This window comes from Emydura macquarii, unplaced genomic scaffold, assembly GCF_026122565.2.
Source record: "Emydura macquarii macquarii isolate MOO-44397 ecotype Brisbane River unplaced genomic scaffold, CSIRO-AGI_Emac_v2 contig_2452, whole genome shotgun sequence".
Taxonomy (NCBI): domain Eukaryota; kingdom Metazoa; phylum Chordata; order Testudines; family Chelidae; genus Emydura; species Emydura macquarii.
The window spans coordinates 3,923,282-3,995,370 of NW_027132589.1; the positions used below are offsets into that span (position 1 = coordinate 3,923,282).

Here is a 72,089-nt window from a genome sequence, read left to right on the forward strand (position 1 = left end):
AAAATTAACACAGCAGGGAAGGAGCATTCGTTATTCCATTCTCCTCTCTACACATTCATAGGCTGATCTTATTAACATCGATGGGTGACAGACACACTTCATGCATGTTGAGACCACAGATCAGTGACTTCCTAATATACGGTGTGAGCTTGTGAGATGATGAATGCAGTCGGCTCTCACCGCAGTTAATAGGAATCAGGGTGGCTCAGCCCCTTGCAGTATGTGCTTAGCTCTTTGCAGGATCAGAGCCATAGCTTGCATTTCTTCCCTTTGCATTTTGGAAGCTCACTCTTCTTCTACATGCTCCTTGGACAGATCAGACCCATAACTAGATTGGACATCTGCCTATGCACCTCTGACCATGCACTGGTTAAGTCTGAAAGAACAGTGCTATAGGGGGGTGCTTAGGGATGTTGGTTGTGAGAAAATGGATTTTACACTGACATTGTTCATCATCAACTGATCTTAATGCACACTGATAAATTTGGGAGTTGGGGGGGAGAGCATGGATCTTCTATCCCCCTTTAAGTTCCCATCAGTATTCAGGATGTGAGATTTCCAAGGAGATTTCCAGCTTTGCACTGCATCGCTAGTGACAGTTAGTGCTTGTACTAGAAAGCTCCACATTGGAAATTGTGAGGAGAATGCAAGATAAATTAGGAAAACCTGCCAAGTGGTCTCAATACTCCACAATACGTAGAAGCATCAAGGCTTGGCTTCCTCCTTGTCTTTTTCTAGGTACTTTCTCAAAATCAAACTTTAAATAACCTTCGATTGCTTGCCCCAGCTTTTGCAGAAAGGTGAGACATTATAGCCCGAGCCAGACTGGAGACACAGACCTTCTTTTTTTAAATTAAATGTGTTCTGTTAGGGAAGATTTACATTCAGGTCAATAATTCTGCATTGTAGCAGGATATACTGTATAGCACCATTCAGAATTTAAACTAACAGTACCACCTAGTGGTTGATATAGAAATAGCTTTTCTTCAGAATTTTTTTTTTTTACACTAGTAACAAACAGCTTTATACGTTTATATTTAATGTTACTGTACATTTCAGCCCAATCAGCAATATACCACCCACTTTGGCAGTGGGAATGCCCGGGGGGGGAGGGGGAGGGGGGGGAGGAAAGTAATCTGAACAGACTTCCGATATTGATCCCAATCCAAGCCTCTGCAAACTTTGCTGGTGTTTGTAATCTAGGATTTAAGAATGAGGGGCCTGGGAGACTGACACGTCTCTAAAAATCTAGGAGGCATTGCTGGAGTGTATCTTTCAATGTTTATTTAAGGAGGTGGGAGGAGGAGAGGGACACCACATTCCAGCACAACTAGGTGTCATTTGACTAATGACAGACTTTGAAATGACTTGACTCCTTTTAGACTCCCAGTTACCCTCTCTTGATGTCTACAGATTTGGTTAACGGAACACATGACTGTTCCCACAGTGCAGTTGTGATCCATTAGTAGACATAGTCCCCCATACGTTTCCAATGTGCTTGATTGTAATATGTACAGTAGATACTGAGGCAGCAGTGTCCCATAGTAAGAGCGAGGAATGGGGATTTGGGAAGATGGTGGTTCTATTCCTGGCTTTATGACCTTGGCCATGTGTTATGGGGTGTATATACCCCATCCAGGCCCAGCAACCAAGGAGCTAATGCAGGTACTTTTGGCCAAGGCTGATTGGCAGTCTCACAGCAGCTGGGGGAGTAAAAGAGCTGGGAAGCAGAAGGGTGGGGTGAATGCCAGAGGAGCAAGCAGGATGGAGAAGGAAACTCCTGCCAATAAGCTTCTGAGAAGATGCTCAGAGACAGCATGCTGAGAAGGGATGACCAGACCAAAAGGCTGAAAAGCCTACAGAAACCAGAGGAAGCAGGAAGAAGCTCAGGGCACAGCAGGAATTGTTGAGTCCTGATTCTGCCTGGCTGGCTTAAGGGCCCTGGGATGGAACCCAGAGGAGTGGGTGGGCTTAGGTTCCCTTGCCAATCCTTGAAGGACTTAAGAACTGAGGGGGTTTACAGGCCTCCTGGACACCAGGACCAGCTGACTTCACCACGAATAAGGAGAAAACCCATAAACCGCAGCTGAACTCGGGCAAGGGGAACTGACTGACCGCCCTGCCAGACCAAGTGAACTCTGGTGCAACACTGACCCAAAGGGGTGCTTTTACATCAGCATACTGTCACCACCTTGGTGCCTGAGTTTTCTCTTCTAAAAATGATTAAAACTGAGATCCTTGTATAAAAGGCAATGAAGAAGTGCAAAGTATTGTTTTACTTATTCTAAAATTACTCCTGTAGTACTGCACTATTTGATATTGTTGGTGGGCTGTTCCATGATAATTATACTTGGTCACAGTTAACATCAGGCCTTGTCTACACTTAAAATTTAAGTTGACATAGCTACAGAGCTCAGGGGTGTGAAAAATCCAGATCACACAGCACTGTAGCTATGCCAACCTAACCCTCAGTGTAGATGCAACTAGACTGACAGAGGACTGCTTCCATTTACCTCACTACTGTCACTTGGGGAGATGGAGTTCTTACAGCAATGAAAAACCCTTCCTTCAATGTAGACTGCATCTAGATTACAGGGTTATGCCAGCGTAACTATGGCACATAGCAGCACTGCCACTATAATTCCCATGGTGTAGACACAGCAGCTGATCTCCTTATAAAGGATTTCAAAGATATTGAAAGAGGACCTTTAAAGAATATCTTCCATACAAGGGAATCATAAGTTAGACATTTTTTAAAAGCTTATCTCATGCCACAAGTTGTAAAATCTAGTAAGAAAAAAAAACCTTTTATTGTGTTCACTAGCAAAAAAAAATGTTGTGATAAACTTCTGTGAAAAATGCAGATTCAAGTTGACTGAAGCAAGCTGCGAATTTGTGTCGATTTTGTCAAACTGTTTTGGTTAAAAAAAAAAAAACATTTTAAAGATGAAATGTTTCATTCCGAAATTTTTTAAACAAAATATTTCAGTTTTTCAATTCAAAATGACATTTTTTTTTAATTCACTTCAATTTTATACAAAAACATTTTTTTAAATGTAAAAATCCTACAAATGAAATGAAATGTTTCATTTGGGGTTGAACAAAACATTTTTTTCAACCTGAAACAAAAAAATTTTTTTTTTTAAACTTTTTGGTTAGCTGAAAAATTTTAAAAACAATTGTTTCAGTTTGACCCAAAACTAAACTTTTTTTTTCTTCTTCAAATTTTTCAGTACTGCAAGCAAACTGAAAAATCAGTTATTCTCACAGCTTTAATAAATGTAAGGGAAAACTACTTTGCAGATATTTATTTTGGTTTTGGGTTTTTTTCACTCAGATGTATTACAAGATACCTAGGCTCAAAGTGTCACCCTTGGATGTCCAAAATCAGATGCCTAAATATGATTTTGGCCTGTTCTTCCAAGGTGCTGAGCACTGGTAACCCCACCTGAGAATCAGGCATTACATATAAAGTGTTGATTTAGGTGTCAACCTTTAGAGCTTCAATTTTTAAAATATGTGGCTTAGGTTGAAAGCCCCATGTTTCTAGTTATTATAGTCCAACCAGGCATTTTCTGTACAAAATACATCATCCAGTCACCTTAATAGAAAGTTAAAGCAGTATGGATTGTTAGCAGCAGCATCTCAAAGTCTCTATCTTCCATAATAATAATAATAAAAAAATACCTCCCATATGTGCTCAACATAATATAATGACCGAGTACTCAACATAAAGGAGAAGACTGGAAAGAAAGAGAGGGTAAGATGACGTTATATTTTTCACCATGGTACCAATATTTAACTAGGATTACCACTGATCATCCACTGCATGAAATATAACTCAGGGTACGTCTACACGTAGAGTGGAGGGTGTCATTTCCAGCTTGCGTAGACATACAAACACTAGCTTTGAGTGAGCTAGCACTCTAAAAACAGAAGTGTAGCTACAACGGCACAGGCAGTGGGATAGGCTAGCCATCCCAAGTACAGCCCTGCCCAGGCCTCTAGGTACATACCTGGGGCAGCTCGCCCCACCACTGGAATGGCTACGCTTCAATTTTTAGCACGTTAGCTTGATCAAAGCTAGCATGCATGCGTCTGTCTACCCAAGATAGAAATTACACCTCCAGCTCGAAGTGTAGACATATCGTTAGCTGCACTCGTCTGCATCTCACCAACTGTTGCTAATGATGTAAGATAAGGTCATAGCATACATGGAAATGTGAGTTATTCCTCTATTAACACATTTCTGATCCATTAGATAGTACCCAGAAGAAGTGAAGTCTTTACAGGAGAGCTGGGACACAGGAGACTAAGATAAAGGAATATCTTCACACACACACACACACATCTTAATTCTCATCTCTCCCATGCAACTCTGCTACCCTTGATTTCCTTTTTATATGAATAGAGAAAAGGTAGCGGTAATAAAAGTCAACAGCTTGCAGCAGCACTGGCTTGAGTGACCAGACATTTAGCCACTGAGGAAGCTACCTCTATGCAATGCATAGCAATCCCGGCCTGCAACACCTTCTAGATTATTCTGGGCATGGGTTTCCATTGAGCAGAGACTGCCAGTCGGGCAAGAGGTTTTGGTAGATTTGTGGGTATATCAATAGAGACTCAGAAGAAGCCTGCTAAAGTCCTTTTCTCTTGTGACCTGAACTAGGCTTTGAATATAGGACTCCAGAGGTGGAACGCTAGAGGAACACATGGAATTTGGAGCCTAAGGGCTTGTTACATGACACCACTGTGTGAACTAGAGGGGTGTGAGTTGTACAGCACTGTAACGTGTTGTGCTCTACGGGTATATCTGAACTGCAATTACACCGCACTGCCCATGCAAGCTGACTTGGGTTTGCGGGGTTTGGGCTAAGGGACTGTTTAACTGCGGTGTAAACATTCAGGTGGGGGCTGCAGCCCGAACTCTGGGACCCTCCCACCTCACTGGATCCTACAGCCCAGGCTCCAGCCCAATCTCAAATGTAGAACAGGCGCCTCTCACAAGGCAGAAGCCCCAAGATACCCCCTCTCCCTGCAGGGCAGAAGCCCCAAGCCCCAGCAGACGTGCCCCAGCTCTCAAACTTCTGAAGATTGCTGTATGCAGCTTGGAGGGTCAGTAAGTTTGGCCACCCCTGGTCTAGAATATCTGGGACCTCTCCCAAGAGTATTCTCAGCAACTCCTTTAAGGGAGGCAGTCAAATGCTGTTACCCAGCCAGTACCGAAGAAACCATTGCTCAACAGAACCAATCTAGCTTCTCATTCCTGAGCAAGCTAACCGAAAAGCTCAGTTCCACCTAGGCACTGCCAGTGTTCTGGATGCCATCCAACCAATCTTCAAGCCAGGACCTGGGACAGAGATGGTGCTGGTAGCACTCATTAAATTATTTGTATTACTGTAGTGCCTAGGAGATCTAGTCCTGGACCAGTACCCCACTATGCTAGGTGCTGTACAAACACAGAAAAAAAAAAGACGGTCCCTGCCCCCAGATGCTTACAATCTAAGTATAAATGATCCCTCAGTCATGGACAAGGATCATAGATAAATGCTCCTATTTCTGGACCTCTGCAGCATTTAATACAGCAGACCATGGAACTCTGCTGTCCAGCCTCTGAGACATGGCAGGGATTACAGTCACAGCAACATGATTTCAGTTATTCCTTCTGGTGCATTAAGAAAGTCATGATGGGCTTCTCCACCTCCACGTCCCTCTCCTGTGGAATCCCACAGAAATCCATCCTCCCTCTCATCCTGTTTAACATCTGCATATAACTACAAGGGGGATTATACTGATGGCAATTTAGTCCAAGCTGCCACACACAGATGACATTTATCTCTATGTCACCTTTACATCAGATACAAAGAGCACCACCTCCCAGCTACATAAGTGACTGGTTGAGATAACCAACTGGATGAAGAACTCACCAACCAGATAAAGAACTGATAACCAACTGGATAAAGGCTAATTCTGAATCCTGCAAAGACTGAGGTGGTGCTGGTGGGGTGACAATCTACCACAAACAATTTAGCCACAGTAGTCCTCACATTCATGACATCTTCTAGCCTGATTATTGTATTTCCTTGTACCTGCACGGGAAATTGCTTGCCTTAAAGAAACAGTTGGTTCAGCACACCACCGCACAAACCCCTGAGAGCACATCACTCTAGCGTTCTATTCTCTTTGCTGCTTTCCTGGTGAAGACCAGGTCAAACTCACTGATCCTCATTTCTGAAGCCCATCATGAGACGGACCAAAATTAACACAGGATCACTTCACTGTGAGTGTTCATGACCTACCTTAACAGCTGCATAACTACTGGAAGAATGGACCTGTCAGCATCAAGCATGAAACTCCTTTGCACAGGAGACACAGCTTTCCTGGTGAGTGGCTGACAAATCTGGAACTCGCTCCTGGCAAACCTGAGTCTTCAGGGCAAGATGCAAAACCCATGTTAAAGCTAGCCTTCCTACACCACCACCACACAAAAATCAAAACAAAACCAGTTTCAGGCCCCACTGACTGGAAGGGAGAAAGGAATATAACTTTGGGAAGCACTCAGATACCAGGGAGAAGGGGGCAGCGGGGCATGAATAACCAAGATTGATAAAGTACTGCATCTCTGTCTAATCTAATCTCTAGCTCTGAGCTGGAAAGATGTGCCCAAGGTTAAGCCACCTATTCTGACTGCCCATTATGAGAGAAAATCTTCTTTAAAACTGCAGTCCTGACGATGTGATCAGTAGATACATCCCCTCTTCTCTGCTTACACACCCTTCAGGATCTGATCTGGATATGGATAGAGACTTCTTTAATATTTTTAACGAAATAACTATTACTGGGAATTGTGTGATTATGGGATACTTTAATTTTCCAGCTATAGATTGGAGGACAAGTGCTACTAATGATGGTAGGGCCCAGACATTGCTGGATGTGATATCTGACAGATTTCTTCACCAGATGGTCATCAAACCAGCAAGAGGTGATGCCATTTTAGATTTAGTACTGGTAAGTATCAAGGAACTCTAGAAGAACTGGCTGTAGAGGACAACCTTGGTTCGAGTGATCATGCGCTACTTCAGCTTAAACTAAATGGAAGGATAAACAAAAATAGGTCTGCAGCTAGGGTCCTTGATTGCAAAATGGCAAACTTAAAAAAATTAAGGGAATTAGTTAGGGGAATGGACTAGACTGAAGAACTCAAGGATCTGAACATGGAGGAATCTTGGAATTACTTTAAGTCAAAGTTGCAGAAACTATCTGAAGCCTGCATCCCAAGCAAAAGGAAAAAAATCACAGAGAAGGGTTACAAACCAAACTGGGTGAGCAAATATCTCAAAAAGGTTACTAAGAGGAAGCAGAAAGCCTACAAGGGATGGTAAATGGGATGCATCAGCAAGTAAAACAACCTCTTGGAGGTCAGAAAAAGTAGGGATAAAGTGAGAACTGCCAAGAGCCAAGCAGACTTGGACCTTGCAAAGGAAACTAAAACCAATAATAAAAGTTTCTATAGACATATAAATAAAAAGAAAACAAGGAAAGAAGAACTGGGACTGCTAAACACTGAGGATGGGGTGGAGTTTAAAGATAATTTAAACATGGCCCAACACCTAAATGAATTCCTTGTCTCAAGTTTTTATTAAGGATAATGAGGATCTTTGGTGTTGTGGCCAGGTGGCTAATGGAAATGGGGATATGGAAGTAAAAATTATCACATCCACGGTGGAAGTCAAACTCAAACAGCTTCATGGGACCAAATCTGGGGGCTCAGATAACCTCCATCTAAGAATATTAAAGGAATTGGCACATGAAATTGCAAGACCCATAACAAGGATTTTTATTGAATCTGTAAATTTTGGAGTTGTACCCCATGACTGGAGAATTGCTAATATAATAACTACTATTAAGAAAAGGAAAAAAAAGTGATCCAGTGAACTAAAGACCTGTTAGTTTGACCTCAGTTCTATGCAAGGTCTTGGAAGAAACCGTGACAAAGAAAGTGGTTAAGAACATAGACAAACAGTAATTGGGATAAAATACAACATGGTTTTACAAAAGGTAGATCATGCCAAACCAACCTGATTTCTTTCTTTGAGAAGATAACTGATTTTTCAGAGGAAATGCAGTACATCTAATCTACCTGGATTTCAGTAAGGGATCTGATACATTTCCATATGGGAAATTATTAGTGAAATTGGAGAAGATGAGGATTAATATGAGAATTGAGAAGTGGATAAGGAACTGGTTAAAGGGAAGACTACAATGGGTCATACTGCAGGGTGAACTATCAGGCTGAAGGGACGTTATTAGTGGAGGTCCAAAGGGATCAGTCTTGGGCCCAATCTTAAGTAACATTTTCATTAATGACCTTGGCATTAAAAGTGGGAGTGGCTAATAAAATTTGCATATTACACAAAATTGGGAGGTATTGCCAATACTGAGGAGGAACAGAATATCATATAAGAAGACCCGGAGGCCCTTGAAAACTGGAGTAATAGAAATTAGATGAAATTTAATAGTTCAAAGTGCAAGGTCATGCACTTAGGGACTAATAAGAATTTTTGCTACAAGCTGGGGATATATCAGTTGGAAGTGACAAAGGAGGAGGAAGACCTGGGTGTATTGACTGATCACAGGATGACTATGAGCCACCAAGATGATGGGACCATGAAAAAGGCTAATACAAATCCTAGAATGCATCAGGCAAGGTATTTCCAGTAGAGACAGGGAAGTGTTAGTACCATTACACAAGGCGCTGGTCAGACTTCATCTGGAATACTGTGTGCAGTTCTGGTCTCCCAAGTTTAAGAAAGATGAATTCAAACTAGTGCAAAAGAAGAATGGATGATCAGAGGAGTGGAAAACCCATCTTACAAAAGAAGACTCAAGGAGTTTAGCCTGTTTAGCCTAACCAAACAAAGTCTGAGGGGAGATATGATTGCTCTGTATAAATACATCAGAGCGATAAATACCAGGGAAGGAGAGCAGTTATTTAAGTTAAGCAACAATGTCGTCACAAGTACAAATGGATAAAAACTGGCCATCAACAAGTTTAGGCTTGAAATTAGACAAAGGTTACTAACCATCAGAGGAGTGAAGTTCTGGAATAGCCTTCCAAGGGGTGCAGTGGGGGCAAAAAACCTAACTGGCTTCAAGTCTGAGCTTGATATGTTTATGGAAGGGATGGTGTGATGGGACTGCCTACATGGCAGATGGCCCATCTGTGACTGCTAGTGGCAAATATCCCCAGCAGCTGGAAATGGGATACTAGATGGGGAGGGCTCTGAGTTATTACAGAGAATTCTTTCCCAGGTGTCTGGCTAGTGAGTCTTGCCCACATGCTCAGGGTCCATCTGATCACCATACTTGCGGTTGGGAAGGAATTTTTCCACAAGTCAGATTGGCGGAATTTCTGGGGGTTTTTTGTCTTCCTCTGCAGCATGCAGCACAGGCCACTTGCAGGTTTAAACTAGAATAAATAGTGGATTCTCTGTAACTTGAAGTCTTCAAATCATGATTAGAGGCCCTCAGTAATTGAGCCAGAGGTTATGGGTCTATTATAGGAGAAGGTGGGTGAGATCCTGTGGCCTGGTGATATGCAGGAGGTCAGACTAGATGATCATAATGGTCCCTTCTGGCCTTAAAATCTATGAGTCTGCCATTATGCTACAATAACTTTTTTTAAGATTCTGGATTCTCCATTCTGCCTGTGTGGAAGTGGAGTGGATGCTATTTAACCATTTAAACATACTCCTCCCTCCCATTATTGGGTGGCAATCACTTCACTTCAGTTGCAGAAGGCCATAACAATGGGACACAGCAGAGGACTTTTTGGATCCTGCTGTTCCAGAGTGGAGAAGTGCCCAGAAGATCATGGCAGAGGGGATTTAATAAGTAAAGTGGATTTATCTACCCACGAAATGCCATAGCAGAGGCGAGCACTACACCATAACAGCCTCAGAGATGGAACAGGCGTGTTGACTGTGCATTAAAATCCTGAAAGGGAGCATCCAACAATTCCCCACCATGCAGGTGTATAGAAAGTAGGCCTAGGCAGGCCCATTAGAGACAAGGAGTATCACTCACAGACAAAGAGACTGGATGCTGGAGGGAGCAGCAAGCATAAGACTTTCAAATTCCCCCTCACCTGTAATGACATGCTGCTGGGTGGGGAAGAGAAACTACCACCATTTGGGAGCTGGGGGTAGAAGAGGAGAAGTTCAAAAGCCATTTAGGACAGTTTTCCCCACTTGTGGCTGCTTATCCAAGCCAAACCCAAACCTTGCAAGGGTCCCCTCCAATAACTGTGTGACTGATTGGATAGAATTTCATGCTATTATACTTTGGGTATGGTCTGATCTGCAGTCATGGGTATGAGTGCAGCTTGTGTAAACATCCTTGAGCAAGCTTTAAGAACTGACATTCTTCACATCAGAAAACTAGTAGGGCACTATTGACCCTGCTCCGTTTCTGTCAGAATGTCTCAGGAAGACATTAAAGGTATTAAAGGTATTAAAGAGATACCAGTATGCTTGTCTATGTATTTCTTAGGCAGTGAGTGTTGCTGACTTTACTCCATGGAGGCAGCCATTTTCCTTGGAAGATACAGGAAGTTCAATTAGTTAAAATGGAGAGAGGCTCCCATTGATTTCATCTGGAGAAGCAGCAGACAACAAAGAAACACAAACCTATAAGCCTTAATTCATTTGTCACTGCTGTGGGAAGCTGTCATTTCTTACAGTCTAAGCAGTATTGATTCACATTGATCCCAAGTTGCACATCATTGCTGCAATATTGGCAAACTAATATAGTCCACCTGGTAGGGTGAATGGGTTTTAACAAAGCCATTGATCCACTGTGTTTTTTACTCCAATACCAGTTTAAACATAGCGGGTGGCCAAACAGCTGCACGAGCTTGTGAGCACAGTCATGAAGGAGTTGCAGAAGAAACCGACTCCCGACATCATAAGGCCCACAGAGTGTGTTGTAAGACAGAGGCTGTTTTCTTAACTAATTAAAGATTGCTCACCAGAGAAATTTCACACCATATTGCCACCACCATCATGCACAGCAAATCAAACCACAGAGTGTTGGAAGGAGCAATGCAACCACAGTAGAAGATCTGACTAATATTGTAATGATGCCTTCCAGTGGTTAAGAGTGCACCAGAAAGGCCAGTGAAATCTTTCTCACAGGGATACAAAATTCAGAACAGGCGAATGCTTTCTTCTGTTTGCACCATCAGCTGTAAGCTGTTGCTCTCAGTTTTAGGAGATCTTGGCTGCCTGCATGACTCCCAGGTCAAAATTTCGTTCTGGCCTTGAGTCTGTAAATCTTTCCATTGTGAGCAACCAGTGCTGACCACAGGGGAGCACAAGTACATTTCTGCATTTGGTATAGTCTCTGCACTGAGCAATAGTAAGTCTCAATTTCCCTGCCTGCCCGCCTGTTCTTTTACTCACAAGGGTACAAGGTAGAAGGGGTGAGATACCAGCAAAGAATGGATGTGTCCGATTTGAACAGATGACACTATTTCAAAATGGTACCCTCTTAACATCTCAGTTCCTTGAACATATAAGTCATCTCTGCTCATTTTAGTCACATCACAAACCTTGTGCTCCAAGTGCAAGCAGCACTTTTTTGTCCTTGTCTTCTCTTACCCGAACACATGCCCATGTAAAAAAACAAACTAAACCAAAACACTACCCTGAACACACAATTCTCATCCTGGGCAGAGGATGAGAGAGAGAACAAACCAACACGAGAGATGTCAGTCATGTCTCTTAATTAGCTACTGGAAGATGCTCCAGATTACAGTAATGAGTGATGGTAGAAGAATCTATGTAGAATAAAGTAGTGACAAGTGTAAGTTTACTACTTTTTACTCCTGTTAGTAGTGTTGGCTCTGCAGGACTCTCAGTGGGAAATCAAGGGTACGTCTACACTGCAGCTGGGGATGTGAACAACAACTTGTGTAGGTGTCCCCCCATGCTAGTATACTCTAGTTAGCTCATTAAAAATAGAAGTGAAGACACGGTGGAGCTGGCTTCAGCCCCATCTGCACAAGCCCACATAAACTCCTGGGTACATACTTGCTTGATTGATTAGACACAGTTTATAGAAGTCTGGGGGAGGCTGTTCATGTTTGAAGGAGCAGTGCACAGTGGAGATGGGATTGGTAAAAAAAACTCTTTGTAGGAGGGTCAGGGTGTCCCTTCCCATCCCAGGATGTTTATTTTTAAAATACTTTTTATTTGGTACAACTGGGTACATTCTAAAGGCACCTACAAATCATCTTCAGATGTAACTTTTAGTGACTGTGACAGGACTTTTAGCATCTGTGACAGGACTGTGTCAGAAAAGGGAGACTTTGCTTTATCTAGAGAGAGAGGGGGGTTATCTTGGCCACACGGTCCCCTGTGCATTGTATGAGTTCCCAGATCCCATCTTCAAGGCCCCACGCTACCCTGACCACATGTAAGTCTCTGGAAGAAGCAGGATGGTTTGTACCAACAAAATCTGTGCTTAATGCTCTGCTTCCCTTAAGTCTGTTGATCCATGAACCGTGAGCTCCTCAGTGAGTATCTGGAAAGTGCCTACTGCATTAAAGCTCTTCCATGAACAAAAATAATTACTGTATATATACCGCTATGGCAATGAATCTTATAATCACAACCCCGAGCAAGGAGACTGAAGAATAAGCCCTCTGATTAGAGCCAGTTGGAAAATGGTGAAATGGTTATTGCTCAGAAAATGCTGATTCGTCATAACCAAAAATTTTCATGGGAATGTATCAATTTTGATGACATTTCATTGGAAAGGTCTCTTAGGCCCAGGACAGAATTTGTAGTCGGAGGCAGAAAGAGACTTTCCTACCCCAGAATAGCTGGCAACTGAGCTGTGAGATACACAGGTTCAACTCCCTCATCTGCCTAATTTGGTGAGTGCCCTGACCACTGAGTTACTGACTATTTTGGGGTCTCTCTCTCTCTACTGCTTCCTTCCACATCTCAGGTAAATGCACTACTCAGTGGGATCTCTCTCTCTCTCTCTAACCAAAAAGTCTCAGTTTCATCTTGATGTGGAATGGGGAATATTTTAAATCTCAAAAATGTCCACAGAATGGGAAACCACTTTTGACAAGTTAGCATTCTGATCTTTTTCGGAACACAAGCGAGAACACAAATGTCTTGAACTAAAGAATGAAATCCAGGACCATAATGTATAGCTTGAGAAGTCAAGGTCATGCTTTAATAGTTTCTATCCCTGACACTCTGCATAATGCAATAACACTAAATATACAGGCTCACGCCCAAGTTTCACCTGTATGCAGTTCTCAGTGGGAACGGAATTTTATTTTGCATGGTTTACACTAATTGTTATAATCAAAATTAACTACAGCTTGTACACGAGTAATTTCAGACACAGCTTCTCTATCACATTCCCTGTGTAATATCTTTTGCTTTAATCAGACATTGCTATTGGGTGTTTCTGATCAATTGTTTGATCAAACCAGACAGATCTATAGCGCCCCCACCCTTGGCCAGTGTACGTGGTCTGCACCTAAGCACAATTGCCTGGATTCTGAACCTGGCCACAGAGCACATACTTTATTATTATACTAGTGCCTAAAGAATGCTAGGCTAGAAGAGGGCCTGAACCACATAATTCAGATCTGGCTATCACTGGCCACATAGGGAACCACAACACACGCGAGTTTTTAAACAAGGACAGTACCAGTTAACTTTCACCCTTACTAGCACATTAACATGACTGTATATCTTAAAGATTCTGTCCACAGGGAACAGGACTGGAAACTTCCTTTAAAGAAAAAAAAGCTGTGATTAGTCCCCCCAAAAATAGGACAAGCAGAGGGTGGCATAACACTAGAGCTTACAGGCCAGCTTTGGCAATTGAAATGTCTTTTTTTTTTTTTTTTTTTTAAAAAGCAATGACATCAAGGTTCAAATCCTGATTTTATTGAAGTCAATGGGAAAACTCCTCTTGACTTCAGTGTGGCCAGGAGTTGCAGGAGTTCACCCCAGGAGTTGCTGAACTGAAGGGCTCCCATTGCTAAGTACTAATAAACGTGTTGCTTGCATTTTTGTTTTCTCAGTCATATGTGTGCTTCATTTTTGTTCCCTCTGCAACTCTACTTAATGGCAGTGTGACAGACAAGACAAAGTGCCACTTTTCTAAGAGCATGTCTCATTAATCTAACACAAATGCCACCTCGCAGGATTTAAAGCACGGAAAATGTGGTCAGCCAGCCTAATATTTTATCAAGCCCAGCAAGTCACAGGGCCAAGTTCCAGGAGCACCAGTTCAGATTGGTGGGGTGCAAGTAATTTTAACCATGATTTCAGGGACTACTTAGACACCTGAAAACTCTAGATTTTTTTTTCCCATGTAATCACCTAGAAATTAGCTGACAGAAGCACTGTACCTAATTCCTGTATAAAGAAAGAAAAAATACAACAAACACCAATTAAAGCCATATTTTCAGTTTATTTGTAAATTTGGAACAATCAGGAGATAATAAAGCAAAATATTCCCCATCTCAAATCTGACTAGGCAGACCATAATGACAATATTGACTTTGGCCACTACAAATGAAATAATTTAAAAAAATTAATGTAGTTGGTAACTACTTATGTGCTTTACTTTCTGCATTTCTCTAAGTGTAGACAATGAAAAAAATCAGTTCTACTACTTTTAATTCATTTCACTTTCAGTGTCCTAGAGAGTGCTCCACTGTTTGGGTTTCAAACACTGCACAGGACTCTTGATCTAAGAACTATTTTCAGTCAGACATGTGGCTTTTTAAAAAAGGTTTTGGAATTTTTTGTACTCTATGGGTTTATAAATTTGTTTAAAAAAAAAAGACATCATAGGTGCTGGAACTAAGAGTGCAGGGGGTGCAACGCCCCTACGCTTGAAGTGGTTTCCATTATAGACCAGGCCAGCACAGTGGCTGCATGATCTCTAGAGTATTCTTCGGCATGGTATTTTTGGAGATCTTTCTAATCCGTCATGAAAGAAATTATCAGATTATGGGCTGTAACTTGATCTTTCACCACTAACATAAATGAGTTGATACTAAACTACAGGGATTAAGATGAACATTTAAAAGTGTGCTAAGAAGGAAAGTAGTATTAGAGAGAAAGTGTGTGCATTAATTAACAAATGAAGGAAGGGATGAAATTAAGGATGGCTCAAAAGTAGCAGAGATACCAAACTTAAAAAAAAAACCTCTTTAAAAAAATCATTATCTAGAGCAGCGGTTCTCAAAGTGGGGGGCAGGCCCCCTCTTGGGGGGAGGCACGAGATGGATCATGGGGGGCACGGAGCAGAGGACAGAGCTGATCCAGCTCCACACTCCCTGGAGATGGAAGCAGCCACCGCCGCCCACCCCCTGCAGTAGCAGCAGCAGCAGCCCCCTGCCACAGCCAGGCACGCTCCCCGCACTGCTGCCGCCACACTTCCCACACTGTAGGCCCTGTTTTTTTTTCCTGAAAGGCGGGTGTTCGGGGGAAGGGGAGGGCATGACTGTTAAGGGAACGCTTCCCACGCTGTAGGCCCTAACAATCGCATCCCCCTTCACCTGAATCTGCCCCTTTCAGGAAAAAAACAGGGCCTACAGCGCAGGATGATCTCCTGTTTTTTTCTGAAAGGGCCCCGCCTTTCAGAAGGGGGAAAGGAGGGCACAATTCAGGGGGAGGGGGCACAATTGTTAGATGAAAGACCATAATAGGGGGGGCTCCATTTTAAAAGTTTGAGACCCACTCATCTAAAGTATAATTAAATGATGGATGTTAGCAGCATGGATCTATAATGAACAATTTTTGTCAGCTAAATCTTACAAATTGTTCAGAGTGTCTTGGGTTATGTGCACTGAAGGTTTTATACAAATAGTTATGATAAATACAAAGGATTAAATTGAAAGGAGATTTCTAGTGTGTTGCTGTAAAGATTTAAGAAAGTAAACACCACTTCAATGACAGTCACTGAAGTACTCAAGTTTGTGAGACTCTGCCCCCCTCAGAAATATTAAAGAGTAAGTACAACAGGAGCTAAGATTACTTACATTTGGAAGAGGACATACAGCACAGCAGACACACAGCTACAAAATGGCTGCTTGAGAGCAGTAGTTGCTTGTATCTGCAATATAAAGGACCAGCAGCTCCTCAGTCGATATTCTGGGAAAAAGATCCTAGAAAAGTGCAACTCTGGGAAAACTGGATAAGATGAGGCATTCAGAGCATTTGTGTGCAACAGCCAATATGGCTCTACCTAGTAACCTGGCCCAAAGCCCATTGTAGGTAAGATTCTCACAGACAAGTGGGATTAAATGGCAGAATAAATGGTCACATTGGGGTACTGCCATTCACTAAAAAATTAGAAAGTTGGGAAAAAATGGGAAAGTTTTAATTGTAATTTAAAGAATATTTGTGATATGACACAGCATATGCTTATTTCTTCACAGCAGGGAAAGATTCGAGGTGGTCATTCTTCATTGCTGCTCTTACAGCCTGAAACTTCCAAAGCTGGGCTGTCTGTGAGGATAATTATCATCTGCATGTGCCTGGGGCAGCCACGCCCTCAAACAGCCCTGGTGTCTACTGGGGTCACAAGAAGCCTGGCTCCTGCCTTTTTAACGTGTCAGCATGTGCAGGTGAGGGGCAGATCATAATAAAATCTGCAGCATCTTCAGACTAAGCACAGAGCTTCCTTCCTCCTACCAGTTGAGCATGTTTGTTTCAGGAATGAAAAAGTGCTGTAAAGGCTCCCAGCCCTGCTATTGGCTCTGCCAGATACACCTCTGCATTCTTATTGGCTGAGTAAAGACTAGGCCAGTGAGGGAAGGGGAGCAAACAGCATCACTCCCCCTGTTATGAAAATGGGGGGCAGGGGGCCTTCTCCTCCCTCCCCTCCCCTTCCCTAAATGGCACCCCTGCCAAGTTCAGCCTTGGTTCAACTCCACCAAATAGATTCACACCTACATGCTCCAGAGCTGAGTTTGGCCTGAAAGTTTTTCCCAGTTATGGTCCAGTCCAAGAAATTTCTGCTGTAGCAACTGAATTTTAAAAGCCAATTGAAAATCTTCATTCTCAAACCCAGCAGAAGATATTTGCTGGAGCTAAAGCAAAGGCAGCCCTTCCTACCTTCCAGTGTACTCCTCGCTGTCTTCAACAGTTGGAGTTTACACATACCATGTTGTATGAAACGATTAGCCTGGATTATAAATTTACATCTTCAGTAGTATACATTTATACAGCCAGTATACATGGAGAAAAAGCCAGAGTTTTGGCTTAAAAGAGAGGCAAAGGAGGAACATTAATTGATGCAATGCCAAGAATAATTAAAGCAGGACTTGAAAGGTGAGTCATCATTGCACACCTGAAATAATTTTTAGCATAGCCAAAAGTAACGGCTTGCTTCCTGAAGCTGTGTTCCTAAGGCTTAGACCGCAGGGCATTCAACTGTACCAAACAACAAAGCTCTGTTCTCTTTAGTAAAGAGAGTCCTTGCTAAAATAAATGTAGTGACAATAAAATTCAGAAAGTGGAGCTTAAGTCTAACTGGAACTTAAACTCAGTGGAGAAGGGTGCCCGTTTAGGGCATATTCTACCTCCAGGCTTCACACAAAGTTAATAACCTTTAATCACCTACAGTAGTACCTTCCTTTGCAAACAGTCTAACTGAAATCAAATTGGCTACTCATACAGTAAGGTACTACTCACTGTGAGTAAGGGTGGGAGAATTTGGCCTACTGTGTTTTGCAGCCTGAAATGCCAAGTTAAACTTGTCTTATACTCTGACTCTTCAAGTGCCCTAACTACAACATGAGAATGGAAGTGGGGAGAAGGAGAGGGAGGGGGAATTAAATAGTTATCTATCTAGTTCAACAAAAGAATTAAGGCTGCCAAGTGGAGCTTTTCCAATGAGTAGGTGTTATTAGATCATTCGTCATTCGCTTAAACAGCACGAAACAGAAAGCAGAAGTCTGAACTTGTGGAACTAACACACTCAGAATTCTGATTAGCCACTTGCTTACATTACGTTGTTTCAAGCTGTGAGCCGGTATTGGATCATTTAATCTTTGTGCAGGCAGTTAATATAGTAACCTCTTACAGTTGTCACAGTCACTGAAGAGAGGAAGTGAAAAACTACACTCCTCGCCTTGGTGACAAGAGAGAGAAATAATTACACAGACCACACCACCATCACCATCATGAAGATATTTAATGCTGCCATTTTCATTTTAGTCCTGTTTTATCCCAATCTCAGCACAGAATGGCCTACGCACACAGTCTGCAAGGAGAACAATTTGGAAATATATTACAAAAGTTGTGGTGAGATCTTTAAAATTCCATTTTATATTTACAATGATAATAAAGTTGTTACTGCTTACTAGGGAAAGTTCAAATTCCAGGTGATGAGTGAAAGGGTTAAGTTTCTGAGCAAGCCATGTTTTTCTAGTTGGAATGAGTTTAGTCTTTCAGTTTTTTGCTTGATAAAAAACCTCCTACTGAGATCAAAGATAACAGGGATAGGAAACAAATATATAAATTCTCCTAAGATTAATAAATAGCTGCCAAAAATGGAGGTAATGTAGCACAAAAGGGTTGTGCAACTGGGATTTTTATCTTGAAGTTAGACAAAACCCTTTAATCTTCATCCTCCCTATCCCTCAGATGAAACAGAGGCAGGCGGCTTTAATTACATGGATCTACTGTTTTCCTAACGTAAGGTTTGGCTGTGGAGTTGCATGTTTTCTGTTCTCCCACTTAGAATGACAAGGGACCCAGTGTGACAGTAGAAAGGAATCATGTTGTCGAAAGATGCCACCATCACGCTTAGCTAGACTGCAGCAGACATGCTCAGCAGAGGCATTTCCCATGGACTGTAGGTTTGTTCTTCAAATCTGTTGAAAAGAAAAGGAGCAAACCACTCTGAAATAACTGAAAATGCATTCACTGAATGGTGCTTCCTTTTTAAGTCAGTTTGCTTTGCTGGCCTTGCGCCTCTTCTGTTGTACTGATCTGCTTTACTACTGGGACAAAGTGAATTAGCTTCACAGACGCCTCATTCATATTACGCACGTGATGAGAAAAGTGATTCATGGCAAATGAGCACCCTAGAGTTTGTTTTTCCAATTCATCCAGACACAAAGGGTTCCCCAGGAGGCTTTTTCTCCCCTGCAGCTCTCATGCAGCTGTGCACATCCATTAAAAATAAAACCAGCAAGGGGCAAGAGGAGTAAATAAATGTTTGTAATAAAATCCTCTACAAGACCATTCCTATGAGAACAAAATCAGGCTTCCCGTATTATAAATGAAGCGACTATATTAGGAAATATTTAATTAGTTATTGGATGGAAGCTTTGCCATTACCTTTATTTTAACAATAATTCCTTGTGTGATTAATTCCCCCATCCCCCTAACATGTCTCCATTAACAAGTGACAGGCTTTACAGAGACAGTGGGCTAAATTTTGAGTTGCTTTAAATCATGACAAGAACCGCTTGCTGCCTGTTATGTCAGTCAATGATTCACCCACCCATCTCAACCGATTAGCCAAAATGTGTTTGTTTTGGAGCATACATCTCAATTGCTGTTTTCCCCCATACACAGATACTTTCATCCAGAATAATTGTTTAGGCTGAGAACTGCGAAAAAGAAAGAACATAATTAAGGTCCCCAAGGGAAAGCCCCATTCCACTGTCACATCAGTGAGAATCAGACATAGCTTTAGAGGGCAGTGGGGTTACAGGTGTAAAACCAACGTGAGAGCTAAGGGTACTTCTACGCTTTGAGCTGGAGGTGTGATTCCCAGCTCCCGGAGATATACCTGCACTAGCTCGACTAAAAATAGTAGCTGCGGTGGCATGGGTTGCAGGAGGAGCTACCCACCCTGAGTACTTGCTTAAGGCCTCAGACAGGTACGTACTCAGAGCGGCTAGGCCGTCCCCCCTCCTCCCGCATGCTCACACCATCATGGCTGCACTCTGGTTTTGGTGAGCTAGCTCAATCAGAGCAAGCGCAGGGATGTCTCCTCAAGCTGGAATTTACACCGCTTTGCCAGATGGAAGTGTAGACGTACCCTAGGTCAGCTCCAACATGTATGGACCTGATTCTCCTCTCACCGACACGGGCAAACCAGGACTAACTCCAATGAAAGTAATTAAGTTACTCCCATATAAGAGACTGATATTGGTGAAAGGAGAGTTGGGCCTTGTGTCTCTGCTGACTAGAGTTGATTATATATAAATCTTAGTCAAATCCATTTTTTGTCCAAAAAAAGTTTAAATATATGTATATATGTTTAAACTTTTTTGGACAAAAAATGAATTTGACTAAGATTTTTCATTTTAGTCAAATGTTTTCAGCAACATACTACTCAAGAGATATACTACTGGCAACACAAGACACAACCTCATTCTTCTACATGCAGCCGTGTCACAGGGTGGGCTCCGTCACCCTGGATTTCTCTTTGCAAGCAGTCCTCATGTATTCTTATGTAAGTTCACCATAGCGTACTTTACTTATAATGTCTTATGCTGCTTCATGTCGCATCACCCATAAGGCTTTTCTCAAAGCTGCTCACAGGGTGAGAGGGTGGGAAGAGAGGTCTCACCTCTCTGAGATCTTGGACTTCTTTGCTCTTTCTTCCACCACTCCCTTCTACCTTCCTATCTCCCATTTAACAGGCCCCAGCTAACAAGATGAATCCCCTTCTTAACTGGTTAATCATCCACTCCTAATCAACTATCTCCCAACTTGGCCTATGCAGGGATGCTTACAAAATGCATAGATTGGTGAGCTCTCCTGACCCCCCACCCTGTCCCCAGGCTATTACCACTCTATCAAAAGCTTCTTTTTTTTGGTGCTGATAAATTGCTTTCCCAATGGACCTTCTGGTGCTAAGTCTAGAATGTCTTTCAAGCCAAACAGCTTTGCCAGGTACTCTACACTTTCATGGGATACTTCAAATGCAGTAATGCCCAGAAACCACAGGGCTGCCTGTCATGCCAGAAGGGTAGCTTTTCATGGTGTCGGTGTGAGGTCAAAGGGTTCAGACTAAGAGCTTACGTAGCTGCCTAGCCCATGAATCCTGGACAGGGGTGGGGTGGGAATACTAACAAGTACTACTGCACATGACAGGCATGTTCTGCTGAATCACAGAAGAACATTAAAGGTGAATTGCAAAGCAAAAGTTGAACATTCATTTTAACCCCACAAATCCAACAGGGGATATTCAGCCCAGAAATAAATGTTAGCCAACCTCTGTAAAACTCTTCTCCCTCATTCTCTCCCAATCAGAAAGCCTCAGGGTACTTCCTGGTCCAACAAAGATATCCCAGAATGCATCATTCTGTGACATCAGATGTGGCTTACAATAAGGCTTGTAGGTTGAAATCCTGACCTAGTGAAATCAATGGTAAAACTCCCATTGATTCAATGGGGCCAGGCTTCACCCCTGCTATTTGTAATCCTGGGATATTGACAATGCTCAGGGAAGAACAAAGTGGATTTCAGGAAGGGAAATAAATTTTTAAGTAAATTAGTCAAGATTTTATTTCTTTGCCCAGTGCCCTGCACAGCCTGACTAATATGGGTTTAGTTCCAGCATATAAATCTGGAATTAAAGGTTCATTTTTGCTTTGCAGTTCACCAAGATGGCAACAAAAAGCTGACTAAAGCCAAAATAAGATAAAATGTCACTATGATGAGTGCAGTGTAAGACCTAGACAGACAACTGAAGATAGATAGAGCCAAAGAGTAGCTCCATCAATGACCAAGAGCCATGAACTGAAAGAGAGACAACAAAAAAGAAAAGAAAAAATCCTGATCAGTAACTCCATAGCGAGGAACCTAAGCTGAGAAAGCAGTGGCCCAGAGAAGTAAATAGGCTAGTACGCTGCCTCCCAGATATAACAGCGTAATGGTGTCGGCTAGCTAAGGATTTCCCATAGACTATATAGCCTACCAGGGAATAAGTGATCAAAGTGAAGGAAGATCTACCATGACCACAAATCACTTCAGAAACCTTGGAAGAGCTCTTAAGACCAAAGTAACACAGGTCACCTTCCAATGCCAGAAGCAATTAAGAGAGAAGAGTAATACGGAGGATCAACTGATGGATGTGCCAGCAGTGTAGTGAGATTGATTTTGCATTGACTGGAAAGTGGAACAATGGCACATTGTATTCAGAAGCCTTTAGTACTTTGAAAAGAATTGCTTTCATGAATCTCACATGTTTTGGCATTCATTCTCACATTGTTTGGCATTACATATGAAATAAGGCAGAAAGAATTCTGAAAAAATTAAATACTTTAACATTCTCAAATGTCTCTCTCATACGTAATAGATATACAATGATTACATAAACATAAGACATGGATTAGACTCAAGGTCCATTTAGTTTTGTATCCTGTCTCTGACAGTGGCCAATACCAGATGCTTCAGGAGAAGCTATAAGCACATTGCAGTAGACAGATGTGGGATAATTTGCTCCCCACATTAAATCTCATCCCAGTCTCAAACTATCTGAGGCTGGCATAAACTCTGAAGCACAGAGGATTAATATCCCTTCCACAATTTTTATCATTCATTATACATGAAACATGTAAGAAGAACTCAAAGTTATCAAATGCGAAGCTTCAATACCAGTTTAAGCACTTGTTTATTATTTTGTAGTCTGTCTGAATGCCTGTTTTATAAAGCTTTTCAGGCAAAACAGGCTAGAAACATCATAATATTTTAAACTCTTTGACCAAGTGCCTGAGTGAAATGATAATTTGGCAAATGACTAAAAACTTCAGTCATTTAAATCAAGTGGTTTGTTGGACAGAATAGGCCAAATTCCCTCAGATTCCATAAAAGAGACGGTGTTAAGGCCATCCCTGGTGCAAACTTCATAGATTTCAGGGGACTTGATTAATTTGGACCAATGTTTGGACTCAAAAAGTTGAGAGGAACTAGCACACCCTCTTCGGGGCAGGGACTGTCTCTGTTCTGTTTGTACAGTGCCTGCCACAATGGGGTCCTGGTCCAGGAAAGGGGCTCGTGGGTGCTACAATGAAACAAATAATAAAAATGGCATCTGTCTTGTGGTTGGAAGATTACCTGCATTTTTACTTTTGGTCCCTTATGCACCTATTCCTGGATATTAGACAATATTTTGTTTAAAAGAGGGATCACATCCACAAGTCACAGGGCTTCCAAGAATCAAACGTCTTGACAGACAAATATATTCAAGTGATTCTTGTATTGTTAACACTATTTTGCTGTAAGTGAGAAAGAGGAACCATAATAGAAAAGTTTATACAGAGATATGAAAGGAATCTGCAACACAAAAGTTTGACTCCTATCCCTTTGGATTTCAGCCTGACTTCTACCATAATAATGCTCTTGATCTTTTCAGTTTAAATTTTAAAAGGTAATTCCCTAGGGGAGGGGTGGAGAAGGGAAAATATAGTTAAGTGCCCTGAGCAGATTTCAGTTCTGTTCAAGTGTCATGCTCCTACTTTGAAAGTGCATGCCAACAAAACGGATGTAGTGTAACTTTGATACACCAACAGCTTTTTATGGTTTGTTTATATAACCGTAATTGTGTTAGTTTGTGTTAATTAGCACTCTCAAGTATTCCAAAGACCCTTCCTCAGAGATTACACCAGGCACTTGCTGCTTTAGATATCTTAGAAGGGGAAAGTATTTTCCAGGTGCTTTTACAACATAGTTTCTTGAAGAAGCTTATGGTTAGGTCTGTGTCCAGAAGCCAGCATTTGTACTACTATCATATGTTGGTGTCAACACTTGGAGATAACTAGTTTCAGCTGATTGAGCAACCCTTCCTAGACATGCATCCTCAACTGAGTAACCAAAGTCTTGTAGTGTGGAGACTAGCTTATGTGATAGGCCTCCCAAATCCTACACCCTAAAAATGAAAATTTCTAGAGGATGGGATATAGGGTTTTAACAATCTTCATCTCTGACTTAGAATCTGGAGGCTCTCTGAAAAATAAAGCAACGGATGTATCAATTATTGAAGACTTTGCCTCTACTATGTAGGAGCAACTACCAGGGAATGTCAGGGAAAGCTTCAGGAGGGATGATACGAAGCAACCCAAATAGAAATATTTGGGTGGCCACCTTGAGGGAGACCCACCGAGGCTTCACAGAAGGCTATCGGCCCAACTTGGTTTTCTGGCTAGCAGAAAGCATGTTTAAATGAAAATCTGATTTCACACCTCATATATGGGGGTTTTTTTTAATTTTTCAGTCGAACCAGGCCCAATATTCACAAACTGAGATTTCAGGAAAAGGGTAAACAAATATATATATAATCTTAAATTCAATAATCAAAATAGTAAAGTGGGCACAATTTATTTGCAGCATTCACTGGACTAGCTGTAGGTACACCATTAAAGCACCTCCGTATTTAGGAATATGGACAACCATTAGCTTTAGTTAGGAAGAGAAGCTATTGCTCTCCTCTTCATGATTTCTAAACTATTATGAAGGACTTAAATTGGAAACACTGGCAGGGAGCTCCAGGGTCTAACCATGGTTTTGGGCCACTATTTTCACATAGCAACCCTCCTGCGTATGCTTAAGTGGGACAAAGTAAGCCTTTGTGTATCCTTTGTGCCATTCTGTACCCTTTGGTATCAGCATTCACTGGATTAGAGTCACACACACTCAGATTACACTGCATTCCTTTAATCTCATTGGGACAGATTCTGATCTGAAAGGGTACAAAACTGCAACCTCTTAGGGCAGAGCAGTGGACTAAGCTTACTCTTGTAGAAATCCGTAAGCCTGAAGTTTGGCATATGAATATGTAAAGGGTTGTGGAGCACAGTGGAATTAAAAGTAACTCTTTTGACTTCAGTTGACTCGTGTTATACTAGTCAACTGAAGTCAATAGAGTTAGTCTGGTATAACTGAGATCTCAGTCTTGTCCATTGTGCCCCAAGTAGTTAAAATGGATACCCTCACACGAAAACCTGTTTTATTGGCATCTTTTAAATACTAAGAAACCAATCACAGGGTTTGGCATATTGGATAACTCATTACCACAACATCACTTAACCATCTCCCCCCTCCCCTTTTTTTTAAATTATCCATGCAATTCTGAATACCTTCACTCTTAGGGCTGGTCTACACTAGAAAGTAAGGTCGATTTAGCTACATTGCTCAGGGGTATGATATAGTTAAGCTAACCTAAACTCCAGTGTAGACAGCACTAGGTCAATGGAAGAATTCTTCAGTCAACCTAGCTACCATCTCTGTAGCTTTACTACAGTGACAGACAAACTCCGTCTGTCATTGTAGCAAGTGTCTGCACAAAAGCGGTGCAGCTGCAGCTGTGCTGGCGTAGCATTTCTAGTGTAGACATACCCCTAGTGGGTATCCAGGTCAGCTACTCTTCCCAACCCTAAACAGTCTTTGCCATATGAATTGAAAGACTTCTTGAGGGCCAAATATACTGTGTCTACAGCTCAACTTTTTTTCTTTCTTAATAGAAGCAACAACAGGAGCTGGTAGATATGAAGCAGATCTGTAAAGCATGGGATCATTTTTTATAAATCCAGAATGACCATCTTTGATCACTCAGTAGTACCATTCTAATGGGTTGTCTTCTTTATTCATCTTTGCAGCAACATCAATTTTACATAATACCCATTTCTGCTTTCCTCCTCATCCCATGTTAAATGCTGGTCTCTCTCCCTTAGACTCTTTTTAATTAAAGGAAATAAGCTTGCTGGGAGCTTTAGCTGTTGGGGAGAAGTTACTGGGAGGGGAAAATCTTGTTTCCTGCTTCTACAGGGTAAATGTTAAATCATGCTCTTGATAAAAGAAGGATCTCTCTTCATTACTCATAGTTTTACAGCAACTAGATTGAGCCAGATGCTTTGTATTTATATATTTATTTTCCTGAAGCAGTCTCCTGCAATTGCTTTTGTTACTAAATTATTCAGAGCCACATGAAACCAGCTCCCCGCTGATCTTTTCTTGCAGATTCCTAATGGACAAACAATCAAAGAACTAGAGTTACCCTTGAAAATGTTTTCATTTGCTCTATCCAAAATACTTCAGTGTGACAGTTTGAATGCCCATCTAGTCCATAGTTCACAGAAAGATGACTGATCACATGGTGTCAGTCCTTCCTCCTCATTTCTAGTTGCTATATCACATTAAAAGATAGTATTTCTAGCTAACTCCTTTCCCACGTAGGCAATTGCTGTCATTGTCATAGGAACGTTATACAAGCAGGGGAAGTATACAAGATAATTTCTATTAAAATATGGTTCCCTCCTGTGAAAAGCAAGGGACCACCAAGATATAATTAAACAATGCCAAAACATTATATTTACAGAGTACAATGTGTTAAGAAGAACTGTAAAGAAATTGTGATTTTTGTCAATTATTAATACTTGCAAAATTGGAATATTTTATGAGGGACAAGATTAGAATTAAATAGGTGAGCCAAAGATATTCTAGATATCTAGCAAGACCTTGAGATTAGCTCGCTTTATTATATAAAGTGGAGGTCATCAAATAGTGTATCCATCCCACAATAAAGTTAAAGACCAAGAACTGAACAATGGTGGTTCATGAGCAGTCTCATGGTAAATTTACCGTTTAGGTGTACCAAAAGATACACCTTTTAGAGACCTCCATTCTACCTCCATTCATTTGGAGAATGTCACACACAGAGGTTTTAATACAGCTCTCAACCCTCTAGTGACCTCTTCAGTTAGTATGAGACCCACGAAGTAGGGCTTTCTATGTGGGAGATGGGGTCTCCTGGCAGATGTATGATCAATTACAGGAAAAGTCTAGAATATTCCAGGGAAAAAAAACTTTCTATACTCAGATGTCTTCTTATCCAGAAGAAGGATGTGATTTTCACTGCTGTGCTACTCCAGTTTTATGCTGGTGTAACTTCACTGATTTTAGTGGAGGTTATAGCAGCATAAAACTGAAGTAACACAGAGGTCATCAAAACTGCTTAAGGAGGAGATTTGAGTGAACTGACACTGCTATGCACTAAACACCAACCCGCAAACTGTCCTGGATGTTCCTTGCAGAGTCAAGAGAGCTTCTTATTGGAGATTTGAAGAACCACCACGAAATGAATTCCATACACTGACTTTCTTTTCATCTGAAGATGGAAGATTTCAATGGCCACCAGGCCATTGAGTCAGCAGGAAGTACAGCAAGTCATAGCAGTTTCCTTAAGGGTCACACTGCTCCAATTACTATTTATTGCCCCACCCCTGCATCTGACTTCATCCCGTTCTAGGAAAATGAGGCCACATCTGGTATATTTACATGCAGCCAGATATTGTTGTGTGTAATCAGCAATGAAATCTGACATCCAGAGCGCTGTACACATAGCTAACCACAGGACACTTTATAGGTGTCTTTGGTTCTATTTCATACATGAAACAGTAATGATTCCCAAACCATTAAGGCAAGCGTTGATGGTCAGTGACATCTTTATATTAAGTAATATAGTAATACCTTCCAGTAGTTCATTAAGTAACATGACTACACAGCTGTCCTTCATGACTGGTTCTTTCATCTGCTCCCCATAGGGGAGAAGCGTGTGGAATGGAGGGTCTTGTTTTGGTAGGATGGTTTTGGCTTTTTGTTTAATATAAATATACCTGTTGCTACGATGTGTTTATGTTAGAGAAGGCAAAGGCAAAGAAATGCATCTCGCCCTTGGAGTGGTAAGTGATGAGGTTTTTGATGGTCCCTAGTTCCTGAGGGAGTTCATTCTACAGTATTGAACCACCCCTGGAGAAGGCTTGATCTCCTACACTGATGAGCTTTACTCTTATCATTGAGAGTTCTATTGTGCCAGAGGAGCATAATGGCTGACCAAGTTCTTTGCCCTTGAACTTTGAACGATCTTGAAATATCCTGGGCCCAGCTCATAGAGAGCTTTGAAAGTAAAGACTGAGCCCTTGAACTTGATTCAAAATTCTATGGGAAGCCAGTGTCAAGAGCGACGGACACATTTGATGTGTTTGCCATAGCCTGTGCTGCTGAGGAGTTATGCCACAGTATAACTAGTTGGAGTTTCCTAAATGTTGTAGGCTCATTCCCAGGCATAGGTGTGCGCATGGGGTGGGCCGGGTGTGCCCAGGCACACCCTAATGCAGGGCTCAAAAAAAGCAAAATGCGATGTGAGGCGCCGCCAAAAAGAAGGACCACGGCATTTTATTCGGTGGCGGGCACCACGTGAAGAACTGCCGCCAAAAATAAGAATCCCCTGGTAGTTTTTCGGCGGCGGGGAAGATGCAGCGAGATTAAGGCATCGAGGGTAAGTCAATTTCAATCCAGTGCGGCCTGAAAATTCCCTAGGTGCACACCCAAATGTAATGTGCTGCACACACCTATGTTCCCAGGTGTGTTGCATTGCTGTAATCCAACTGAGAGGTGTGTCAGGCAGATACAGATCTGAGTTTCCTTTTTTCTTATGTTTCAGATTTGTCTTCTCACAGGCCATAGGCTTAGGCCAAGCTCTGTCATTTAACATGAAGCACAGTCAGTGCTCTATTCAGAAATCACCACTATGGCAGCAAGAAATCTATCCACGAACTACCAGGTGCTGGAAATGTTTCCTCAGAACATTTGCAGATAATTCCAGAACACATTCAGCAATAAAGAGAACTTAGGCACCAGCTGGTTTTTTTCAGGTCTGGTGAAACATAAAACAAATGCGTGCCAGGGCCAGATGAAGGCAATCTAGTATCCTAGGCTCACCACAACACCAAGCCTTCTCCACAGCCCTTCCTTTGCCCCACAGCCTCCCACCCGCTCTGCCCTTCCACCATGGTGTTGTGCTGCTCTCCACTTCCCACACTAGGCCCAGGCCACACGTCATCCCAGAGGTGGCAGCAGCAGCAGCATGAGCCTTCCTTTCCCTACCAGGACTAGCAACAGGGGGCCTTCAGTACAAACCCCAGGTACTCGGGTAAATCTGTTTGGGAGGAGGGAGGATCTGCTTCATTCTTCTCGTCCTGCCACAATTCCATCGACTTAGCACTGTTTACACCGGGGGTTATGTTAGTGTAACTATATTGTTCCGGGGGGAGTGGATTTTTCACACCCCTGAGCAATGTAGCTGGGTCGGCCTACCTTGGTGCAGATCTGGACCTAGGCAGACATCAGTTAGGGCTTGTCTACTTCTAAAACGTAGGTCGAGATAGCCACATCGCTGAGGGGTGTGAAAAATTAAACCAACCTAAGCCCCACTGTAGCAGCGCTAGGTCAACAGAAGAATCCTTCCATCGACCTAGCTACCATCTCTCAGAGAGGTGGATTTACTACCATGACAGATGAACCCTTTCCATCATTGTAGTAAGTGTCTATGCTGCAGCTGTGCTGCTGTAGTGTTTCTAGTGCGGACACATGCCCTTACACTCAGCCTGTTTTTTCAAGCTTTGGTTTGCAACAGTGAGGTCTAGAAACTTACCTTTTTCAATCCTGATGTAATCACTTCACTCTGGGAGCTGGGACTTTAGGCGTAAACCTGTAGCAGCCACACCTTACTCCAGCCCTGGCATACGTAATTGCTATTTGCAGTACTGCCAACCCCAAATGTTTGATATTCAGGAGTCAGACTGGGAAAAAAAATCATGACATTGGCTTAAATCTCATGAGCTTTTACAAAAATATTACATTTTAGGATCTTCTGGGTTTGAGACTCTCCGTTGCACATTTTCTCTGCAATGAGACTGAGGGCTAGAAATGTACTCTTTTAGAAATGAAAGCTGAGATTCACATATAATCACTAGTCGCCAGGAGCTGGGGCTTTAAGTAATACATCAAATTTCACATGAGTTGGCAGCACTATTTGCAGTGGGGTGCACAAGTCCTTTGCAGCTCCCCGGAGGCTAGGGATACGTGACTTTCCTCCCACTCCACCTCGGTGATGCCTAAATGAGCCAAAGGGTTGCGGAGTTTTGGAGACAAACCCCAGCAGGAATTCTGCCCAGGGTTTCAGTGTGCATCCCTGAGTGAAGTGAAATACCCACCTGTACTTGAAAATTCAAGTTAGCAAACTCAATGCTGACCATGACTCTGAGGTCAGTGCAGAGCAGAACAAAGTGTGCTCAGCCTGGTGTCAGCTAATCATGATTAAACCCTTTCAGTTGCAGAGCTACCCAGGGTTTAATCACCATTAGCTGATGTGAGTTATGCGATTTGTTCTGCTCCACACTGAATGCAAAGTCACCCTCAGCACTGTGTCAGCTACCTCAGTTCTTCATAACCATGTTCCAACATGGTGCATTTTTGGAGTGAAGGCAAGTCCTAAGTAATGGTTCATCAAACAGAGTGTACATGTGCATAATCTGAGACTTTCATTCTGCTTCAATAGAGGCTCTGCATCTCGATTCACTATGAGTGGATTCCACTGCATTTCAAATATCTGAGTGTTCAGGTTAATTTATTCAAACAGACATTAAAAGGGAAGTGTTGAGGAAATGCATAAATTACAGCATCCAAAACAGTTAATCATTCTTTATCTCCTTTGCTCACCTTGGATGTTGTGAGGATTAGTTTTGTTAAGAGCTTTGAAGGTGAAAAGTGCTGTTTAAGTGCTACATATTCTTTTTCCTCATGCTCGTTTCCAGTTCCTGCAGTATTGTACTGTCCTTGGGTGACCCTAATAAAGCCATTCAATACAATTGCATTGTTTATCAGCTCCCAAAAGTGTGATTTTGAAAGGCCAAAAGGTACAAGAATCATACTGGAGAGCTTCTTTAATGCTCTGAGGTGGCAGAGACGTGAACTCTGTCAAACCAGCAGCACAACACTCATGTGATTGCTGACTCTAATCTGCTACACTCACATATTATAATGACTTGGAAGAAGTGGTATTTTGGTGTAATATCAGATTACTTCAAGGTGAAACTGAACCCAGTGCAAAGTCAACAAGGGGGGGAGACAGGCACAATTCTAGAACAGATCATCTAAATTATTGGAACAGGTGTTTTCCACTGGGCAGTCCAGTTTCTGCAATGCTGTGTTAGTCACAACGATGTGAGGCCTGCTAAGGACAACAAGATGAGAAAAATAAATCTCTTTTTTAATTGTAGCAAGTGAATTTCTTTGAATCTCCAACCAACAGTATTTCTGGGAGGTCTACTCACTCTTCCAGAGAAATCCAACGGAATTCACCTACTAGCTACAAGGAATGTCAAACGATTAAAATCCAGCACTATGGTGCCACTGCATGCAATGTGTCATGCAATCTATATATACATACAGGCTGCAAGGCCTATGTCTACAAATATTTGGGAAGTAGTGAAATGAGAGAAGTGCCATTGTATCTGATTTGTCAGATCAGCAGGTAGTGTTCCAATTGATGGCTGATGAATAGCAGAGTTAGCAGGGAATCAACAGGGGTTCCAAATTCTAGCTCACACAGAACAGTGTTTGATCATAGAGTGTGGCCCTGGTGAAAACTGCAAACTCAATGTTAAATACAATTGAAACCTCAGTAGCATCTGTGGGTCCAATTATGTTCAAAGAAGGGAACAGAACTTCAGCTTTAGTCGATCATTTACACCAGCTGAGAATCTAGCTGACCATTTGTACCTGAAAGTAGTCACCTGGAAATAGAGCTGGAGATAGGTTTGAACCAAAACCCCAGTTCTAGACACCCCTATGCCCCAAGGAAGCTCAGATTTAGTGCCAAACGTTGTGGCTGAGACCCACCTCAAGCAAAAATTTAACGACATAAAAATGCCTGTTTTTTTCCATTAAGCATTTCCTTGCAGAAAAACTGAATGTTTTGCAAAATTTCAATACTCTTTTCAAACGTTGGTAATATATCAAAGCTGAACTGGAAAAGCTAACTATCTGAAACCAGTAGAAGAGTTTCTAGCTTTAATTATGGAACAGATAACAGATTGAAGGAGGTGGGTGGAGAAAGACTAGAATCTGGGAACATACAGTGCTGTGCACTATGAAGTATTTCAGGAAAGGGAATCGTGTATTTTATATTAAAAAAAGTAAATGTTTTTGCTCTGGGTATGTGAAAGACATAACATGGGTTGTTTTTTTCAGTCTAGATGAGTCACTTGTGATTGAGGCAAACAAGAAAGAACAAGTATAAAGTCTCCATGAGACTCACAGTTGATTCACTCTTGGAACATTATGCATCTGAAAACAGAAATAGCAACTGCTACACAGTTGCTCCTGTAGGAGGCAGGAGACCCCTCCACATTTAAAGGGCCAGTACAGAGAAATCAGAATGATCTCTTCTTTCAGCTACATAGCTACCCAGATCACAGTAAAATCTGCAGACATCTTCATTTAACAACAAAAAAAGCCAACTTTGTTTTCTCTGATTTCCTTTAGCTGCACCCACTCTGCCTACTTCTCACAGGCATTGCAGCTCATCCTTCCTTCTCCTTGCTCAGGAAGAATTGCTACCAAGAGGTCCCATCTCCACTACAGAGCTATCGTTGGATTGTAAAGTCCTAAACGGATGAACCATAAAGAGATGGTCAGAAATGTGTGTCCCCACTCCCAGTGGAAAGTTTTGACTTTTCAGCAGAAAAAATCAAGCCATAAAATCTCTGTTTGGAAATTCTACTGCAGGTCCTCATGTGAGCTGTCACTTGTGTCTCGTATCTCCATTCTCCTCTACAGGCTGTGGTCTCTGGCCAGACTACATCTTGCATGATGCATCACATCCTCACCTCTTGCTGAAACACTGTGGTGTCTCATAGGAGTCCCATGGCCATAGTGCATTATAGAAGATGTAGTCTGGCTGAAGAACCCAGCCCATAAAGGAGAAAAGGTGCATGAGGCACCTGAAGTGCAACTCCCGTAAGTTCAGTTTTTCAACAAAAAGTCAACCTTTTCCATAAAATGTAGATATTTATCACAAAGAATTTTGTTTTGTCCAAAATCCAGTTTTCCACTGAAAAAGAGTTTTGACTAAAATATTTAAACCAGCCTTATTACCGTGATTCAGTTAAGTGGTTAAAACACAGGCCAGTCCCATCTAAAACAGCAAGACTAAACTGTATTTGTTGCGATATCATTTTGTAACTGTGTTCCCATATCAAAACTATAATGATGGGACTTTTAGCCACTCAACAATCTGTAGCTCTCATTCAAGCTCAACTATTACAGGGGTTCTCCAACTTTTTTTGCTGGGACCCCCTCTGAAAATATTTCAAGCTGTGACAACCTCCCCAGCAAAAGTGATGACCCTCCCCATGCCATTCCACCCTTACCAGCATGATGGGGGCTGACAGCTCACGACCCCCCATTTTATCCTCGTGACCCCCTGAGGGGTCATGACCCCCAGTTTGAGAATCCCAAAGCAAAACCAGTATATACATTTAAGCCACTGACTCCTGATTAGTCCAGAATCTGAGCAGGTGCTTCCTAAACTTTATCATCACACTTTGCACTAAATACAGAAGTGAGAGAATCTCTTGCAGAAGCAAAGAGGAAACTAACCCCTGAGAGGAGATAGAGAAAAGTGGGGGGAAAGGGGCTAGCTGCCTTAGAGAAAAGAGAAGTCTGAAACCATTTTTCCCACAAGAGCAAGAAACGGCTCTTTCATGTCATTGCGATGACTTTTGAAACCAAACTTACAAAATAGGAAGTGACAGGAAGGAGAAAAAAAAAGCCATCCAGGTCCCTGCAACTCTTTGTGTAACTATTAAACAGCTCCTTTAGTGCCATCCTTCCTTTTCTAGTCCATCACATGACTAAATGGACTAGTTCGTTGAAAGAAAACACAAAATGCAGCTTACTGGAATGAAGCCTTGGGCAAATATGATTGCCTTTGTATCTCACGGCTTTATTTATTTAGTTATTTTTAAGAGCAGAAATTAAGTTTTTGGGTCGTCCTTTGGAGATCTTACATGTTTCCCTGGTCTAGGGTTATTTGTTTTTTTAAGGTACCCACCCCTCTTCTCTTCATCTCCTCTTTCTTTCTCTTTTCCTTTTGTGCATTTGAGTCACTGGACTTCATTTCTTACAGGCTCTCTCCACACTTCCATCCCTGCTGGTCCCCAGCCTCCAGTCCCACATACAGTTTAAACTTTTGGGGGGAAGGACCACTGTAAAGGCAACATTCAAACTGGAAGACAACGCAGTGCTGCGACGTCAACCCAGCCTTACAGAAGACAATCTTGACTCCAGCTTCAGAACTGCAGAGATTTGAAACTGTCCCTATCCCACCATTTTCAGTTTCATAAAATGTTAACTACAAAGCCTGGGCTAAGATTTTCAAAAATAGAAGGCTAAAGTTAGGCTCCTAAGTCCATAGTCAGGCTCATGAGTGACCTGATTTTCATTCACCAGGGAGCTTCCCCTTAAGTTTCTGAAATGTTCTGAACAAGCTTGCTTTAGCCTATGCTTGCATTTAAACCAGGTTCAGCACCGGCTCAGCTACAATTGTTGGATACATTGACAAAGCCATAAAGTATTAAATAATTTAAGGACTGGCCAGATCCTAATGGCTAGCAAGGAGGAAGGTAGGGGGAGAGAGATGAGCTGTATTTATACATGAGTCCGGTCAGTTTCATGCTGCTATTCAATGGTAGGCAGCAGTGAAACTGACAAGAATCATGTCAATTTCAGATAGCAGCTTGTGGATCCTCAGCTCAGGAGCTCCCAAATGTGGATTCCAGGGAGAATATTTCATTTCAGAAACATCATGATTCAATGGTGAAAAAACAAAATAGTGCAAAATTACAATTCTGGGGGGGAAATTGAGTTTTTTGCTTTTTGTCCTGATTCCAAAAACTCAAAAATTTTCACATACCTAAAATTCAGTTGGTCATCCAGCTCTAACTAGGCATTACTGCGATACAAATAGAATAATAAATAATCATTATTATATTATTAATTATTATTATTATTAGGCAAGTCACTGTGGTAGAAGGAATGAGAGTTTAGGGACACTGGAAAGTGCAGCTGTGCTAGGACTCTTGTCTCAACTGAGTCCTGGCTGCCATCCCCTTCAAGGAATTTTTCACTGAACTCCCTTTTTGAGTTGTTTCTCCCCACGGCAGGTCCCAGCCACATTCAGGCGGGAAACTAATTTGGTTGTGATCAGCATGTCATCGGTGAAACAGGCACAGAGCATAGATCAGTCAAAACCTTTTGCCACATGATGTGGGAGTTTGGGGATTCTATTTGGGAGGATTTCAAAGAAAAAATGCGTGACTTGATTATTGTAAGGGTTCTATTCTTTTATCATTATTTTTTATGAAGTGGACTTCCCTTGTATTGGCAATAAAAGTAAAAATCAATTGCCTGTTACCTTTTGACAGATCCTGTGCAAGATTTTGCTCTTAGCATCGACCGTTGTTCCGCGATCTTAACGAATACTTTTAACATCAGAGCTGCAATGGTCTTAAGTAAGTGCTATTTTTGAGTGTTACAAACAAGAGATTTCATTGTGCACGTGCCTGTGTTAAAGAGGGTCTGATGAATAACAAGCAGGTGCTCTTGATAAAACATGAGAGGGTTTATCCTTGACAGAAAGTGTGATCCAGGGGCTAAGGCACTGATTGGGCCCCAGAAGACACAGAATCTCTTCTTCTTAGCTGCGCCTCTGACCTGCTGCATGACCTTAAGTAATTCATTTCACCCCCCTCTGCCTTTGTTTCCCCTCCAACCCTTTGTCAGTCTATATACATTGCAAACTTTGTTAGGGCAAGGGGTTATCCTTTGGGTATTGTCTTCGCTGCAGAGTTAACTCAAGTTACTCCTCCGGAGTTAGCCTAGCTAGAGTGAGACCAGCCACACTGTGAAATAATACTTGAGCTACTGTGGCCACACTGGCATCGCACTCACTCATGTGCAGCACTAAGACACTGCCGTCGACAGGAAATATGCAGGCTATGTAACGAACGTAGCTTGCGTGTCTCCCATCAATGCACTTATGTTCACGTAGCATGGCGTTTTCATGGTGCTGAGTCAATGGGAGACGCCCTCCATCAAGGCAGCCTTAGTTCTTTTGGGGAGGTGGATTACCAGCATCGACTGGTAAGCCCCTCTGGGATCGATTGAGTGGCTCTCCACGACCCGTTCAATTGATCCCGCTACATCCATCACCGCAGAGCTGGCAGTGTAGACATACCCTAAGGCTTCTGGGGGCGTGTTGGAGGGTTTTAGTTACAATCAATGCACATACTTGTTCACAACCCCAGAATGCAGAGTCTTGAATCCAGTAGCCTCAGAAGGAAGCTACTCTCTTCATTCGCTACATGTCTTGTTACCTACAACAAGGGACATTACAGGGCTATTTCTGTATCACATGGTTTTCTATGAACTCAGGAACTCTCAGGGGCATTGGGTCCCAAAAGAAAAAAAGAGTAGAGTCGTTTTAAAAATAATAAATCTGATTATTTTATCTCAGTTTCCAAACAGTTCTCTCCCTGAACTCTACTTCTATTTTCTGCACAGGACATAGCATCAAGGAACTGTTTCTGAGCCTTAATCTCATCATAAATGGGAAGAGTCTCTTAGGCTACAAGCAGACGCTTTGTGAGCCGAAGAACCCAAGGTTTATTTTCTGTGGAGTGAAAAAAGGAGGTAATTTTACCTAGCACACTAAACGCTTGATGGCTGCTGAATGCTGAAAGCAGGATGTACCCACTGTGCTGCTGAATGTGCCAGCACTTCCTGGCGATCTGTTTCCTTCAACAGAATGTTAATGGATGACAGAAGCACAGTCAGAGCGAGTCATTTTAATTTTAAAGTCTTCTTTTTGCATAATGGGCTCACTAGCTTGTATTTTAATTATATGGAGGGTCGGAGTGCTATATACACAGCATCATTCAATGGAAAATCAGAAGGATAATCTATAACTAAGAATGTAATGTAAGTAAGTAGCCCGGGCTCATTTTCACACCCCATAGGTTCAGAAGCAGTCCCATTTATCTCAGCAAGACTGCTTGCATGTCTGAGGACTCTTGCAGGACTGGCTTCTGTTTTTGTAAAAGCAAGGGCTGAGCTAATGAACAAGATGACTCATGTTTAAATATGTTTCCTATTTAAAAAAATAAGTTGTGTTTCCTGTTCACTAATCCAATACTTAACCTGACTTTTATAGAAGTTGTTGCTGAGTAAGGATTAGAGTGCAAGATTTGGACCATGATACACTTTGGTATCATCTAAGGTGTTTGGTTTTGTTTAAGGATTTCTAATAATAATAGATCTTACTGTTCCTTATGTCGTGCTCATCTCTTTGAATTGATTGGAAAAGAAAAGTGGGTGGAGTGGAGGGCAGTTTCCCAGGGAGTTGAGAGAATGGCAGTTTAGTAAGTTAGTTTCGAAAGCTCTTTTTCCCTAGTCAGCTGCATCTCCATCAGCACAACGATAATTCATTTGCTGTCGGACTGTGGGTCTGATGACCGCGCATAGCACTGCTGACAAGATGGCCTCGAGGGAATTGCTAAGACATGTCACACAGCACAGAAATACTGCATGAGCAACCAATTATGTAAATTCTGTAAGCCAGATAGACAGAAAAATTAAATTCAGAGGCTTTCTCGATAGTATATTGAATTAAAGAAAAAAATAAGACGCCCACAGACCTACTGGAAGACTGTCTTATTCTGACAAAGTGCTTAATAACGCCCTGTAGAAAATGCAGTAAGGACAACTAGAGTTGATCCTGAGCGCAGCACAAGCTGCTGTTTACACTTTAAGGCACATGGCCCAACCCTTCTGGAGTTTGCAGGCCATTAATCTTAGCCTGGCAGGGAGATTGTTTTCACTAACAAGTACATTATGATATAAAACAACACTTGATTGTTTAAATAATGCCATGTATCTTCATTTAGAAGCTGTCCTCAATTAATGACTGAACCTTACCACACAGTTGTTAATAGAAGCCATGTTGTTTAATAGGCACCTTCATTGGGTAGCCAGGACTTTCCCATTCAATCCACAGAGGGAAGGGGTTAAGTTCGTTAGATGATGGGGCTTCAAAATGGAGATGTGGTATTTCTATATAGTCAGTGTATGTTTTTACACTATGTTGTAATGCAGTTTGGTCCCAAGCCCCAGGGGGCTAAACACAGTTTTAGCCGTTCAGCACAGCTGCATTTAGACAGTTGTTAGCATTGCTGTTAAACTTGACCATCGCCCTGTGTAGAGAAGGCCAGAATTTGAGCTGTCAAATATGAGGCAAAGGAAGTGTGAAGATGTAGAGTGCTCTCTTTTTAGGACTGAGTTTTGTCAATTAGAGCCCTATCTTCACTGCACTTTGAGCAACATTTGTAAAGCAAATTTTATTTAACCTCAGTTTAAATATAGCTCCAAGCAGGATTTGGATGCCACTGTAGAGAGAATAGAGACTGTAAAGCTTTGTCCTACCCCCTCTTAAAAAGCCACAGACTTCATAGTTTGTTTCTTTTATAGATCTTGTGGATCTTTTTCAGAGAATCAGGAATATCCTATGCTGATGGAGAGGAGGGTTGGAATGGGATTGAAGAGGAGTCAAAGATGGCAAATAGATAACATTTTCCTTCCCCTATTATCTTTTACCTCTAGATCAGCAGCCCATGATTGAAACTGTCTTGTCAGAACAAACATAGTTGGATATTTTACCAACATCTTTGTTTGAATTATAGTATTTGTTTTATACCTTTTTACTTTTATTTAAACAAATCATATGATGGTCACAACTGGACTATCAGAGCTCACGAGGACTCTCAAACCTGATTCCAAACAATGTATGTTTGTTTCTTTGAGATCTTATGCTATTATATTGTCTTCTGTTCCAAAGAAGAAAAAGAGGTGGTCTTAGTGGAAAAAAATCATTGCTAAAGTCTTTGTAGCATTAAGTTTAGAGATGAGCTTCCTCTTTCTAAGGAGGAACTTTTCTGATTGTCGTTCATATCCCAAACAAGAGAATAGTTACATAAGAGTTAGTGTTGCTCAAGAGTACTTCCCATCAACACAATCACAAAAATCAGAAAAACTACCCATTATGGTAACATTAGGATCCACCACAACTCAGAGGCCTTATCCAATTAATGTCCGAACACACTCACAGACTTTGTGGCTCCACAAACTCACTTTTTCAGATCCAGCAAAGGACAGTCAAAGCACACACCCAATTCCTTGACCAAAAACCTTAACTCGGACCTTAGTTAAATGAACGTATTTCTATATGGATACATGTACTGGTTAGTGTGTATAATGTGTTACACTTGCAGAGTATGAGATGTGAAGCAAGGTATTTTTTTTGAGTGCAGTTGTGAGGAAATGGACATGTATTCTTAGCAAGCAGCAACACCCCAGGGATGGGTTCTGGTCTCATCTGCTTTGAGCAGGGGGTTGGATTAGATGACCTCCTGAGGTCCCTTCCAACCCTAATCCTCTATTGATTCTGTGACCTTTAGCAAGACTCTCATCCTCTCCACCTCAGTTTCCCCCACCCGTAAAGTGAGTTAAGGATACTTCCCTAGCTCCAGTATTTATAGATGAGCACTATTCAGATCAGTTCTGAACCAACAGAATTCATGAGAGTTGTGCCATTGAGTTGCATGGGTGCAGAGGATCCGCCCCAGAAGAGCTAAGTATTACTGTATCATTACTCTCATATAAAAAAAATTAAAATTCTATAAAGGTTTAAAGTCCAGAAAAGGACAAAGTGGGTGCAGATGTACTGCGACCTTTATGTAGTATAACAGATGTGAGAATCTTTAAAGATTTTCAGCCTGAGAAAGAGAAGTCAGAATTTCATTATAGGTGTTTTGTGAGAAATGAGAGGCAGCTTCACAAGAAGTAGAAACTTGAAGTAATTCTCAGGAAGTTCTTACTCCATTTCCAACTGTAAATTGCTAGACTGTTGATGGCAGGGAGAAATAGTAAATTACTCTCACTAGAAACTTATAAAGTAATAGTGAAAAGAACCCACAAAATAGAAAAGAAAGCCCAAAGTCAACAGTGTCTAGAAACTTTTTTATGATGTTCTGCAGAAAACCTGTTTAATCATGTTAGCCTTTAAGAGAAGGGTTGAACATGGAAGATAGTGCAAAACAGCCAGTGTTCTTGGGACATTAACAGATGCTGTGACTTCTTAGTATCTTGCACACACAAAGGTGGGCAAACTTTTTGACTGGTTTAAACAACACAGCCACTGAAGTGGGTGGCCTGATCTGCTAGGGGTTTGGTTATAAAGCCCAGTAGACTTATTGATTCAGAACATCTCCTGGGAGTCTCCACTAGCTGAAGATTAAATCTGCTCTCATCTCCTGCAGCAGAGGCCCATCACCTACTTATGCAGAGGAGAAAATTCCATTTCCCCATCTGTGAAGTGGAACTGATATTCATCCAGCTCACAAAGGGGTTTTGGTGTCATCTGTTAAGGACGCAGTATGGTAAACTTGGAACAGAACTCGGGGGTGCACAGCTCCAAACCCTGTGCTAAATTCCATATTGGCTCTCCTTCCCAAAGAATACTACTGATGATGGTGGTTCCTGCCCAGCACACAGTTGTCCTATGTATAGCTCCTACCGCTACAGCCTCAAGCAAGGGTGTGTCCACAATGCATGGGCAGGACCTCAGGGTCTAGTAATGGGAGAAGTATATCTACAGCCCAGGACTGCCTTAATCTAGCCCTGGTGGGATGGTCAAAGTTTGACTTATAGTAGAAAAATTAGCATCTACCTTCAGTAGGCAGATACTAGCAACCCCACATAATTCAGAAGCATGTGAGTTGTCTGATCTTGTCTAATTCATTTTCAAAAATAGGTTTTGCAAAACTAGGACACTGCCATTTCACTTTCAATCTCTTGCCAGTTCTGACATATGCCAGGTGTGACTCCATTGACTCATGTGATCTGTGAAGAGTCTCTACCTCCAACAGTTGTAGGAAGATTCCAAGGAGAGGGATTTTGAGTCCTTACGTCCTCCACTTTTGTTTTCTGCTGCTGTCCAGGACTTGTTGGGCAGTTTGATCCTGGTTCCCAGCTGCCTGTCCCACTTGCTGCATTTTCATTCTCAAACACGGCCCATTGCAGGAAATTCTACCAAGGGGCTGCTTTCTGCAGTGGACTGTCCACATCAGCACTTTACACACAGGACAGCTCCCATCTACACCTCTGCTTCTGCAACCACTTAAACCCCTGCACAACTTTACTCACACAGAGTCCCAGTGTAATTATTACCCATCTGAATAAAGTTGCGCAGGTGTTTCAATGTCTGCAGAATCAGGGCCTGTAACTCCTGTCTAGGATCTAGCAAAACTAAACAGAACTAGGTTTTGCTGTATTTTTAAAATTTTGAGTCATTACTCTATGCTGCAGAGAAGCCTCAGACTCTAAGGCTCCTGCTTCATGCACAGAAGTGAGCAACCATGGCAACAGCTCTTTGAAAAGGAAAATGATTCCCAGGGCATAGGTGAAGCAGCTGGAGAGTCAAGGACATGAGCCAGCTATAGTCTAGTGAACTGGATGTAGGGTCAGCAGCCAAAATATCCTGAATTCTAGTCCCAGTGCTGATGCTGACATTTGGGCCCCTTAAGCAAGTCACTTGCCGTCTCTGCCTTCATTTCCTCTTTTATTAAACTGGGAGATAATATATAGGAATCTTGCAGGTGTGCATGTGGATGTTATTGCTTGCGCCATACTTTAAAAATGTGAAGTATAAGGTAATAGTAAGAGAGGCCAGGAGATGACAGCAGTCAGGGAGTTGTAGAGATCAGTTATAGGAAAAAAGGTCCAGGCAGAGAGAAGACAGAAAAATTCATGTGTAAAGGTAAACTATTACTTCCCCCCTCCCTGTCCTAGCAGAAGTGGCAATATATTTCACAGCTTATCTATAAGACAGGGCTCAGACATGGAGCCACAGAGGACAATGAAGTGAGCAGACTCTGAATTTAATATATCTAAGAACTTTATTTCATGTAATGGCTGCAAGATTTGACCCAATGAGAAGAAGGAAGGAAGCTCGGAATGTACCATGCATCATGTCCACTAGTGCTGAAATCACCCTCCTTTCCTGAAGATCTCAATAATATGCGGTGAAAAGGGAGTGAGTGTGCCTAGTGGTTAGAGAGCTGGAGACTGGAAGATGGGCTTCTATACCTGACACTGACACCAGCCTGATGCCTTTGGCAAGTCACTGAACCTCTGTGTATCTGTTTACTCATCTGTGAAATAAGTGTACTTCCACTACACTAGTGTACTGTACAGTAAACACTCAGAAGTCAGTGATCTCAGGATGGAATTCACTTCTTAACTGCATGAGCACTCAGGAACTGTTTCCACCTTAGACTTTCAGAAATGTGCAGTTCACACAGTGCATCCTCAGAGGCTTAACACATTCATTAGCATAGTTTCTCTTTAAGCTGGTACAAACCTTTATATTTCTGTCAGAGAGTTGTTCATAAAGCTTTGTTAAGTCCTATAGCACTTGTCACTGAAGATTTCAAAGTATTGCTGCAAAATAGTGCATACTATCAGCTGCTTGTTTCCTTTGTGTGTTGCACAATAATCATTCATTTGTATTTCAGAACATATCTACTATGAAGGACCTGTCACACTGGGAATCCATGAAATCCCCGAAGTAAGTTCCCTCTGGTTATGCCCTAAAATCTAAGAGTTACCTGACTAAGAGCAGAAAGTGCAATAATAATGGGTAAGAGCAGAAAGCACAGTAATAATGGATGATTTCAACTATCCTCATATTGACTGGGAACATGTCACCTCAGGATAGGATTCAGAGATAAAATTTCTAAACACCACAAATGACTGCTTCTTGGATAAGCACAAGGGGGGAAGCAATTCTTGATTAAATCCTAAGTAGAGCCCAGAATCTAGTCCAAGAATTGGTTCAGAACCGTGACCATAATGTAATTAAATTTAACATTCTTGTAGGGGGGATAATACCCAAAAAACCCACCATGATAACATTTAACTTTGAAAGGTGAACTACACAAAAATGAGGATGCTTGTTAGATGGAAATTAAAAGGAGCTGTCACAAGGGTTAAATGCCTGCAAGTAACATGGATACTATTTTAAAACATCACAACAGAGGCTCAGATTAAATGTTTACCCCCAACCAGAAAAGACACTCAGAAGACTAAAAGAATGCCACCGTGGCTAATAATCAGAATAATGTTTAGAAAAAGATCTTCGAGTCACAGTGAATAGTTCTCTGAAAACTTCAGCTCAATGAACAGCTACAGTCAAAAAGGCTAACTGAACGCTAGCAACCACTGGGAATGGGATAGAAAATGAGACAGAATTGGAAATGGGATAGAAAATGAGATATCATAACGCCACTATATAAACCCATGGTGGGCCCACATGTTGAACACTGTGTCCAGTTCTGATCACCCCATCCCAAAAAGAATATAGTGGAACTGGAAAATGTTCACAGAAGAAGAACAGAGATGATCAGGGATATGGAATAGCCTCCGTACGAGGAAAGACTAAAAAGATTAGGGTTGTTCAGCTTAGAAAAGCAACGACTAAAGGGGAACATAACAGAGGTCTCTGAAATCATGACTGGTGTGGAAAAAGTGAATAGAGAATTGTTATTTTCCCTTTCCTACAATACACAAACCTGTTGAAAATAAAAGGCAACAGGTTTAATACAAAAAAGAGGAAGTACTTTTTCACACAAAGCATGATTAACCTGTTGAGCTCATTGCCATGAGTTATTGTGATGGCCAAAAGTATAATTGGGTTCAAAAAAGAATTAGATAAATTCATGGAAGATGGGTCCATCAATGGCTATTAGCCAAGATGATCAGGGATGCAACCCCATGCTTGGGGTGATCCTAAGCCTCTGACTGCCAGAAGTCAGGAGGGGAAGACCAGGGTGAATCACTCCAACTGCCCTGTTCTGTATACTTCATCTGAAGCTCTGGTATGGGGCACTGTCAGAAGACAGGATACTGGGTTAGATGGACCATTGGTGGACCCAGTATGGCCATTTTAATGTCCATAAGAGCCACCACATGGTCCTACCAGAATGTCCCTAGTACAGTAACAGATTCGCTCTTCTAGTACTGGGGGCTAGAGACATTCAGCACTGTTTGCTTTCCCCTGTGTTTGTAGTTTGCCCCTCTAGTACACTGCCCTACCCTGACTCTTGCATTGGTACCAAGGGAAGCAGTATCTCCTGGTGATTCCCAAGAGGAAGGTAACCTCTGCAAGGGCCCATTAGCACCACTGGAGCAATGCTTTCCATACCAGGAACACTAGCAACCGTAGCTATTGCAAGGATCTTAAATTCGCTAACTCCGGCACCCAGGGGCCAAGCCTACATTTCCCCTCCCCCCCACTCCCTCAGGCCCTCCCCTCACATAGGAAAGGAGGGGTCCCGGCACCTCCCTCCAGCTGCCCCAGGGACAAGGTCTGTACCTGCAGGGGTGAGGAGCGGGGGGAGGCTCAAATGCAGGCTTGGCTCCGTCGCCCCCTCACTCCCCGCACTTACCCGGTGCACGGCACCTGCCTCTCCTGATGCAACCCTGCAGCCTGGCACCGGCTCAGACAGGAGCAGCCTCACCCCTCGCAGCCTGGGGAGGGGGGCTGGGCCAGTCCTTCATGACGCAGGGGGGCGGGAGGCGCTGAGGGGCACCACTCAGAGCCTCCCGTGCCCCCAGCCCCCTGCGCACCGTGAAGGGCTGGCCGAGCTCCCCCCTGCAGGCTGGTGCCCAGGATCCTCCCGACCCATCGCCTTCCCCTTGGTACGCCACTGACTTAAGATGAGAGTCAAAGGTAATAGGGAAGGGGAAGAAATTGAGAAAGGAAGCAGTGGAGGGGAGGTGAAAGCAGTTTGGATTAAAAGACACAACCTCTTCCACCCCCCCCGCCCCCTTTTCCTTCCCATCAGTCCCTCCCTTCTACTTTCACTGCCCAATTTTGCCCCATTTCCTTCCCTGTTCATCCATTCTTTCTTTGGAAGTAGGACACTTCATACTGAATCAATCTCCTGCTTGAATTTCAACAGACAGGCCTATGGTGCCAGAGATGCTGAAAGCCTCCTAGCCTCTCTTTACCTGCCCAAGTACAACTAAACGCTGTGCTCAGCAGGGCAAATACACAGACCATTTGCCAAAGAGATGAGGAGGCCAGTAGAAGGGGTCCAGAATCTCAGGGTGGCCATTGGTTAAAAACTTGCAGGGAGGCAGAATCACGGTCACCAAAACTGAAGTGCACAATTCCATCAAGCAGTCAAGGATCTACTATGGCTTAATTCTGCTCATGCTTAGTACTGAACTCCATGCATATTTCCCTCACTGGAGCCCAGGGTCAGCTACCCCTACTGACACTGATAAACCACTTCATCCATAAGAAGTCCCACTGACTTCAGCGAAGCCACTCCTACAATAAGGTACTTAATGTGAGTGTAGGTATAATTCATGTATTTTTAAGGCCAGAAGGGACTATGAGATTATCTGAGAAAACCTCCTATAAGAGTCTGATCCTATGAGAGTTAGGGAGCTGAATGCAGACCTAAATAAGAAAGGTAAATCATTCTTCTCAGATTTTTTTATTTATAAAATTCAGTTTTCCAAATAATCAAAAAGTTATAATAAAACATGAAACGTTTAAAGAAATCCAGACATTCTAGAGCAATTGGGACAGGACACAAAAGCCCCATATCCATGCAAAAGACTATAGAGCACTGAAGAATTAATGAATTTATAAGTAAAAGAACAGGAAACCAATCTCAGTTACCCAATAAGGCTCAATTCTTCCTCCCTTACTCATGCAGAATAAGGTACTACTCAACAGTTATAAGGGTGGCAAAATCTGGCTCTGTTAATATTATATTATATTATAAACATTGATCTAATATCAGCAACCCCAAGAGAGTCTGTTCAGTGGAATCCAGTACAAACAAGCCTATATACTCAGGAGCCACATTGCCTCCCCCTGAACCTACACTTTACTATCCCCAAAGAGAGGTTCAAGGAGGAAGAGGCCAGTTACTATTGCAGAAATCCACATGGTGCAGAGAGGAGAATGCCCAGGAAAGCTATCAGGCACACACCCACTGACCACAAACAGAAATTTCTATGGGCTGAGACCAACAGCAGCACTGCTGGCGGATTTCCTGCCCAGTTACTGCAGAGAAGAGCAAATGTTGCTCAAAAATCCAGAATAAAAAAAAAAAAAGAGTTCTCTTTTATTAATTTATTAAATGAGTTTAGTCACCTAACTTTCCCAATTCTTCTCTGATTGTTAGGAAGAAAGAGATATTATGACCTATGACATTAGAATGTTCCTTAAGACCAGGTCTACAAATTTGGATCTTGCATAGTTTCTCCTCTGCGGTGGGCAGAGTGCTGATGTGAAAGGAAGCCTTATTGTTACCAACTGTTTTGTTGAAACTCAAACACAGAAGGTTCTGTGCATCTGTGTCGTATTTCTACAGGAATTTAACATAGATGGTGCTTTTTTGAAATACCCAATGAATATGTTAACATCAGTGAAAATTCATCTGAAGTTATAATAGTGCAATATTTGAACAATAAGAATAGAGTGGGATGAATCCCAGCCAAAAGAACATTTCTCCCACTCTGATTAAACAGCTGCTAAAAGTAAAGAGAAAGCCTTAATAACAAAAGCCAAGGTGCAATTGTTTCAGAAAGACCAAGAAAAGCTACTGGGGGACACACCTTTTACCACCACTGAAACACATTTGGACTGGAAAAGCTTTCAGGAGGGACATAACTATTTTGATTAAAAAGGGGGACTCTTTCCTATAAACAGAAGCTGTTATGTACTATTTGTGTGCTAATCTAATGTTTTACTTTTGTCTCCAACAGGGAGAGTACAACATTTCATTGAGGCTGCATAATGAAGATCGTCTCACTGTTGCTTGTGCTGATTTTACCATAAAAAATAAAGCAAAGAAGTGATTAGAAATAGTTCAATTAAAGTGGTAGGTTACCAAATTAGTGCATGCTTTGTAGCTAAGAAAGCTAGTTATATTCTACAGTGATATTGAAGGAAATAATTCCACTCAGAGGTTCAGGTGCTATTCTTCTTTATAATCCATTATTTTTAGGGAATCACTAGAACCCCAAGAGGTTATTTATCCTATGACATTCACTGTACTCCATTTGTTTTTGTTTCTGTAATATATGGCTGCTTTTAAATAGCAAGAACTTTAAACTCTCAAAAGCATTCTAGTACAATAACTATAGAATTGAATGAAACAGGCATTGCCCCAGAGGCCTGCGCCGGAATTTAAAGTTGACCCTTTTTGGAGGGACACATTCTGTGCCCCCCCACCCTCTCCTTCAGCCCCCTGAAGCTCTCATTCTCCCCCCACCCCATGGCCCTCAGTCAGAGAAGTTCTGTGTCCCTGATGATTATTGAGGGGGCCCAGGCCCGTCCCCATGATTGCTGAGTGATCTATCTAGCAGAACTCAGGAGATCAGAGCTTGGTGCTTGAACCCTGCCATTTTTTCCTGGGCTACTGGAGGCAGGAAGGGACTTAGCATAGTGGCTCCCAAACCCTGGCATGCCTGCTAGAGCTATGGCTTTGGGATTGATACTAGGCAAGGAGTCCCAGCCACAGAACCCTTTCCTGCTTGAACCTGGTACAGTGAACGTCTGTCTCATTTTACACACAGTTGATCCAATGATAGATTTAGACTGTCGCAAATTTCAATTTTGTTCAGTCTGACATGATCTGGGATTTGGAGCAGCCTTAATTTAACTAAATGAGAGGCAGGCCAATGTTATACCAGAGGAAAGGAGTTAAAGTTGCTGCATAAAGAGAGGAGGGCAGTGGCAGTACTCAGGTTTTACTCTCATCAACTGATGCCTCGGGAACCATTATAGTGCACTCAGTCTCTGGTGGGGAGGAACAAGTGCCTCACATTACACCTTCCAAACTCAGTACTTACCTAGCACATGGCCATTTTTTTAAAAAAAATTAAGCTTCCAATATCTTAGATTGGCTATTATAATATCGAAGTCACAAAGGTGCCCACCCCGCAGTTGGTCTCTCGACGTACATTCGGTATTATGCAGTTACAGCACTTAACATTGGCAATCAGTACAATCTGAGTGTTACAAAAAGCTGTTTAAGATACCAGCTCACTTACTAATGGTGAAGAATACCAAATTATTTGTCTTCAGGAAGACATAAGGAAAGTAGGGAAAAGGACTACATGTTATGGATGCCTCTTCAGACATTCTGATTGCAGCATTCATCCGCACACTTTTATAGAAACTACCGTATAACCTCAGTGTAGTCCTGTAGTCTTCAATGGCGCTAGAACATCCTCCCCCACATCTTTCTTTGTAGACTTTTTTTAATATACCCAGGAAGGAGAGACTCAAGAATGCGAACAGAGGTGCACCACCTGCTTTTTGCACAATCCATGTGTCATGTCTGTTTTCTGGACTCACAGCACTTCACTCTGATCATTTGAGTTAACTTTTTTGTTTTTTAAGTCCTTTTTAATGATGTATGAGCCATGCTGCTTACATGCTATTACGCCCATCTGCTTCTCAATAAAGTCATATGAAAAAGTCCTTTATGTTCTTTTTTTCTGTTTAGGTATTTTGCCTCTGAGATTCACCTAAAAGGTAGAGCAAAAGACTCATAGAAAAAGTTATAATTTCTTATTTAACTTGAGACTTGAATATCCTCTCCTTCTTGGCTTTAACAGTGCAGAGAAATATCAGGATGAGAGATATAAGCCATCTTTAATACTCTCAGAAAAGACCATTCCCCAATTGTTGCCCAGATCTCATCAAAAGAATGCATCTCTGAATAAACAGTGCCCCCTCATGTGAAGATGAGCATTGTTACATGATAAATAAACGTGTTCTGAGATGGTCCTTCATATCCCATTCATGCGGTGGACCTGTTAAACTCAGTTTCATGAACTGTGTGCAAACCTTCAGGGACCTACTCTACACTATGAAGTTTTACCATGGCTGAATATAGTTGTGAATAACCAAGTTAACTGACAGCACTCAACACAAATTAGCAGGCAAAGTGTAAAGTAGGACAAAACATTCAACATACTGACAGCTCATTGTGATTAAGCCTTGCTCTGATCAGGGTTTAAACATAATTAGCTGACGCTACATTGAACACTGTTTATCCTAGTTGTCTGCTAAACAGTACTCAGCATCACGTTAGTTAACTCAATTATTCATAACTGTACTCAGAGTAAAGCTGTGCTCATAGACCTCTGAGGAAGCATGGGATATCAGCCCACATAGAGTTAGGCAGCATGGTACGTGTGGATTTGCACATAACTATGTTATGGAAAAGCCACCATAGAGACTCATTTTAACTCTTTGTTTCCTGCTCAGAAGACGATATCACAACCTGGATACAAAAATGGATACAAAAAAAGCTCAAAAGTTTGTATCTTCCACCAACAGAAATTGGTCCAATAAACCCCACGCACCTTGCTTCTCACAAAAAGGATTGTAATTTATGGTTTATTTTTTCCCTAGATTTAAGCCCTCTTTACAAGACTCCCACAAGGTTACAAAAGTCAGAACAAACAGACATGGAGAAAAAAACCTCAAAATCGCATCTGGCAGCGCTTGTAGCGTATGGAAACATTTCTCTAGGTCCAGCTCGTTTCCATGACAACCACACAAACCTTGCCACTAAAATCCTATTGGATGCCCTTGCCTTCAACCAACCAACCATACCAGATGAAAAACAAACAATCCCAAGGGCCTTCACTAGTTGAAACACCTCCAACAAAAACAAGTGTCCCCTACTTCCTAGGCATTGTTCACTCTACCAGGTTCTTCAATCCAGGAGCATATTTCCAAAAATCTCCATTACCAGAGAAATAAACAAACTGGTCATCTCTGACTTAAGGTGCGATACTATCTGTGCGCTGTGGACAATCAGTTACACAATAAACCACACATCTGGGCAACAAAACCTCATCTCCAAATATCAGACTTCTGTCTCCTGAGCTAAGGAGATCTCCATTAGGTCCCTTGGCGTATTCTACACTGCAATGAAACACCCGTGGCTGACCCATGTCAGCTGACTGTAAAATTGCGGTGTAGACGTTCAGGTTCAGGCTGGAGCCTGGGCTCTGGGACCCTCCCTCCTCACAGAATCCCAGTGTTTGGGGTCCAGCCCGAGCCTGAACATCTACACCGCAATTTTACAGCCCTCCAGCCCGCGCCCCAACTTGGGCCAGTCCTGGGTGTTTAATTGCTGTGCAGACATGCCTTAGGCTCTCAAGGACCAGCTATTAGAGGATCTTGCACAAACACACACACACAAAGCCAGTGCATCACACCTAGCTTTCAGCTGAACAGTCCTTGGTTTCCTGGTTCAAACACTGCTTGTCTCTTGCTGTCAGAGAGAATTAGGTAAATAATTTAAAATACACCCACGTCCTTACTCCGCAAATAAAACTGGAAACCCATTTTATTCCTAAGGACATACTTGAACCCTTTGCCCAGTTTTTTGCTGCCTAAGAATTAAGTGGCTTCCCTCGCTGACCCTGCTCCAGGGCTTAGCAGCCCATAGCTTCATCTGCTTCCAGATTAAAAAGTGGCTCAGTCCCTTCATCCTGAAAAGCCCCTTGGCTTAACTCGGCTTCTCCTTTTATTTCCTGTTTGTAATCAGCCTCAGCTGGGCCCCTCCAGGCTTGGCAGCTTGGGCAGTTTCTGCAGAACAGGGTTTTTTGTCTTCCCTGGTTCCAGTATAGTGTGTTAACCCCTTCATGTCCCAAGAAAATGTGGGGCACAGACACATGGTGATGCCTCTAATTAGTACAGATTTAGCAATTACAGCATTTGTCTTTCCAAAATAGTCTTAAAAAGCTAAATAAAGCAACCATAGAAACAAACAAGTTCTGGTTATAGCTGGGCTGTGTGAGTGTGAGAGCACATCCTCCAGCGATTCACAGCTCTACAGAGGAGGAAGGATGCTTTCACAGAAACAACGACCTGTGAACTTCCCAGCAGCTCTCCCTGAAACCAGGAGGAGGAGGCAGAAATGAAACTGAAGGTTAGATTCTGTGCTCAAAGACTTCCCTGAAGGAACTGTGTGGGTTGGAAAAAACTTTGAGGATTTGTTGTCTTCAAAGGTGCTATTCTTTTCTCAAAATGAGTTGCTTTTTTTAAGATTCCTTTTTAGAGACTCGAGTGTGTCTCTAAAGAAGGCTCTGGCTGCTCCATTTTGTTCTTTCGTTGGTTTTCTGAGACACAGTGGTGAGGGAGACCTCAAAAGGGTCTGAATCAGCAGTGGTTTTGTCTTTGCCCCTCTCAAGACAATGGCAAATTAAAACATGACGTTATCTTCATCCTAGTCCTAGACACCATTCTGCTATCATTGCAACAGAATAGTACATCCATCTTCCTGATGAAGGATCCATGTGGTACCTAGGCCCCAGTTTTTTAAGGAACTCCATGGTAGCAGGCCTATGTCTGTGCAGAGCACTGCTGAATTGAATAGGGCTCCATGTAACATAAAGGTCCAACCACTTGAGTTCCTTCAGGATTGGGGGCCTAGCTGACACTGTGAGGGGCACATTAAAAACGCATAAAATGAATAGATGATGTATGGATGTGGGATATGGGACCTCCAATGATGTACAGCGGTGGCTTCCAACCTTTCCAGACTTCTGTACCCCTTTCAAGAGTCTGATTTGTCTTGCATACCCCAAGTTTCACCTCACTTAAAAACTACTTGCTTACAAAATCAGACATAAAAATACAAAAGTGTCAGCACATGATTACTGAAAAATGGCATACTGTCTTTTACCATAGAATTATAAAATAAATCGATCGGAATATAAATATCGTACTTACATGTCATACAGTATAGTATATAGAGTAGTATAAACAAAGTCATTGTCTGTATGAAATTTTAGTTTGTACTGACTTCACTAGTGCTTTTTATGTAGCCTGGTGTAAAATTAGGCAAATATCTAAATGAATTGATCTACCTCCTGGAAGACCTCTGTGTACCCTCAGAGATACATGTACCTCTGCTTGAGAACCACTGATGTAAAGCGTATTTCAGTCGGGAGCCCCAAAGCTACAGAAGGACTTCAAAGAGAGTGCCTGCACTTCAAAGAATATCCCTGCAGAATAAGCTAAGGAAAGGATGCTAAGGATTTGTCTAGATGGCAAATTAGTGTGTGGCAAACTAGGAAGTATATCTATAGTGTACTAGTGTACACACTAACTGGATGTGTGGACCCTTCTACCACACACCAGAAGTTCCTTAGTGCACTTTGACCTACTCCCATTCGAAACAGGAATAGGGCAATGGCTGAAAGAGCAGTCACCACCCCTCTGTGTCAACTGCATAGGGTATTGGGGCCACTGGATCTGTGTAAATGGCTCCATGGCAGTTACCCTGTGCAGGAAGCAACTGGTGCAGAGGACTTGGGGTGCAGAGGACTTTTCCATCACAGTTGATTTTCATCTATTTTGCAAAAATAAATAAATAAATACTATTTGTCCCCTCCCCAATGCTTCGGATCCAAAATCCTCTCCTGCATGGCATGACAGAGCTGGCTGAGGGAGGTTGGGGGAGGTTATACACTGTCTCTTGAATTGTGCAGATAGGGGGCCCACATGAATTGTTTTGCAAGGGTTACAAATTTATCTAAACTTCCTGAAGAACCACCTCTACAGCAAGGCTTACAATTAATATTACAGCATGGCTGTTGGGTAATTTGGGGCCATCTATATATACATATAATTAATAAATAAAACATTGTGTCAACAAGACTTTATACTATCTAGCTGTGGCCCACTGTACCAGCACCACCTGGCCACCTTAGCTGTTGTTTGCTCTCCTTCCTCTAACCCTCCATCTGTCTGTTTGTCTTCTTTAGTTTGTATGCAGAGCTGGTCAAAACCCAGCATTACTGTCTCAGAGGAAATTTTGACATTTGTTTTCATTCCGAATTAGACTGAAAACAAATCTTTTCAAAATTTCCCACAAAATGGACATTCCAAAAAAAATTGATGTGGAAAAAATTGGTTTAATGGGAAATGCCATTGAAATTATACAATTTCACATAAAAAATGGGGTGCCATTGAAAGGGTGTTTTCCAACAGCTGTTTAGATGAAAATGTTCTGACTAGCTCTAATTGTAAGCTCTTTGGGGGAGGGACCAGGCCTTCTTTCGTATTTCTACAGCTACAATCACACTGTGAGCATGCAACAAGCCAGAGTTATACTGCTGATCAGATTAGATGATCACAGTGGTGTGGTCGGGCCTTAGAATCTAGGAATATTAATAAAACCAATCTTGCTCTCTGCTTCCCACCACAGTAATCCTATTTCCTAATTCAAATAAACAGTGAATCAGCTATATACATATTGAGCACTCACAAATTGGACAAATTCTGAAGACCAGTGAAGCATGCAGTGCAAGATCATGCTGGACTGACAGAGAAGTAAAATGTGAACAGCAATGACAAAAAAAAAAAGAAAGGAGGAGACATAGTAAGTTAACGTCACATTTGTTATATGTTTTAAACCCATTATTACAAGTCTTTTCTAAAAGGTGCCCATCATTATTATTACCTGATACTAGAAGTTGGCACAGGTACCAGACAACTATTGAGATCAAATGAAAGTAACATTTTCACCAGTTGAGGACCTCCTACATGCACAACTAACTAGCTTGAAAGGATCAGAGACAAGCAATTAGTATCAGCCAGCAGACTAATTGCCAGGGTGGTTTCAAACAGCTACAAAAAGCCTGAACAAAGAGATCAGACATAAAAGACGCTCTAAAAGAGACCAGGCTCTGGCTTAGATGGATTTCCAAGAGTGGCAGCATTAGGCACCTGGAACCCATGCAATCGCAGAGGGCCCCGAGGCAGCCCCCTGACATGTAACTTAGTTACAAATGAAACACAAGCCCATCCCAGCATGAAGACGCTGGGGCACAAGCCCATCCAGCATGATGGGTGTCAACACTTGAAGGGACCTGAGCACTGAGCTCTGCAGGGGGGCAAATGCCACCACTGTTCCAAAGAAGGGTATTCTGTTGCTAAGGGCCCAGCTGCCATTTGGTCTGCCAGGCATGACTATGCAAGATGGTAAAACATCCTTTGGTTTTGATGGTTGCAGTCATAATGTATCCACTGTCTGGTTATACATTAATCCTGAGGTTATTTTACAGTGAGGTGAGAGCAGTGCTGATGCTGGTTTTGGAAATTCAGTGACCACTGACTGACACTTTCTTAGCTGAGTAGCCTCCCATGTGCTTCTCTTTTTTTCTCCTCTTCCCACCCTCCTCACTCTGCTCAGAAGCGGAGGGTACTGATACCATCACAGTCTAAAGGCAGGACAGCGGGAAGCTGAATGTGAAACAGCCAGAAAGGAGCTCAACTTCCTGATGCTTTGCTCATGAGAAAGGCACTGTTGAGAGCCAAAACAAATATTTACCAGTAACCCTGTGTCTTTTGTTTGCTTGTATGGCTCCCATTTACTAGCTTTCGTATGGTAAATTTTACAGCTGGAGTTAGTAGAGTGACACGGTGGGCCTATTGCTTCTCAATGTGCTGATTGTTTCTCCTTTATTTAGTATTTAAACATTTGTATTTTAATATTAAATGCTCTCTGTCACTTCTAAAACTAAGGATTCTTCTATCTAGATCCTAGACATTCCTGCAAAAAACATAGGTGTTTAACTTTGCCTTCAATGAGGCTATTCATATCCTTAACGTTAAGCATGTGCATATGTGCAGGATCAGGACTTTTGTCCCCACATCAACGACATGCCAATAACTTTCCTCCGTCTCTCTCTCCCTCCCTTTATCCATACCTGAAATGGAAACAGCAGTGACTGTTGCAATGCTTGTTATTTCAGGCTGGGAAAAAGTACACACAAATTATGTGTATTCTTTCTACTCAATTTATTGAAGTTAAACCCCGGCTCTTTCCCATTCTGAAAGCCAGAAAGTGAAGCCAACAGAAAAGGTATAAAAAATGAAGACATCCCAACTGATCTTAATGTTAGATAAAAAGTTCAGGCCTGAATCAATTAACTGGAGACATTATTGTTTGTAGCCAATTAAAAATCAAAGCTGAACCAATTTACCCATTAATAGGATTGTATGAAAGATGAAGAGGATGTCAGGAGTTCCCTATTCACAACATAGATTTTCTATTGCTTTGTGGAGGACAGGTAAATTACTTTCAAGGTTTTATTACTGATTTTATGAATGGGGGGAAAAGTCCTCATCCTGAAGCTTGTATATATTCTTTACAGCTTGGGCTGTTCTCTAATAAGCAGGAAAGGAACATCAAAGTCAATCATCCCTGAATTTTAGGGAAATTCAGATCCAGATCAAACAAACAGGTGGTTCTTTTCCATCTCTAATTATTTTGTTAACATCCATAAACATAACTGCAGAACTGGAAAAAAGAAATGCAGATCCATTTAAAAACAAATATGTACCTTGTACATAATGTTTAAAAAAAAGTCTGTTAGCCACTTTGCTGCAGGTCCTCAATGGTGCTTCTGTACAGTAATAATGGAATGTGGCAGTGGAATGCCAGAGCGTTACCTAAAGTGCTAGATTCCTCTGGCATATCAACATCACATTATCTCCAAGAGTCACATCTTCCTGTTCATCCATATCCACCATACAGCCTTGTCTCTATTATAGATTTGTCCTGATTCCAGCACTCAATGGCCAGCAACCAGCAGCTGCACTGGTGTAACTGCAGACAAGGAAGGCAACTATTTGTACCAGTGGAGCTTACCCTGGACTCAAGCAGAACCTCTAGATTCAAGCAGAACTTTATGTAATTTTCAGATTAGAGGACCATACTTTTATAGCAGTGCTCTCTCTAGCAAAACAGCTCTTTCCAGCCCCAACTAGGAGCTTTGAGGAAGGAAGTGCAGCTTCCCCTCTGAACCTCTGCTGTAACAAGGCTCTGTCCAAACAACCAGCACTCAAGAAAATGAGGCCCACATCCTGCTAATTTCGGTTGAGAGAGCTCTGCTCTCCTTTTTTTCCACACTGGTGTCCAAATCACCAGACTTCTTAGGTGTCCCCTCACTATCCAGTGGGCCCACGCATAGGAAGGGATGAGAGGATGACTGACCGTAACTGTTCTGAGTAGGGAGGGGCTGAAGGGAACTCCAAACTTTTCCCTGCACTGAACTAATCTTGCCTCTACAACTGGCCACAAATTTTCTGGCAGAATGCTTTTTCTTCAGAAAACACTGATTCTTTGAGAGCAACAAGTTTGGCAGAAACAAGTGTTGATTTTGATGAATTTTCATTTAGAAAAAAAAATGACACAAAGCGTTTTGATAATGTCACAACATTCTATTTGGACATTTTTTGAATGGGATGTTTCAATTTTTCATTTCTAAATGAGTTTTTGGTTTGAAATGTATTTTATATTTTTTTTAATTACATTAAAATACTGAAACTAAAACAAAATGTTTTGATTTTATCAAAACAAAACATTTCAATTGACTGAAAATTTTTTAAAAAATCAGAATTTCATTCTGTGGGAAATTTCACAATTTTTGTTTCCATTCTATTCTGGAACAGGAAAAAAATGTAAAATTCATGGAATTTCCCACAAAATGGAAAATCTGGTTCTTTCCCAGCTCTATTCAACTCATTACACTAAAGCTTTTTCTGGCTGTTCTTCTGACTAGCATCAGAAACCTTTTCTTCCTCTTTACAGTTACGTACCATTCAAGATTCAGTACCTGGGCGTGGAAGACTTTTAAGTGATCTATAGGATTCTACATCTTATGCTATGTAATGATTTATTCCTGTATTCCAGTCTAACATCCACTTCCTTGTGTTATGCACTATTCCAATAGGTGGCAGTGTTAACCTAGGAGTCACCAGGATGAGTTTGTTATTTTTTTGTTTTTGTTTTGTTTTATTTTGCAAGATTCTTTCTGGATACCTTACTTGGAGATTGTGAAAGGGGGATTTACTGTTTTAAAAATATGAATAAGGAAATAAGAAACTCTTAAGTTCACAGTGGTTTTATCATGGCCTTAGTGTTAACCTCTCTCTTGCATCGATGGTTTAAGGGCTTCCTAATTGAGAACGAGAGATGCTTCATTAAATGTAATATGTTGTTACACTCATTTCTCCCCCCCCACCCAGTGATGCTAAGAACTGTGTTTTGTTTTTAACCCTTTGATGTTTAGAGTCAGACTTCCCAGAGTTCTTACAGCATCCTTACTGCACCCAAATACAATACACACAAAGTCCTCTCTTCTGAGTGGATGCATGGTGAAAGGGTGTTTCCCTTGTAGTGTTCCATGGAGTGAACCACCTTACAATCTCAGTTAGGTACCATGATAACATGGCACAGTAACAAGTTTCCAGCTTCACCGGTCTCTTGCTTCACTGTATCTCAAACTCACACAAAATCAGTGTATAAAAAGGGGATCTTGAAATCCCCAACACCTGACCTTGTCAGACATTTTCATAATGTGGCCCAATGTGTACCTTGGTAGACAGTGTTGTGGACCACTTCCTCTCCCATTCAACATCAACTGCCTCCTTCCCCCCCGTTCCACTGAGCATCGCAGGGACCGCCTACCCATTCCATTCACCATCATGGGGATCACCCCCCCATTCCACTTAGCATTGCATGGACCATCTCCTCTCTGACTCAGCATTCCAGGGACCACCTCTCATCCCACTGGCAAATAATCAGTATTCCTGTCATTATTGCAGCTATGAGAAAGCATTTAATTTATTTTTAGCTTCTTGTGTATGTAATTTAGTAGCTAGAAACAATGGGAGGAAGGAGCTAGTATGATGTGACCCACTAGCTCTCCTAAGAAACACCAGCAAATGCACTGTGGACAACCAGCAGTCCACATCACATAATGGGAATCCCCTGCCTACAGTGATTCTGTTTTCTAGTGTTTGAACAATTCTACAAATGACACTAATGTGTCACTTCTTTTCAGTTAAGTGGGAATGTTGTAAATGTTTCAGCAATTACTCAGCCCCTCCATTCACAGTGACCCAGATATTACATAAATCACAGCAAAGATTGCAATGCATACTTTTTCTTTTATTTATTTAAATGTCCCCATAGTCAGTCACTCTCCCTGAAACCTGGCCTCTTCCTCCCCCATGTCCTCTTTCCTGACACAGCAACAGAAATTACCAGTCTGTAGTTCACCAGTATGGTACAGCCCCTGGTGAAAACAGAAGTGTTTCAATTAAGTGATCATCCTAACTATCAGAGACTCATAGGAATATAATGTGCTGGGAGATATTCACTATAAAGGCATTCATTACTTTAAATCTCAGCAAAATAGCATTAAGACATTTTCAAGCTGCATTAGTAAAAGAAGAGGAGTTGTCCCTGATGTTCTGGCCAAAATCCAAGTCAAGGATGGTAATTATATTCTGTGTACTTAAAATTCCACGTGCAGTTTCATTTCTATAAGCTAGCTGGGCCTGATCCAACATTCATTGAAATCAACAGAAAAACTCTCTCATTGACTTCAGTAGGAGCTGGATCAGAGTCACGTTTATTCCTTGGCCTAACCTGATGTTAAGTGTTGCTGTCCACTCTTTAACGGCTGCTGTATGCTGCCCTAGAGGGGCTGCCTTCAGAAGTGGATGTCCATAGAGGAGTGGGAGGAAGCTCAATTAACTAAAGAGACATGATCCAGTAGATTACACCCAAAATATTGGTTTTCTTGAAAAAGGTTTACAAGGAACCTGAGATCCTAATTCAGATAAGCTTCTATTGATTGCAGTGTATGTCTCCCTGAGTAAGAACCAAATAAAAAACTGAATGAAAAATGGAGAAAGGACCTCAGGATTTGATCCAGTGTTAGTATATATTTTCATGAAAATAGAAAGTTTAATTATGTTACAGTTAGTTATTAGAATTAAATTATTATGGTCATGATTATTTATATTACCGTAGAGTCTATGAGTCATGGACCAGAACCCCATAGTGTTAGATGCTGTACAAACTGAACAATAAGACATTCCCTGCCCCAAAGACTTTGCAATCTAAATATAAGGCAAGAGACAACAGATAGATGGGGAGTACAAGCAAACAATGAGATAATGTTGGTCAGCATGGTAGGCAGTGGTCTTAGCACACCAGCAGTCTAACTGTTGTCAAGTTTGTTTAAAGATAATCTATAAAGGATTTATTTTTAAATTGGGCTTATATTCTTTTTCTTCTTAAAGATGGGTGGAGGTGGCCTGAGAGATTTTTGGAGATATTGTTTGTTTTTTAAAAAGAGGATGTAGAAGCTTGCTTGTTTTTTACTTTAGAAATATCAAGATTATAAGTGCAGTGTTCTCTGGTTTTGCTGAAGATCCCAGAGGCTTCAGAGGATGTGTACGGAGAGCTCTCACACCTTAAATGAAGGGTGTGAGTGATGAATGTTCAATAAAATCTTTCTCCAACATGCTTATTAATGATCAGAGTTCAATAGTTTAAACAAAAACAGTGTCTTAAACAATCTAAGTACAAATCACTTCCCCCTGAGTTGCTCAGCTTTCACTCTCCTGACCCTTGTGATGCCACCATTGCCATTAGTTTTCCAGCCTACACAGAGTCTTTTGAGCTAGACAGGACTTGAATTTCTAAGGAAAAATCAAAGATTACAAAATCCCACCATCAGGCCTGCATTATATACCAAAAAGTAGCAAAGAAGGGTACAATCCCTATTTTTTTCATTTGCAGTACACCTTTAAATAATTTACTGCATTGTTTAAACAAATATTTTAGCATTGTATTTCAACCTTATGCAAAATAGTAAACTATTTTGTTGACCAAGCTGACAGCAATGCAAAAAGAAAACAAGCTACCTAAATGATAAGTAAATTACATGTTTAAAAATGCTTTGCATTTTATTAAACTGTGATGTTATTAGTAATACAGATAATAAATGATACTACTTAGATCTTATAGTGCCTCAACATCAATAGCTGTCAAAGCACTTTACAAAGAAGAGCAGTATCATTATCCCCATTTTACAGAAGGATAAACTGAAGCACAGAGCGGTGATGTGATTTGATCCAGGACTAGAACCCAGGTTTCCTGAGTCCCAATCCCAAGCTCTTATCCAGAAATCAAATTTCCCTTCAGAATTTGCAAGTATTTTCGGATCTTCAAGTGAAAAATGCTATACAAGTGTAGAAGTTCTGAGTAGTGTAGCAGCTATTAGAAGCAACCTGGCAGACTGAATTGTACCCAGTCCAGCCTGAGTAACGTGCAGTGTGTAGCTGGATTGTCCCAAGAGCGGGACAGGAACCAGACTGTGACTTTTAGGGTTGGTCTTACTGGGAGCTTACATTGGCATAGCTACGTCTCTCAGGGCTGTGAAAAGTCCACCCTCCTAAGAGACGTAGCTATGCCAATCTAAGCCTCAGTGTAGATAGCGCTAGTTGATGGAAGAATTCTTCTGTCAACCTAGGTACTGCCTCTCAGGTAGGTAGATTATCTACAGCAATGGGAGAACCTCTCCTGTAAGCATAGGTAATATCTATACTGAAGCACAAGCACAGCAGCTGTGCTGCTATAGCGTTTTAAGTGCAAACATACCCTCAGAGTCACAAACTCGTCCCCCCACCCTCACTGGCTCCCGTTTGCAGTTGGCTCTTAGTGGGGGCAGAGGGAACCCAGTAGTCACTACTCTCCCCACCCCTGCACGGGATCCAGTGATGCAGGTAAATTCTCCTTTGGCCTTACCCGCTCTCACTTCCCTGCATTAGTTTGCTGGATTGCTCAAGATTGAGACCCAGGTGAACAAAGACTGTACAGTCAGAAATTTATGTCAGCAAACACCAATTTTTTACCCAATCACTGCTTGAATAGACAGTAACAGGTGTGGCTTTTATCAATTGTACACAGTCATTGAAACAAATTGAACTGAATCAGTTCCCTGGCAGTTATCCCAATTGTCATACCAGATTTCTCATGCCATGGCAGAGAAGGCTACAAACGAGACACGCTGCAGTGCCAAGCTACCAGAAGGCCAGGGAGGCAAACTGTCGCTCTGGTGCGGAGCCAGTGAGCTGCCAATTCTACAAAGAACTGGAAGCCATCCTCAGCGTGGACCCCACGTCCACGCTCAATACACCCATAGACACCTCTGCGGCCCTGGGGCCAACGGATAGCGGACTAAACCCTGACAAAGAGGTAATTGACGAGGAAGTGGAACTGGAGGATGACCCGGAGCCAGAAAGCAGCTCAGTTGCTGAGGTTGGGAGTCAGGAGCTGTTCTCCACCCCAGAAGGCTACAGCCAGCCCCAGCCCTTCAGCTCAGGTGCTCAGGATACAGGAGAGGGGAGCTCTGGTAAGTGTTTGGAAGCTGATACTGCTTGTGTACTGGAGGCATGAGGGTTCTCAGCTTACCTAAAAATACAGGTATTGGAAGGGATAGAAATGCACAGGAGTAGGTGTGTTTGCATGTGCTTTCCCATTCCCTTGTGCATCTAGGCAGTATAGCTGAGAAGCACATAAATGCACGCCAAGATTTTGCAGGTATCCTCCGTTGTGAGCTCAAGGAAACTTTCTTGGAGGTACTCCCCGGTTCTCTGACTCAGATTCCTCGGCAGAGCAGCTGTGTTTCTTCCCCTGTTGTAGGGCACTTTCCCACGCCAATTGGAAATCACGTTGCGGGGACCAAAGCAGCACACAGTCGTGCAGCATAGGAACCTGGTTTGAAGCTGCTCATATGGAAGAGATGCATCCTAGCACCCTTGCTGACTCTAAGAAGCGAGATTTCGGCTTCTATGGCCCCTGCCTGTGGAGAATGGTGGCACGATTTGAAATTTGTTTTCCCAGTGCATTTGCATGTATGCCCCAAGCGAACATCCACCCAGAACCCACAACCTCGACCTACTTGAATGATCTTGTTCCCCCCGCTCCCAAACTCACCATTCCAGGCTGATCAGGGAGCTGTGCTCTGCACAGGGGGACAGTGAGAATAAGGTGTGTTTCACAGTGATACATGTGTATTGTTAGGGCTCTGATAATAGTGGTTCTTTTCATTGTTTCTTGTTTTTACATAGATGTGAGCTTCGCAGCCAAGGCCTCTACGCCGGCGGATCGCCTCTGGCAGATAAGGAAGCAACCCCACAGAAGCAAGGAGGAGATTTCCAGGAACTCCTTCAGTCTTCTGAGGCATCCAAAAGAGAGAAAAGGGCATGGAGAGAATCAGTGTCAGAATCCCAGAAGATGGACAACAGGAACGGAAGGAAAACCAGCAGAGAATTTTTGCTGGCCATGAGCGCATGATCAAGGCCACGGAAGAGCAGACAGAGTTTCTAAAGACAATAGTGTCATTGCAGACACAGTTCATGAAAGCTCGCCCCACCCTGCAGCCACAGCAGAACTTCTTTCCCTGCACTCCACCAACTCCCCCAACACATTCCTACAAAAGTTACGGACCACCCAGATACTCTCTTCATTCCACCACTTCAGAGAGCTACGAGAGTGACAGCTGGACTTACACGCAGCTATAATAGCAGACACTGTCCCCCCCGCCCCACTCCCTCCTCCAGGATTTGTTTATGTTGTGCACTGTTTGGTGTGCAATAATAAAAGTCAGTTCTCAGAACAATAAGCACTGTTTATTTCTGTGTTAACATCAGATGTGCACCTCCGCAGCACATTTTACCTTTCACAGCACTAAAATATCAGTGATGTTTAAAAAAAACAAATTATGGATTCTTGTTGTCAAAATGGGCCCACAGTGCTTCCCTTAAGCATACGGCCCTCTGTTGCACCCCCCTAATACCTCTGGCATCTGGCTGCTCATATGCAGATGCAAGGCCATCTGCCTCAGTGGTCCACCCAGGGGGAAACTTCCCACCCTTAGCTTCACATAAATTGTGGAGCACACAGCAGGCGGCTATAACCACAGGAATATTGTCATCATTTAAGTCCAGCCTGCCATAAAGGCATCTCCAGCGTGCCTTTGACCTTCCAAACACACATTCAACAGTCATTTGGCACCTACTCAGCCTGTTATTGAAACGCTCCTTGCTGCTGTCCAGGTTGCTTGTGCAAGGCTTCATGAGCCATGGCATCAGTGGGTAGGCTGGGTCCCCCAGGATCACTATGGGTATCTCAACATCCCCTACAGTAATCTTTTCATATGGGGAAAAGGTCCCTGCTTGTAGCTTGTGGTACAGCCCTGTGTTCCTGAAGATACGAGCATCATGCACCTTTCCCAACCAACCCACATTAATATCAGTGAAACGCCCCTGGTGATCCACAAGCACCTGCAGTACCATAGAGAAGTACCCCTTCCTATTGATGTACTCAGTCACCAGATGTTCTGGAGCCCAAATCGGGATATGCGTGCCATCTATTGCCCCGCCACAGTTAGGGAATCCCATCGCTTCAAATCCGTCCACTATTTCACACACATTGCCCAGAGTCACAGTCCTTTGCAGCAGAATGTGATTAATGGCCCTGCACATTTGTGATAACACAGCTTCAACAGTGGACTTGCCAACTCCAAAGTGATTGGCAACCGACCAGTAGCAGTCTGGAGTTGCCAGCTTCCACACAGCGATTGCCACATGCTTTCCCACTGAGAGGGCAGCTCTCTTTCTGGTGTCCCTGCGCCACAGGGCAGGGGCCAACTCCTCACAGAGTTCCATGAAGGTGGCTTTGCACATTCGAAAGTTCTGTAGCTACTGCTCGTCATCCCAGCCCTGCATAACAATGCAATCTCACCACTCGGTGCTTGTCTCATGCGCCCAGAAGCGACGGTTCACCGTGTGCAGATGCTCCGTGAATGACAACAGTAATGCGGTGCTGCTTGTCTGCATATCACTCAGCAAGTCAGGCTCCGCGGATTCTTGTTCCAATTCAGAACTTATGATGTCCTGTGCGACCAGCCGTGATGTGTTAAGAATACTGAAGACAACAGTGGAGAGTAGTGCAGGATCCATCTTTTCAGATTTTCAGACGGCGGGCACGCAGGAAATGGCAGGGAGCCGTTGAAAAAAGGGCGCGAGTCGCTACAAGCTACACAATGAATGATGGCATGGAAACACATTGCACCATGGGATACTGAGCCAGCACTCAGGGTGCTCTGCACTCCTCTCCCCATCCCAGAATTCCTAGCAGCAGAAGATGCTGAGTTGCATGGTGGGATAGCTGCCCACAATGCACTGCTCTCACTGCCAATAATAGAACGCCAAATGCGGATGCTCTTTTGCAATAAAATGAGTGCTGTGTAGACGGTTGCGAGCGCTATAATTATAGCACTTTTTATCACCGATATAACTACCATCGACAAAACTTTCTAGTGTAGACATGGCCTAAAACTCTAGTCAGGACAAGGCAAGTTGTACTTTAGCATGTGCTAGCTGGTCAAGTTAAGTCCTGGGGGAAACTTGCTTTGTCTTGACTAGAGCTTTAGAATGTGTTAGTTAGATAAAGCCCAATAGAGCCAGCTAACAGGATCCAATAACAGACTTTTAAATCCTAGTCTAGACAAGGCTCGGTTGAACCAGTGGGTTGCCCTGCACCTGGTTTAGTCTTTTACGCTACAGCAAATTGGGTAAAAATTGTGCCATTCTAGTTTGGTAGTATTTTACACCACTTTGCACTTATGTAAAAGGCAGTCCAAGTTCCAGGGCAAGGATGATGAATCAGGTCTGCACACAGAAGCTGCACCAGTTTAATTAAAATGGGTTTAAAAATTAGTGCTGGTTAGGAATTTTTCAACAAAATAGTTTTTCCATCGGAAAATGCCGATTCAGTGGAACCAAATTGTTGTGCAGAAACATATCAGTTTTGACCAACTTCACAGGCAGGGTTCCATCCTGCCAGCCAGCAGTCTTGAAGCCCTGAGAACCCAGGCTCCAGCTGGAGCTCACAGAGCTTCTTGTCCCCTGTCACACAGCTGGGAGCCTGGAAACCCTGGCTTCCAAGCTCCCAGCTCCTTCATGGGTGCCATGGCTTCTACACTGATCATAGAATCATAGAAGATTAGTGCTGGAAGGGACCTCAGGAGATCATCTAGTCCAACCCCTGCTCAAAGCAGGATCAACCCCAACTAAATCATCCCAGCCAGGGCTTTGTCAAGCCAGGCCTTAAAAACCTCTAAGGATGGAGATTCCACCACTTCCCTAGGTAACCCATTCCAGTGCTTCACCACCCTCCTAGTGAAAAAGTTTTTCCTAATATCCAACCTAGACCTCCCTCACTGCAATTTGAGACCATTGCTCCTAGTTCTGTCATCTAACTACCACGGAGAACAGCCTAGATCCACCCTCCCTGAAACCCCCTTCACGTAATTAAAGGCTGCTATCAAATCTCCCCTCATTCATCTCTTCTGCAGACTAAACAAGCCTAGTTCCCTCAGCCTCTCCTCATAAGTCATGTGCTCCAGCCCCCTAATCATTTTCATTTCACGTTCCTTGCTGGCTGCAACTCCCATTGTGCTTTAGCCTTCCTGATTTCACTCTTGCATGCTGGAGCAGTATTTTTATACTCCTCCCTAGTCATCTGTCCTAACTTCCACTTCTTGTAAGCTTCCTTTTTGTGTTTAAGCTCATCAAAAATTTCTCTGTTAAGCCAAGCTGGTCGCCTGCCATATTTGCTATTCTTTCAGCAGATCAGGATGGTTTGTTCCTGCACCCTCAATAAGGTTTCTTTAAAATACAACCAGCTCTCTTGGACTCCTTTCCCCCTCATATTAGCCTCCCAGAGAATCCTGCCCATCATTTCCCTGAGGGAGTCAACATCTGCTTTTCTGAAGTCCAGGATCCATATTCTGCTGCTCTCTTTCCTTCCTTTTGTCAGGATCCTGAACTCGATCATCTCATGGTCACTGCTGCCCAGGTTGCCACCCACTTTTACTTCCCCTACCAATTCTTCCCTGTTTGTGAGCAGTAGGTCAAGAGGAGCATGGCACTTAGTTGTTTCCCCCAGCACTTGTACCAGGAAGTTGTCTCCAACATGCTCCAAAAACTTCCTGGATTGTCTGTGCACTGCCGTATTGCTCTCCTAGAAGATGTCAGGATGATTCAAGTCCCCCATGAAAATCAGAGCCTGAAATCTGGAAACTTCCATTAGTTGTCTGAAGAAAACCTCATCTACCTCAGCCTCCTGGTCTGGTGATCTATAGCAGATGCCCACCACAACATCACCCGTGTTACTCCTGCCTCTAAACTTAACCCAGAGACTCTCTCCAGGCTTTTCTCCAGTTTCATATTGGTGCTCTGAGCAATCATATTGCTCTCTTACATACAGTGCAACTCCTCCACCTATTTTCCCCTGCCTGGCCTTCCTGAACAGTTTACACCCATCCATGACAGTGCTCCAGTCATGTGAGTTACCTCACCAAGTCTCTGTTATTTTAATCACATCATAGTTCCTTGACTGTGCCAGGACTTCCAATTCCTTCTGTTGTTTCCCAGGCTTCTTGTGTTCGTGTACAGACACCTAAGATAACTAGCTAATTGCCCTACACTCTCAGTATGAATGAGAAGGCCTTCCCTGTTGCACCCTCCACTTTGTGCTTCCTCCTGGTGTCCCATTTCCCCACTTAACTTCGGGCTTAGGTCCCCATCACCCGGCAAACCTAATTTAAAGCTCTCTTCACTAGGTTAGCAAGCCTGTCTGCAAAGATGCTCTTCCCTCTCTTTGTTAGGTAGATCCCATCTCTTCCTAGCAATTCTTCTTCTTGGAACAACATCCCATGATAAAAGAATCCAAAGCTCTCTCTCTGATGCCACCTACGTAACCACACATTTACTTCCACAATTTGATGGTCCCTGCCTGGGCCTTTTCCTTCAACAGGGAGGATGGACGAGAATACCACTTGCACCTGAAACTCTTTTATCCTTTTTCCCAGAACCACATAGTCTGCAGTGATCCACTCATGTTCATTCTTGGCAGTATCATTGGTGCCTACATGGAGAAGTAGGAACAGGTAGCGATCCGAGGGCTTGATAAGTCTCGGCAGACTCTCCATCACTTCCTGAATTCTAGCTCCAGGCAAGCAGCACACTTCTCAAGTTTCCTGGTCTGGATGGCAGATGTATGACTCTGTCCCCTTTAGGAAGGAGTTCCCGACCACCACCACCCATCTGCTCCTCTTGGGAGCGGTGATCATGGAACCCCCATCCCCAGGACTATGCATCCCATGCCTTCCAATTGATGGGGTCTCCTTCTCATTCCTTCCCTCAGATGACTCTTCCAAACCATTCTCCGCAGTAGTACCTGTACAGAGAACCTGAAAATGGTTGCTTACCTCTATCTGCATTGAGAGTAGATGGGTTCTCCTCCTTCTTCTTCTTTTGGACGTCACATGCTGCCAATTTTCTTCCCTATTCTTCAGTCCCCACTTCACTGCACTCTCTGATTCTTCACTATGCTCTGCCTACAGTATCAAATTGTCACTTCTATCCAGAAAGTCTTCATTTTCTCTGATGCAACGTAGGGTTGATACTCGGGTCTCCAGTCCTTTAACCTTCTCTTCCAATATAGAGACCAACTTGCACTTCATATAGATCAGGGGTGGGGAACCTTTTTTCTGTGAAGGGCCTGATGGTGGCCCTGGCGGCGGGGGAGAATTCAGCGGCGGGGGGAATTCGGCAGCGGCGTGGTTTCATGGCGGCGGCGGGGTTCCGTGGGGGGCGGCGGGGCAGTGCCCACCGCCAAAGTCCCCCCGCTGCCGAAAAGGGGCAAATGGTGGCAGGGTTTCGGCGGCGGGCACTGCCCCCCACGGAACCCCGCTGCCGCCGTGAAACTGCGCTGCCGCCGAATTCCCCGCCGCCGCCGAATTCAAATTATTCAAATGTTTTCGCGGGCGGGCCGGACGTTCCCCACCCCTGATATAGATGAAGTAGCTTCTATCCTCTGGGAGAAAGACAAACATGGCACATCCTGTGCAGGTCACAACAGTTAATTGCTCATTATCCATATTATCTTCCTTCTAAGAGCCTCTTCAGATGTTGTATTTACTGCTCACAGAAAGCTGAAAGGCAAAAACTCTGTGTTGGACCACGTAGTGAAGAGGTCTACTTGAGGAAACCCCCACCTTTGGAAAATGTCTCTCGCACTATCCAAGCGGAGGGACCATTCACGGTGTTGAAGGAGCGACTGAGATGGTCCGCCAGCTCGTTCTGGAAGTCGGGCAGGTAAGACGCTTCCAGCTATATGGAGTGGGCGATGCAGAAGTCCCATAGCTTGAGGGCTTCCTGGCACAAGGGAGAAGAGAGTGCTCCCTCCTGTCTGTTCATATAAAACATCGCCGTGGTGTTGTCTGTCATTACTGATACCTCTCTTCCTTCCAGGTGAGATTGGAATGCCTGGCAGGCTAACCGGACCGCTCACAGTTCCCTGACATTTATGTGAAGCAATAGCTCCTCTGGGGACCAAAGGCCTTGAGTCCTCAGCTCTCTGAGGTGCACTCTCCACCCCAAAGCTGAAGCGTCTGTACCTAACACCACAGACAGCTGTGATCTGGCAAATGGAACCCCTTTGCACACTTGATGAGGGTTGAGCCACCACTGGAGCGATCTTGCGGTGGAATACAGACCACTTTTTCCAGACATTTTCCAGATTTTCACACAGATCTGTGTGATTATAAAAAAAACCCTTTTACTATCTGGTAACTTGGTTCCCTTGAAACATCAGTAGCCATCATCATCCAGGAAGTAGAACACCACAGCAACTATTTTTTATTTAAAATAATAATAAAAGAGGATTTTATTCTCCACACAGTGTCAACCATAAATCTGATTCCTTCCAAAAATATGATGTACAGGGATCTGAAGCAAAGGAGGAAGTTCCAATCATTCAAGTGAGAAGAGAGAACCTTTGGATTTAACCTTTGCAGAAGAGAATACCTTTCATATTTGGCTGGAATGAAGATGAGGCTGCAAATAGGACTACCTGGTGAGACTGGCTCCAATATCAAAGGGTTAAAATAGAAAAAGTCCATGTAATTCCCTCCAACCCCATGTTGATGAATCCACCAGTATCAGACATTTCCTTCCTCTAAAATTACCACGCTGGTGACATCAGTGTCAAACTTTGTAAATATATGACGTCTGGGGAAGTATCAAATGCTTCACATATTTCACAATGCCTCAGGGGAGGGTTGTTATCCATGGAAATATTTTCAGTATCTTTGTGACCTGTAATGTGACCAAGCTGCTGGAATGCCTTATTACAGCACTGCATGAACTGCTGTTCTCCCCAGCACAGGCAACATCACAGAGAACTCACTTTTTGTAAAAGCATCAGTCTGGATCTAAATACCCAGAAGAAGCATGTTTTAATAATGTAGAGTGAGACTGTCAGTCACCTTACACGCCCGTGCAGAGGAAGAATTGAGATTAAGGTGCCCCTTGTCTCCCCCGTAATAAGCAGTGATGTGGGAGACAAAGCAGTCTCTGCAGAGTCCCTACTCTCCCTCCCACGCAGACGGGCAGACCTTGGCTCATCCTCTTACAGCATACCAGCCAGTGCAGCTGAGTTAGCACACAGGAGCAGTAATCCGTGTCAGGTTCGCACATCTGACTTCCCTCCCACACTTTACCAAGAGCAAGGGAGGAACCCTAGACCAAATTATGACACTAAGTCTAAACCTTATTTCCTGGCCAGCTGCTGGGGTAGCAAAACTATGTACTGCACCACACACAGAGCCTGTGGCAAAGCCACAATCAAGCCCATAACGTGAAAGTGATAAAATGAATAAATAATCCACTGACTCGCTGTCATTCAGGGAGTGAGACTGGGAGCATATTATCCAAGTCAGATATGTTAAATTTATATCAACATCCTCCACTCCACCAATGTAAAACCAGCTTAACAGAGTAGGGAATTAACTGCAAGAAGTCTGAGGCCTGGTCTATACTTACAGGGATTTTCAGTGGCAGTTGACAGGAGTTATGCTACACAGACTAGTTTGCGTAACTTACGTTGACTTCCTAAAGCCTCTTCTACATGCCATCTCCACTGCACTGCACCGACGGGAAATGCGTACCCATTGACTCAGTGCTATGCTTTTTGGGGAGGTGGTTTTATTGAATTGACTTCCAGATCAATTGAGCGGATCTTCAATTCCGCTCAGTCGATCCGGATAAATTGATCTGATGGCAGCGAATTTGTCACCGTCAGTGAAGACATACCTTGAGTGTATGTGGAGAAATAGAGCAATTAGAAAACAATGAGTGCTTCCTCTTCCTGTTCTCTGAACTCCCTGAATTGTCAGACAATTACTCTGATGGCTGTAGTAGCTGTGTGTCTGTGAGTGGTGGTGGTGGTGGTAGGATGTTAATATGGATTTTTGGGACAGCACTGGGACAAGAACACATTTGCTGTACAACCATAGACATTTTATATACACATTTTACACCTTTTTATCATATTTTTTCCATTAAACTCTCCATAAATGAAAAAGCTGACCTGCTTGTCCACGGTCAGACTAGCATAACTAGTGTCACATCGGGTATAAGTTGATGTGGTCACTGGACAAGTAGTGAAACCTGAACCAGTTTGACATTCAGTGGAGTGTAAAATGAGTATAACATGCATGCAGAGGAAGAAGAGTGTAGCAGGAAAAGCAGGAAGGTGTAGGATAAAATAGAAGAGTGGGGCAATCAGTGTCAGAACAGTGAAAGCAAATCCTACTCTACTAAGCCACAGTCTCAATGCTGGCTCACTTTCCTCATTTTACATTAAAAGGTTAGGTCTTGTTTTTCCTGGAAGTCCCTATGGACAATTAGAGAGCTAGTAGGTAGGTGACTTCACAGAAACCAAGGCAGCAATGTATAATTAATTGAGATAGGAAGTGATTTCATTAAGATTATTTAAAACTCTTTGGGGCTGTTTCTCCTCTCATATACCATGGTGTAAATCAGAATGAACTCCACGGAAGACTATGGAATTGCACGAGTGCAAAAGTGCTACAAGGTAAAAGAGAATCAGGCCTTTTGTTTTTTTAACTCCTATTTAATTCAAATATCTAACAAACAACTGGAAGAAAAGCTCTCTTTGTTAAATATTCAATAGCCTGCTCCTCCAATTAAAGGCTAAGGAAACTGCGAATCCATCTCTCTGGGTTCCCTAAAAGAGACCCCTGAAAAAAGTGGAAAAATAAAATCTGATACTTCTAAGGTACAAAATAATCAGAGAAACACATTCTCCACACCCGAAGCTTTAATGCTCTTCACAATGATGCAAATACTTTATATTCAGAAACATGTAAAATCTTTCTTCATCATCATCAATAGCAGCACACCACCTGGAGGCATGAACAGAGCAAGAAAAGGGAACTGGGTGGGTACAGCCAAGCATGGAAAAACTTATTATGCTTATACACACTGGTCCTACAGTTAGCACCAGCAATGATAGCAGATGGAGAGAGATTAGCAACATTCCTACATTGCTGCTTCTCATTACCAAGCCCACCATTTGCTAGAGATGGGCGTGAAGCCACACCCCAGATCTGAATACCTCTGAACTTGGGGGTGCTTGAAATCGGGATGAGAACCTTATACCATGGGTGCATCTGTACAACTTGCGGTATAAATTATATCTCTGTCATGCAGAGAATTAACTGCCTGAGATCTGAACTCGACAGTAATATTCAAATCACACCAGGCTGTCTTGGCCCAGTGCTGTGCGACAACCATAGTTTAGTCTAGTTCAAGTGTTTTCCTCCTTAAGGATATGCCAAGTGATTTGCTAGTTCAGCTAATCGGAATTGGTGGTGGGGCAAAATAAGCACTTTTTCCTCTTAATTATAGTCTTTATATTACATGATTTAAGTTCCTCTCGTCATTGTTTGTAACACAGGACAGTATTGCATAATAGCATGTAACCTGATACAGCTGCAGGAGGGGCTGTTCAATCAGTGCAAGCCCAAGCAGAAAACAGCTCTTCTCCTAGCCAACAGCTGAACAGCAGCAGGGAAATCTCTCCCACCCCTTCCCCAGCCTCACCCCTCTTCCACTCAGTGCAGAGCTGTGCTACACACAGTAGGAAAGGCCACTGGGCTGTCCCACACCCTGTCTGTACGTAGCTGACTACAACCATGGGAATCTTGGCACGACTGAACAAACTTCATTCTGGTATGTCCTGACTAAACTAAGCCTGTTAGGCT

At 42.6% G+C, this 72,089-nt stretch overlaps 2 protein-coding genes across 3 annotated transcripts; one reads left to right on the forward strand and one right to left on the reverse strand.

Moving 5' to 3' along the window:
- Nucleotides 1-17,267: 17,267 nt before the first annotated feature.
- On the forward strand, nucleotides 17,268-48,539 carry LY86 (lymphocyte antigen 86). Of its 2 annotated transcripts, XM_067562630.1 has the most exons (6): nucleotides 17,268-17,381; nucleotides 18,292-18,356; nucleotides 35,339-35,425; nucleotides 36,477-36,605; nucleotides 42,542-42,594; nucleotides 46,815-48,539. In XM_067562630.1, the coding sequence occupies exons 1-6, from the start codon at nucleotides 17,350-17,352 to the stop codon at nucleotides 46,905-46,907; spliced, it is 459 nt and encodes a 152-aa protein (XP_067418731.1). In that variant the 5' UTR covers nucleotides 17,268-17,349; the 3' UTR covers nucleotides 46,908-48,539. The 2 variants fall into 2 exon arrangements, with proteins under 2 accessions (XP_067418731.1, XP_067418730.1); XM_067562629.1 differs by lacking the exon at nucleotides 17,268-17,381 and having other exon boundaries at nucleotides 18,226-18,356.
- Nucleotides 48,540-62,670: 14,131 nt separating this feature from the next.
- LOC137162688 (uncharacterized) lies at nucleotides 62,671-63,636 on the reverse strand. Its single transcript, XM_067562581.1, has one exon. The coding sequence runs from the start codon at nucleotides 63,634-63,636 to the stop codon at nucleotides 62,671-62,673; it is 966 nt and encodes a 321-aa protein (XP_067418682.1).
- Between the last annotated feature and the right edge of the window lie 8,453 nt (nucleotides 63,637-72,089).

Bases quoted from the DNA above. Each gene is read 5' to 3' on its own strand.
- LY86 (XM_067562629.1), top strand. From the start codon at position 18,236: ATGAAGATATTTAATGCTGCCATTTTCATTTTAGTCCTGTTTTATCCC. The intron at 18,357-35,338 runs GTGAGATCTTTA...ACCTTTTGACAG, and splicing joins AATATATTACAAAAGTTGTG to ATCCTGTGCAAGATTTTGCT. The intron at 36,606-42,541 runs GTAATTTTACCT...TTTGTATTTCAG, and splicing joins CTGTGGAGTGAAAAAAGGAG to AACATATCTACTATGAAGGA.
- LOC137162688 (XM_067562581.1), bottom strand. From the start codon at position 63,636: ATGTGCAAAGCCACCTTCATGGAACTCTGTGAGGAGTTGGCCCCTGCC.